General features: G+C 41.0%; 1 protein-coding gene across 1 annotated transcript; it reads right to left on the reverse strand.

Moving 5' to 3' along the window:
- Window positions 1-2,084: 2,084 nt before the first annotated feature.
- Window positions 2,085-47,286, reverse strand: LOC145422598 (neurexin-3a-like). The gene is made up of 6 exons (XM_080294141.1): window positions 47,007-47,286; window positions 35,684-36,796; window positions 12,501-12,524; window positions 11,377-11,403; window positions 2,278-2,394; window positions 2,085-2,167 (listed from the first exon to the last, which is right to left on the reverse strand). Exons 2-6 carry the CDS (start codon window positions 36,366-36,368, stop codon window positions 2,085-2,087), a joined length of 936 nt encoding a protein of 311 aa, XP_080150267.1. The 5' UTR covers window positions 36,369-36,796; window positions 47,007-47,286.
- Window positions 47,287-62,131: the final 14,845 nt, after the last annotated feature.

Raw genomic sequence — 62,131 nt, forward strand, 5'->3', positions numbered from 1 at the left:
CAGCCATAAACTGTTCAGACTGCTTCCATCAGGAAGGAGGTTCTGCAGCATCCGGTCCCGTACCAGCAGACTGAGAGACAGCTTCTTCCACCAGGCCATCAGACTGCTGAACACTTCATAGACACCTCAGCTTCACTACTGGAACTTCAACATTGTGCACTCCATACTGTACAGTAACGCCACTGTTTTGCACATGTCTCACTCTGTATATTTTATATATTTTATTTATTGTTTACTCTATTTAATTTGTAAAATATGTGTACACACACACACACGTAGAAAAATATTTAGTATACACATGCAGTAATGCATATACTATTATATATTGTACATATATTTATTACTTTCAGATGTAGCCATTCTTATATTTTGCTTGTTTTACGTTATTGTATTTTTGCACAACTCTGTTGCTTGTGAAGCTCGCACACAAGAATTTCACTCACATGTACTGTACCAATGTACCTGCACATGTGATGTGACAATAAAAGTGATTTGATTTGGGAAATTATTTGTTACATCATTTAAAAATTACATTAAAAACAACAAACATATAACAAATAGCAAATAAGTAGAATGGCACATAAGATCTCTGGGTCCTAGAGCCTGTCACATCTGCTGCCAGTCTGTCACAAAGATAACAGTCAACCATTCACACATTTTGGTCATTTTAAACCTTTTGGAATAACCTGGAAAGAACCCACGAAGGCAAGGGGAGAACATGGAACATGTAAACATCGTTCTCCACCTTCCTCCAAAGACGGCCTGGGTTTGAACTCACCAGCCTGATGGAAACTTTCTGTATGAAGTTTGAATGTTCTGCCTGTATCTGCATCAACCCAGGTACAAACGAAACACCAAAGTAAGAGTGGAAAAAAATAAAATGAATTGTAACATGTACATGTGTATTCACAGCTTTTGCTCAATACTTTGTTGAAGCCCCTTTGGCAGCAGTTACAGTCTTTTTGAGTATGACACTAGACAAAGTTTCTTCTTTGCAGAACCTCAGAAGCTCCATCAGCTTGGATGGAAAACGTCAGTGCACAGCCATTTTCAGATCTCTTCAGAGGAGTTCCATTGGGTTCAGGTCTGGGCTCTGACCACTCAAGGATGTTCACATGATCCTGAAGTTAATCATTTGTTATCTTCACCGCGTGCTTCGGGTCATTGTCCTCTTTAAAGACAAACCTGTCGAAGGTCCAGAGCGCTCTGAAGCAGGTTTAGATCAAAGATGTCTCTGTACATCGCTGCAGTGATTAGTCTCCCAAAATGCTTTTGTGTATTCTTTTCAAATTCATTTAAAAACAAACAAAGACGCTTTTTCTTAAATTCACAGAGATGAGGGTTATCGTGTTATCTGCAGTAATAAATCTATAATCTATAATCAAAATATGCGAGGGATCATTTTTTTGGTTTCAGCAGATGATTCTGCGAGTTGTTAAAAGCAGGTCTGCAGTGCTACCAGTGTTACAGAACATCAGTACAAAAATACATCTCACAGTGCTGAATTTGGAAATGAATACTGACATGGATAAAATAAATAAAACTGGGACTAACACTGATCCAACACCAAGTAACTGATATAAATGTTTTAGAAGTGCAAGCTGTAATATTGCTGCTTTGTTGTTACGACTTTAACTAAGCCAATAAAATAACTGCTTTCCAGGGTGAACTAACAGCATATTTCACCCTGATTCCTGGATACACTCATAGGCCTACTCATCATCTACCTGCTGTCATTGATGCGTTGATATTATTGGCTAGCCTCAGAGTCTGGCACACTTACCAGAACTCAGTCAAGCACAGAAAACCCAAATGTCCAAGCATCCCCCACTCCCACATCGCTGTGTCCATGACCTGATCTAACAGCTTCACAGGATTTTCAGATTTATTTTAGAGGCCAATTTTACTCAGCACTGGATCAATGTGTGTACTTGAATATCTGTATTGATGGGCTTTCTTCAAGGTGGCACCCATGTTTGGTTGCCGCTGCTGGTGTAGTTTTTTATTGCCGGCCATCGCCATTTGCAGCGTTATGTTTTTCTTTTGTATGCTGTTTGAATTCATGATCGACGTACATTACGGATTCATTGGACAGCTAATGTGACAGCTGGAGCAACTACAGCAAAGCCTTTCCTCCATTCTGTGTTCCTCAGTGGAGTGTTTGATACTGTACACAACACACAGAGTTATTATCGAGGTGAAACAGGCAGCATTGGAGGCTAGCTTCTTGGCTGTGGGGAGACTCCCAGCGCCTGTGGCCAGTTCCTCTCCTGTCACTTGGCAGGCACACTGCCCTGCTGTCTGTGGCTCTGGGTCCACGGCTCGATGGCAGAATGGTCATCTGGGTCTGTTTCACTGGTGGCAGCGATGTCCTCTCATCAGTGATCGTTTTATCTGTTTTAGGAGTCAATGCAGGTTCGCAGATGTGTACAGGTGTTGAATTCCAGTGAGCTGCTGAATGTCCCAATCAATGGTCACCAATCCAGTTTGCCCTGTTTAATGTTTACATTATTTATTCTAAATAATCTCTTTATTAAGGACTCTGTAGAGTTGATGTTGCTGACTCGGACGTGGCAGCGACATATAGATTATATTCACTTCTCTGGCTGCTCCGTCAATGGAACGTCGTGTCTTTTGAGTCATAGCAGAGGACTTGCTGCCTGATGAACTCAAACCGGTTTTCTTCATTTGAGTTACAGACGATTAAGGTCGGTTCTCCGAAAACCTTTTATTTTAATCTATTACCTGCTGGCATTGCTGGACTCTTTTTTAACTGAATTTAATGACCTTTGTCATTTATCATTAGATGGATGTAACACTGGGAGATTTTAACCTTCATATTGACGAACTCTTGATTGATGGACTCTTGTAGGACAGCTGCTGATCTCATCATTATCACAGAGTATTTTAACTTTCAGCAACATGTTTCTGGCCCTGCACATATAATAATCCCCACATTTCATGACACTTTTCTTTCATCCTTTGACTTTCAATCTATTCAGGTACAGGAGCAACTCTGAAACAAAATATTGTCCAATGGTAACATGTTTGTCCTTGGATAAATATTTGTCATTTTATGAGATATTGTCACAAGTTAGAACATTTATGGGTGGCCTCCTCACCTGATGCAACAATATTGTCTCTTCCAATATTCCACATGCACCAGGTCTGAGTACAATGAGTTTTTGAACAATTTGTAAATTAGGTCACTGACATTAGTATTTCTCCATCACTGTCTCAATAATGTCCCCCAAATTCAAGCCCCCTCGATGTCCTTCCTACTTTTGTTTTTAATTAGTGTGTTTGACTGTGTTTGACTGTGTTTGACTGTGTTGGCCACTGTATCATGGAAAGGATTATTGCTCAGTTTCCAGCTCAAACAAGCTGCTGTTGGGCCAAAGAAACCACAGTAGACGCACCTCTGTCGAATAGTTACAGACCAGTCTAGAATTCTGTGTCAAAGGTTTTGGAAAAAGAGTAACAGCAGAGCAGCTGAACTACTTATTAGAGAAAGACAATATTATGGATATGTCTCAGTATTGTTTTCACAAACTGCACTCTATCGAAACTGCTTTAACATTTCGGTTTAATTGTATATTAGGTTGATACTTTATTGCAGTATCTTTACAAACAAGCTATAGGCTCATGTACTATCTATCAGAGAGATTTTTTACTGTTTGTATGAATCAAGTGATGTCTGAAGCAACAGCAAGATAACATGCATGGTAGTGATATTGTTCACTCATCGTCATAAACACCAGTGAAAACAGAAAAGTGCATCCTCACAGGCAACAAAACTGAATACGGTTTTATCTCAGGAAAGACTTTACAACTCAGAACTGTTCACATTACAAACTAGTTTCAGCTACGATTGCAACAGCTTTATTGCCAGTGTGCATTTTTGCACACACTCTCTTAACTGCTTCATCACAACGCATAGGCTTATGTAAATGAGCAGAAGGTATACAAAAATGCAATAAAAGAAAAAATACAAACAGAGAACGAACCTAACAAAAACTGATGAGCCAAAGAAAGAGGGGCAGGCAGTGAAGGAAAGACAATAAAAGAGGAGTAAAAAGATGCAGAGTAAGAAAGCAAAGACAGATAAGTAGAGCAGAGAGGGTGACTGACCATGGAAATAATAAAAAGACAAAAAGAGTCTGACCAGATATCTGAACAAGATGAGGACAGAATCGCTTTATGTCAGCCCAAAACATCAAGAAATGTGACTCCACAACTGCAGACGCACCAAATTTTATTATTCCTTTCTTGCTCTGCTATTCTGCCACCAGTGAGCTGCCATGCAAATGGAGCCAGAACGGAGCCTCTTGTCTGCCTAACACGAGACAACAGGGAGCCTGTGTATGTGTGTGATACCTAATAATGTCTACATCTTGCTCAAGGATTAGACACAGTAACAAGAAAAACCGCACAGGTGGTGAGGGAAGAGGAATCTCCAGGAGCTTACACAAGCTTTTTCTGTGAATGGGGGAAGCCATCACAGGTGTACACAGCGAGATCCAGCCAATCACAGCTTCTCAGGACAAACACCCGACAATCTTTTTGCACTGAAGACTTTGTACCAACACCTACTGCAGCTCTTAAATTTCCAAATGAATTGGCATGCTGAAGTATTATGTGATCATCAAACATAGAGTGGCACCAACTGTACATGCAGTGGAACAAGTCTTTTTAAGTTCAATTAATACTTTATAAAATTATAACAGACGGGAGGCTTTCTGCTTTATAAATCCAGTACACTCTATACTATCTAGAATTTCAGTAGCACATTTACAATCACACATATTACAGATGTGATGAAGCTGAAAGTAGAAAATGTATTTTAACAGTCCAATGTTAAAAGAAAAAAACTGCTAGCCCTTATGGTAAATGGCCTGTATTTGTATAGCGCTTTACTAGTCCCTAAGGACCCCAAAGCGCTTTACATATCCAGCCATCCACCCATTCACACACACATTCACACACTGGTGATGGCAGCTACATTGTAGCCACAGCCACCCTTGGTCGCACTGACAGAGGCGAGGCTGCTGGACACTGGCGCCACCGGGCCCTCTGACCACCACCAGTAGGCAACGGGTGAAGTGTCTTGCCCAAGGACACAACGACCGAGAGTGTCCAAGCCGGGGATCAAACCGGCAACCTTCCGATTACAAGGCGACCTCCCAACTCTTGAGCCACGATCGCCCTGGGAAGTATTTCTTTCCAAAGACTCAACAGGTTTTATTGGGACTGCAAAGTCCAGCAGTGATTGCTGGACTCTGGACAGGATGGAATGCTGGTGGATCCGAGTTTTAAATCTACCAGACAGGCCAGATTTGTTGACCTTGGTAAGCCACTTTCCAAGTTCTTGATTTAGCTTCTGGATTCTTTCAGGCTTACCCAAACTCTTGACTGGTTGCTCAATGATGGATGAGATGACCGTCCCTAAAATCAGCCAATTCAACTTCCCTTCCTTCAGCACCATGGGCCATTACTTGGAGGGCTTGAAAATTATCCTAGCTCACGTGATGAGCTTAGAAGGATGCTTCCAGGACTATTCTGAGTAGACCAATTGGCAGGTTTTCAGAGAGGCAGCAATTCATGATGGCGGCAGTGGCGTGTCCAGCGGGGTGGCCTGGGGGGGCACAGGCCACCCCCCCAACCAGACTGGCCACCCCAGGTGCCACCCCAAAGGCAAAACAATAAAATTCAATCAAATATCAAATGTCCGATTATGTTTTCACGGTGAAGCTCAGATATCCGAGTGTAAGTGAATGCAGCACCGGCTTCTGCGCTATGTGCATCACGTTAGCAAAGGTAGGAGAGCCAAGCACGAAAGACGGCACTGAAGGAAACAATTTTTCGGTGAAAGAAAATGAGGACAGAATAAATGTCCCGGTAAGTAATATCAAGTTTGTTGAGTTTAGTAAACTTCGGTGAAATTAGAATACCAAGGAAAAAATAACACTTAAAATAACACTTAAAAGAATTATTGCAGCTGTGGAATATTTCAGACAGTATGCTACTGAGGGCAGCTAACATAAGAGTTCTGAGTTATAAGATATAATCTAAGTCGTAACATTGCTGTATGGAGCTGCAGATTTGGTTGCAGGTTAACATAGCTGGACTGGCCGTCGGGCATATGCCCGGTGACTTATTTTTTTTTCTTTTTTTTTTTTGTAATGGCATGAACAATGAGAGGTGGTGGATTGGCCAGATGCAGGTCGATGTGTAAAAATAACTCAGTTGTTTGGTGGTGACTATGACGGGGCTTCCACAGAGGCCAGCAGGTGGATGAGGGAAGGGGAGGCAGGAGAGCCCCGAGGCAGCCACCAGTCCGAGTGTCAGGTGAACTGAACTTCAGGTAAGAAGTTATGAGCTGCAGTCTATCTGGGTCAGATATAAACTAAGTTTAGGTGGAGTTTATTTTCATGTTGCTGACTTTTTACTGTCAGTTGCAATAACTCGTACTGTGTTCTAGCCAGCTTGACAGAGTTTATATACAGCTGGGTGGGTGCTATGATGTTACTGATAGTGAACTTTATTTTATTCATAAGGTTAGTAGAGTTGCCAACGGCTCCTTAAAAAATGGAATGGTCCCTCAATCAGAGAAAATATTACACGTTTCGTATTGAGCTGAGAAGAGACGCAGTTTGTCCCGAACTTTAGCTAGAATGGAAAAAGACACAAAGCTGGATTTATTCTGTCGTTACGCTGCACAGCTGCCTCTTCTCCTCTCATTCTCTCCCCCCTCCCTCTCCTGTTGCTGCTTCAATCATGAAACTGATCAATGATCAGCTGATCGGCTTTTCTCTCTTGTTTGTTTATCGCCCACTTTGTGCCAGAAAGAGGAAACCAGCAGATGTCGCGCTAAACAACAGCAGCACGTTTAAGCTTGATCAGCTGTTGTTAAAATTGATTTAATATTAATTTCTAGTATCAGCTGATGTTTGCTGGAGCCACAGCTGTAAAGCTGCTGGTCATGATGTCGGTTTGGATATGTGGTGAGAGGGAAACATGAAACCAGGAGATGTCCTTACTGAACCATCAGAGCTGAACAGGTGATGGAGAAACAGGTTTACCTTTTAGGTGACATGAATGAGTTGAAGGGAAGTTATGAACTGTTTCTGAGAGACAAATAACACCAGGATCCTTTTTCTACGTAGCTGACAGCTGGTAACTGTGCAGGGGCGGATCTAGGAAGTTTTTGCCAGGGGGCCAGGTAGGGCATTAACAGGGAGAGGGGGCACAAAGAAATACTTTTCTTTCTTATTCTCATTTAAAATATCTCGCTTTTAAAAAATAATTATCTAAATCTTACAACCAAAGTTTTTATCTGACGTAAAATGTATAGAAATCATACATATACCAACAAGACTGTACATCACTGTCACAACAGGGTTTGTTTTCATTCAAAGTCTTTATGGCTTTAATACCTGGTGGGCCGGTCTGTAGTCAAAATGCCAGATTTTCTGTCCCAGTCCAGCCCTGCAGGTTAATACTGGCAGTGTCACCATGCCAGCTGACTGTATTTCATCATCAGCCAGTGTTGTTCTTGATCAATATTACCAAAGTTGACCATAAGGCAGCATAGAAAGTATTTACTTGCTTTCAGGTTTTATTCAAATTTTAGTCTTTTCATTTGTTTCTCCACTTTTTTCCTGTTTCAAAATCAAACACCAGTTTGTGAGAAGATTATCTTCTTTTTTTAACAGGCAGATAAAGTTTTGCATTGGCTAATTTGTCAATTGTTTGTTACAAATGTTTGTATTTTATTATTCAAAAATGTTTTGCCCAAAACATATGTGCACTACATGTCAGTAAAAATACTATGCAAATATTGCTGTCCTTGAATGCTGAGTAAGCACTGACAAAGCACTGATTGTATCTCTTGTACTTTATCAACGCAGTATCTAAAAACTTTGCACCGTAGTGGTTAAAATCTCATTCTAATAAGAGTTAAAAGCGCATTCGGTTATTAGGTTTATAGGATTATTGAATTATGGTTAATGGTTGGTAGAATTTTTTTTTAAAACATTATCTGCCAATTACATCTGCCACCCTTCTCCAAATCTGTGCCCCTACCTGGCCCCCCCAACACAAATTTTCTAGACACGCCACTGGATGGCGGGGTGGACTTTAAAGTCTTTTGCTTGCTCAGATTGTGGATACATCAGCAAGTGCAATGTGTAACACAAAGGTTATAATCATCTCTCCTAATCAGAAACCCTGGCTAAATGTGGAGGTGAGATCTCTGAAGGATACAGGGCTCAGCGTTTGCATCTGAAGATCCAGTGGCACTGAGAAGAGCAGGGAGGGAATTGGATGCAGATATTAAACTGGGAAAGGCAACCTATGCCCAAAATATACATGGTCATTTTTTCACCAGTGGCCCTTGAAGCATGTGGAAGGAAATAAAGAGCATCACTGGGTTTTAAGACTGTGTGCTCAGGAACTCACCATGGTGTTGACAATTTTAACATCTCTCTCTCTCTGGCTTTGGTCCATTGTTTTCCCAGTGCCCAAAGACCCAGCTGAGAAAGCCATGAGTAACTATTGCCTGGTGGCTTTCACCCCACTTATCATGAAGTGGCTGGAATGGCTGCTTTTGGCCCCATTCAGGAGTCAGTTGACATCAGTGTGGGTCCACAGCAGCATGCATACAGGAAGAACCAGTCTGTCATCCACTCTGCTCTCATGCATGTGTCAGCCTGCTCTTTCTGAACTCTGACTCTGTATTTAATACCATCATTCCACAGACACTAACCAATAAGCTGTTACTGTGTGTAACTGGGTGCTGGACGTCTTGACATGCAGGCCATCCTCCACCATCAAACTTAAAGCCAGCTCTCCACAACGGTGTGTATGGTGGCCTCTACTGTGTACACTTCTCACGTGATTACTCAGCAAAGTATCCAGGCAATCATATTCTGAAGTTTGTAGATGGCTGTTGTTGGTCTGATCTCTGATCTCTACGTAAAAGAAAGAGGTGGAAGAGCAACCTCACATGGGCCACGAATTCAGCCAGTAATATGAAGGAAGCTGATCAATGACTGTTTTTCATGAGGAGGCTGAAGTAGCTGATCTTGGGGTACCGTGTTCTGGTGGAGAGTGTTCTGACTTCTTCTATAATTGTCTGTTATGGCAACTGCTCTGAGGCTGACAAGACGGCGCTGCAGAAATCTGCCCAAAAGGTCACCAACAGCAGTTTCCCTTCTCTGGAGCACGTTTATATTAAGAGATGCAGAATCGGGTATTGAACATCAACAGCATCTATCTAAAAACTAAATTACTGGAAAGCTTAAATGATCTGCTGTTCTGTATCAGTGGTCTGTTTGCATGATTTTGCTTGATAAGATGAATTATCAGTAACATAAATAAACTAAATGCACCTACATTGTTCTCAGACCACAACACACTGGTTACATTTTGAGCATTGTTTAAGGACAACCTGCTCTGTCACTGGTTCCATCAGCCAGGAGAAGATCCTTTATTTTCTCCTGGTTGTTCTGTAAACTGCCCCACAGTGACGCTTGTTCTTTTAACATGTGCAGCTTCTGCACAGGTGTACTGTATACAACTCAGATCAAATTACAAAACACATGCACGCTTTTATAAACAAGCAGAAAGCAACACAGTGTGTTTTTTTCCTTCTTCAATTAAAGTTGGCTTAATTACTTGCTTACTCCAAGCACTCTCTGTGAAAAGCCATTACACAAGAGAAGTGAATACAGACAAATACACACCTTTAAAACATCAAACACATAACACTGCACTGCTCTTAAACACTCACAGAGCAACCGTCGCTTTTCATAGAGGTGGAAAAGGAAAGATTTTGAAAAAGCTGTACCTTTGCTTTTAGCTAGAAGAGCAGGGGAGGCGGAGACAGCACAGAATCCACAGCCAAGAGTGCCCAGAGAGGGGAGAAGAAGAAGAGGGAAATTTAGTCCAAATTATAGCAGACACCAACCATATCATGTCATAGAATTCAATAATGCACAGCACCATCTTTGATGTAACTGTACATCTCAAACACATGAAAGCCACGAGCAGTAACTACTCAAATAGAGGACTTCTGGGAAAAGGGGCGGATAGAACACTCATCAGGAAAATGAGGAAATTTGTATAATATCTAAAAGTAGAGATGCATGCATGAAAATAAACTTACAATATATATTACATGACCATGCAGAGCTGTTTCACTAATTTACCCTTTCATTCATACTCATGCATTTTGTCCCGTTTCTACTGACATTCATTCCTCTTCTTTCCACTGCATACTTTCACCTCTCCGGTCTTCCTACTCTCACTAGACATCTCAGTGTGTCTCTCTTGACATTACGACACGTTTTCTCCAGATAGAAATAGTGCAGCCCTTCTGACCTTCTCTATACTTCTCCATCAACATTCTCAGAGCAAGCATCACATTTGTAATTCTCGTTCTGCTGCTCACTGATCATCGGGTCACTTTAAAAACTCTTTCTCATAGCTTCATGGTATGGTTCCACTCCCTCTGTAGCCATCAGTACCGGCACAGCTCCTCTCTCCTAGACATCTACACACCTGCACCAGTGTGTGATGTGGACCAAGTGCCTTTCACTCTCAATCCCTTTTTAAAGCTGCTCACTTCCTCCTTATTAATTCTCTGCACTTTCTGAGTCACTAACTTTCCTCCATCCATCCTAATCTCTCTCTCATCTTTCTTCATTTATCTGCTTCTCAGAGTACTCCTCCCATCTTCGTACCACACCTGTAACTTGTTACTACATTTCCATCTCTATTCCTTTTTTTTTAGTGTGCGCAGTGAACACCCGTGTCCATCTCTATCACTAATCACCCTGACCTGTTTCACATTGTTTCTAGCTCAATCACTGCCAATCCATCTTTCTCCTTAGTGTCACGTTTTACATACAAACCAATAAAAGCCTTTTTCTTTGCCTTTCCCACTCCTTCCTTTGGGAAATGCCTTTTCTGTCCTGTGCATCCTCATTCCACCAAAAGACAATTGTCCTTGTCTTCTTTCCTCTGTCCACAGTATAAATCATACACCTCCTTGGCTGTTTCTGTCTCACTTCATCTCTGAACTTCCTCCTTCAACTTCCACCCTGTAACGCTTGGCTCTGCCCGATTTCCAGAAACACTCTACAGACTACGTCTGATGCTGCCCACTGTAGCTACAGTCTCTCCAGGACAACACATTTCAGGAAAAAAACAAGCTTTGTTTGTTACAGTTTTCTTAGGACAGTAAAAAGAAGGAGAGAGGGGAAATAAAATAACATCGTGTATTGAACAACACCATCAAAAACAACCACAGCACAGCACAACAGAGTCACAACCAAAGATAGACTTGTAGCAAAGACATAAAGAGAGGCATACCTTGCTCTGCCATCATATGTGCAAGGCCTTAAGAAAATAGGAAAGGTATAAAAGAGAGGAAAGAGAGAGAATATTTCAGCAAAGAGAACACTTAGTTTCAATACCCTCTGGTATTGTGATGATTCATGCTTTTACTCATAGTGAAAGCATAACATCAGATCACACAGGTGCCACAAAGCTTCCTGTGCCTGAGCAGGAGGCTTCCTCGTAACGAGTATAACACATAAAAAGCTCATGTGTGCTTTTTACGTTTGTGTAGCAGAACTCAACTGACCTGCTGTACAGACATAAAAATGCGATTTCTGCTCTTTGCTCTTTGGCTGTTTGAGGCAGCAAACACAAATTATAAACACATTATTGAAATGTCTTCAGTTTATTAGTTTATGTCCCTGTCACGCTAACACACAGCTGCTTATTTAAACATCCAGTTGATGGGAGTGACATGTCTGTTTTTCTGTTTCTGGTTATTGTCCAGTTCTATTTTTTGGTTTAGTCTTTTTTTAGTATTATAGCTGCTTTAAAATGAATTGTGACAGAATATATAATATTTTAAATATGATTTCCTGAAGGCCAGCTCGTGAGCTGTCCAAGCATTTGACACACCATGAATGTCCTGTGAAGTTTTAGTCCACAAGAACTGAATTTCATCACTTTTGTGCAAAGACAGTAAAATAATGAGAATTAATGCAATGCTCTAGTTTAATAAATTCTTTGTTTTCAATCAGATACTTAAATATCTCTATAGAACTTGTTAGAGGTAAGTAATCTGTAACTACTGGTATGATGAGACAGCCCAAGAGGCAGGATCCTATAATCTGTGTTGAAAATCAGATTTCTGAAGGAATAAACAGAAATAGTATGGACATTTGTAACTGAAAGATAAACCTAATATCTGCACATGGTTGAATAATTAACACATAGTGTCATAGTAATAGTCTTAGTCATTTGTCCCTCCTTTGTAAAAGAAATATCCCATTTCAGGGAATGCAATGTGAATTATGTTAAAGCACAGACAGGAACATTTCATTAAGCTGGAACAGTAGCTTCACATTGTCGTCACCAAGTCTGTTTGCACTTGTCTGAATATCTGCTTCCATCTGACATTATTCACTAAAAACACTCACCTGGCATGTTGTTGCTGTTGATTTCTAGAGCAAAAAAAAGGAGACAAAGAAAACAAGCAAAGGTAGTATTAGAAACACACTTGTTTCTTGCATGCTGACTATCATGCAAATAATTACACACATAGTTCATACAGAGGGCTGGCAGTACACTCAGCCTTTTGCATGTTCTTTACAATGCAGAATGTTTCAGCAAGTAGCACTTAAAGCAGCAGCACTTTGAACCACAATCACAACAGGAAATACAAAGAGAAATGTTCAGCACAAAAAGGCATTTGTTCTCACGCATGTGTGCATTTCCCCTTATCCTGCATTGAAGTCACATTACCTCATTTATTCTGTAATAGTATACTGTTACTACAGCACGAAGACATGCAAAGAAAAAATAAAAATGTCAAATGTTAAAGCCAGAAAGGCCCTAATGTCAAAGATCTACGGTTGTGGTCTGAGACTCATTATGGGCATCTTTCAGGGTGGAGTAACTGTACAGAACAGATCTTTATTTAAGTATTAGGTGCAATCCCCAACCTCAGTATAAATACAGGATCTACATGTCTACATTAATCCCCATGAATATCTGGTGAAATGTCCCTTAGCAAGTTGAACCTTAACAGGATACGTTTGTATCAACAAGCTTGTGACAAAACTCTGGTTGGATAACTGACCACAGTTCTCTTTCTTAGCTCTTGGATCTTCAGGCCAATCAGAAGAGTGCTGCCAAACAAATTATGCTGACAGAAAGAAGTCAATCATGATCACTAACAAAACGTTTAACAGGCCTTGGCCTTGTCATGTTATAAAACATCCATCCATCCATCCATCCTCATCCGCTTTATCCGAGTATAAAATAATAATGCAGAATTCAGCTGACTGCAGTGAGATTTTACACACTTTATTTATTTGAGCCTGTATATGCACCTTTGACCCTGCGTGGGTTAGATGATGATGATTGGATGTGAACTTGTGATCACAACTGCATGTTTGCATATCCACAGATACAAATGTGGAAATATGGAGCTATTTGAGCTTTTGTCACAGATGCAAGAAAACTGAGCTTCTATATGAGTTTCAATCTATTTTTTACGTACAAATTTACTTACATTAGCAAAATAATCCACTAAGACAATGATGGCAACAAAAAAATAGATCTCTGTATAACTTAGTTTGCTACACAGAACTCATACTGTATGCTGTTAAAAGCAGTACAAATTATCATTGCAACTAATATTTATTTACCTTGAACACAGGCTTGGAGAGAAACCCAACAAAATCAGTGATTTAAAGCCACTGGAAACCAATTTTAGGTGGAACATTGTTTGCTTGCTTCTTAATCCAGTTAACCTGTAAATCACTTAATTCAAGAAATGAATAATTGTGGAATCTATAAAGAACAAGTTAGCAAAGAACAAATTTTAGATTGTATTTCTCTGCTATTGTTGTTCCTGGGAGCCTGTCACAACAGCATGAAATATCTTTCCATGTGTTCAGTTGAAACTTTGAAAATGCAAACTTCACACATAGACTGGGACTACATTTCAACCAGTGGTGCTGAGGATCTTGTCAAAATGATAAACGCAGAAAAGTACCAGCAGATTGTGATCCTCCATGCTATAGCATCTCAAAAGCATCACATGTACTGCTTCATTTTTCAGTATGTCATTAATCCCAAATAGGCATAGCTGGACTGGCCATCGGCAATTTTTCTTTTTTTCGTTTTTTTCCCGTAACGGTATAAACAATGAAAGGTGGAGGATTGGCCAGATGCTGGGAGATGTGTAAAAATAACTCAGTTGTTTGGTGGTGGCTATGGCGGGGCTTCCACAGATTCAGTAACATTAGCAAGTGGTGGAGGGCAGCAGGTGCAACACGCTGGCAGGTGGATGAAATGCAGGAGGAGCAGAGACCCGAGGCGGTGAACTGAACTTCAGGTAAGAAGTTATGACCTGCAGTCTCTCTGGGTCAGATATAAACCAAGTTTAGGTGGAGTTTATTCTCGTTATGCTGAGTTTTTACAGTCAGTTACAATAACTCGTACTGCGTACTAGCTAGCATGATGGAGTTTATATACAGCTGGGCGGGTGCTATGATGTTAATGATGTTGAACTTGTTTTGTCTTATTTTATTTATAAGGTTAGTTAGTAGAGTTTCCAACCGTCCAGTAAAAAACAGAATCGAAAAGAAAATATTACGCGTTTTGTGTTGAGGTGAAAAGGAACAGTTTGTCCCGGACTTCAGCTACAATGAAAAAGACACAAAGCTGGAATTATTGTCTTTGCTGCACAGCTGCCTCTTCTTTTCTCATCCTCTCCCCCTCCCTCTCCTGTTTCTACTTCAATCATGAAACTGATCAGTGATCAGCTGATCGGCTTTTCTCTCTCGTTTATTTATCGTCCACTTTGCGCCAGAAAGAGGAAACCAGCGGATGTCGCGCTAAACAACAGCAGCACGTTTAAGCTTGATCAGCTGATGTTAGAATGTGTTTAATATTAATTTCTAGTATCAGCTGATGTTTGCTGGAGCCACAGCTGTAAAGCTGCTGGTCATGATGTCTGTTTGGATATGTGGTGAGAGGGAAACATGAAGATGAAACCAGGAGATGTCCTTACTGAATCATCAGAGCTGAACAGGTGATGGAGAAACAGGTTTACCTTTTAGGTGACATGAATGGGTTGAAGGGAAGTTATGACCTGTTTCTGAGAGACTAATAACACCAGGATCCTTTTTTTTAATGTAGCTGACAGCTGGTAACTGTGCAGGGGCGGGTCTAGGAAAGTTTTGCCAGGGGGGCAGGTGGGGCATTAAAAGGGAAAGGGGGGCACAAAGAAATACTTTTCATTCTTATTCTCATTTAAAATGTCTCACTTTTAACAAATAATTATCTGAATCTTGCAACAAATGTTTTCATCTGATGTAAAATGTATAGAAATCCATTATTGTACATAGTAATTTTTTTAGGGTGCTATCATAATTTAGTTTAGTTTAGTTAGTCCCAACACTGCTGACAACTGATCCATTCTGTAGTTGGTATCCGTAGCCAGTCTTGTCAATGATCTCACTGAGGGGATTCAGGCCTATGCAGAACAGCAGTGGGGACAGAGCGTCTCCTTGGTAGATCCCTCACTTGATGGTGACTTGTGCTATGGGCTTGAGGTTGGCCTCTAGTGTTGTACGCCACACCCCCACTGGAGTGCACTCCAAACTGTACGGCCTCAAGGTTAATGCCGAGAAGACCAAAGTCCTGACCACCGACGGCTTACCAACGATCATCCATCTCGACGGTGTGCAGATCAAACAAGTCCAACAATTTCAATATCTGGGGTCCCTCGTCGAGGAGAAGAAAGTGGCATCATCAGTGGAGAGACGCTCCAGAATTGGGCAGGCGGCGGCAGCATTCGCTTCCCTGCTCTGGTGCATCTGGAAGAAGAACAACATCTCATTGGCGACAAAGATCCGCCTTTACCGAACCCTGATCATGCCCATTCTACTTTACGCCGCAGAGACGTGGACAATGCTCAAACACAACCTGAGCAAGCTCGAAGTTTTCCAAATGCATTGCCTTAGATGCATTCTCGGCGTTTCCCTTCGCGACCGTCATTCGAATGACATCTACCTCACCAGCTGCGGCAGCCAACCGACGATCGGCCACCTAATCCAGCGCCGCCGATTTCGTTGGTTTGGCCACATTTGTCGAATGGACCCGAGCCGCTACCCCCATGGCCTACTCTGGTTGACCCGCCCCACCGATTGGAGGGTGCATCGAAATGCACCAAAGAAGACATGGATGAAACAAATCCCGGATGATTTGAAGGCCCTTCGACTTGACCTCGAGCAGGCAAGAACCATCGCCCTAGATCGAAAAGCGTGGAAGATAATCGTTGGTCAAGCAAGAGAACCTGCGGCACCTACAGCAGCGTACTGGTTGCGCGGCAGACCACCACCGCTGGTCACCCGCTAAGGACAAGAAGAGAAGAGAGACACCCCCACTGAGTTCCTGATGAAGTCCTGTTGATGTTGCATAGGTCTAGGCCTTCCAGGATCCAGGTGTGGGGCACTGAGTCATAGGCCTTCTTGTAGTCAATCCAGGTGGTGCACAGGTTGTCTTGCAGTCTCGGGTGACTGCTCCATCTACCAGTAGCTGGTGTTTTCTGCCTTTGGTATTCTTGCAAATTCCTTTCTCATCTATTGAGCCATGTTCATCTTAGCCGCTATGATGCCTGACAGGAGCTTCCACGTGGTGCTGAGGCGGGTTATTGGTCGGTAGTTGGAGGGGACCGGTCCCTTCTGGGGGTCCTTGGGTGTCAGGACTGCCCAGCCTTCGGTTAGCCATTCTGGGTATCTCTCATTGACTGGCTGGTTATTAGCTGGTTCATATGTACGATGGAGTGCAGTCAGCTTCTTCAGCCAGTAGGCGTGAATCATGTCAGGGCTTGGTGGTGTCCAACTCCTCATACTGGAAAGCCAGTCTTGGATGTCTGCCTGTTCAGAAAGGTTGCTGTGGTCTGATATTAGGTCCACCAGCTACTTGGCATTGGTGTAGTGTAAGTAACGGAACCCCATAACTAAGAAGATTCCTCATTTACATTAACAACAAATGGAAGTCTGTCAGATAGAGTCGAGTCACACCATTACAGCACAGTTCCTTTGATACCAATTGTGTGCTCTAATCTATATAATAAAATATTATTGTCAAGAATATCAAATGATGCACTGAGGTGTAGCACGATAAGTTGCCTCAAGGCACTATATAAAATAACACTGAATTGAATTAAACTGAATCGAATAAGTCCACTTTCTGAGGCAATGTAAAGATAATTGGTAACATTCACTCGTGCTGTTTCTGCACTATAGTCTGAATCCTGACTGAAACTCCGCAAATAAACAAGTTCTTTGCATACACTTGTCCAGCTATTTTTGAACTATTCTTACAATATTTTGTTAATAAAATGAAGCATAGAAATTGGTCTATACAATAATTTGCTATGACAGTAAAAGCTTTTTTAAGTAAATAATTAATTGCCGCAATCGTAAAACAGGTATGTTTTAATAAAGATAAACTGATCATATTTAAAACTGAAACATTAATGAATTGTAGGAATTAGACTTATTGATGATTTAAAGGAGAAAATGAATGAAAATAAGTAAATAAGGATAGGAGGGTAACAGTACTAGCAAACATCAGCGACCACTACAGGCACGTCTGTGGGAAGGCGACTTTTAAAGAAATGAGTGAAGTCATCACTAGTCAAAGCTAAAGCAATAGCTCAACAGAGCTCAAACTCTCTGTTAGCCTGGGTACAAGGCTGACAACCTGGCAGGTTCCCATTTTCCTCTTTCTTACATATGGTAAGATGTCCTAGCTTTACAAAGACCCTTTTTTTTTCTTATAGAGCAATTATTTATCCAGGCCAAATGAAGATCTTCTAAATTAGCAAGGTGTCATTTCCTCTCCAACTTATGAGTTCTTTACTTGAAGGCTCATATTTGTGGGTTGTACCAGGGAGTCAAATGTCTCTGACTGGTTGCTTTCTTTTTCAGAAGAGCCACAGTATCCAGATTTGTATGCAGTCATGAATTAATACTGCTGCAAGATAACGGACTTCTGTACATAAAGTACAATTTAGGTAGCTGTTGCTCTTTGTTACTATTGCAAGTCATTCCCTTTTGTCTCTACTGCAGCTATGTTTGGTCTCTTCCTGTTAAACTGAAATTCTTCTATTAACTTATCAATTCTCCCAAGTGCTTGCTCATAAGAGATCATCTGATCATTGGGCTTTTCTAATATAGTAAGGCTTGCTTTGAGACAGCTGTTGTTGTAAACTGGCATTATAAGACTGAACAGAACAGCTATCTAACTTTTGTTGACACCGGTGATTTACAGGTAACTAGGGAAATATTGAAATGTGATCTGCCACACCATTGTCTTGAGAAATATGGTAGTCTCAAAAGCAAAATGGGATGATATTTGAATTAGTGTTAATTCACTTTAAGTTTTTTAATCAGGTTTTCTAACAGGCCCAATTTAATCAAAAACATTTTCTGAACCAATCACAGATAGAGCAGGGCGATATGGCCAAAAATATTTATCACGATATATATTTGAAAATTTGCGATAACGATATAACCGACGATATAATTGATGCGAGACAAAATACAACTCCACAACATTACTAGCGCAAAAACACAACCTTCCATTTATTTTCACTTAAACAAGAAGCTGGTTTTTATGTACATTAAAGCTTTATAAAAATGTAACAGTGCAAATGCAAATTCCTTGCTGAAAGTTTAACCAAAAGGCATTTCATGTAGAAATGGGCTGACATATCCTGAGCATAACCATATATAATATCCACTGAAGTTAAAAAGAGGTGCTTTGCAACATTAAACTGCAGTGTGCAGTACGCATTTTTCGGACCATAAGGTGCACGGGATTATAAGGCACATTAAGCGAAACAAAGCAGTCAGATGAATCAAATTTTATTAAACTCATTCTTCTTGCTTCCTCCACTTCTGTACCATTGATTCATTAATGTTGAATTCTCTGGCAGCTGCTCTATTCCCATGTTGTTGCAGTATATTAATGACTAACCTCGTATTGTGGATGGATTATCTCAGTTGTTCTCCTGACTGAAGTTTGGTCCGTTTACAGCATCCTGCCATGCGATTGCATTTGTCTCTAACCATGAAGAACCTTCACGTTAACTTTTATAAGTGGAAAAGTGTTAGTGTTCGTCCTCCAGCTTCACTGTTTATGCTAACATAGCTGTGTCGCTAGCGATCACGTAGCACATCATTATATAGCAGCTAGCCCAACTTCAGTAACCCTACAAACGTCACTGCTGTTTAGTTTCCTGTCTTCATTTATGTTGGAAGTGATAGCAGAGCTGTACGTTTGATTTTTTTCAGAAATCTCTCAGTCAGAACATGCAATATCATGCTTAGGTAACTAGCTAAACTAGCGAGCTAACTTCCGCTAGCTTCCTGCTAACTTCTAACTCCGTTAAATGTAATAACTTTTGTTTTCATGGATGCCTGGAAGTTAAACTTTATAGTTACACCTGGTAAAGCAGCAATGCTGATCGTTTTATTAAAGATGAAAGAATTTAGACAGTTTTTAACTCTAAGTGATGCTGCAGTGTTGTTTGACCTGAAAAAGACGGAGTTTAGGACCCAGATTACTCCCAGATTTAAGAGCATCTTAGTCCGACAAATACGACAATAACAACGGCCGCTTGCATGTTCTGCAAAAAAATGTGCTTTGTTGTGTATCTGACGGACAAACACCAAACCAGTTCCACATCACGGAAGTTGCACCATTTTTACAAACCAATTCTGGTTCATCTGTTTCACTCAACAATCGGCCATGTGCGTATGAAAACAAAGGCACTGCGCATGCGCGTTTTACTCCCATTCTATCGCGATATTTCATTTTCCTATCGTTGCCTAACATTATACCGGTATTACCGTGAACGGTATAATATGGCCCAGCCCTAATCACAGATATATAAACTAGTTTGATTGATTTTTTTATTATCTGCATTTTGAAAAAGTAAAAGACTATAGACAAGTAAAGCAGTGTTGTTATGTTAACCTAATTAAATACACTCAATTAGGTTACATTTAATTAAATATTTGACCCAAACTTTAGCTCTTATCCATTATTACTGACAGATGAGTCAATTCTTATTTATCAAATACAATATATAAAATATATTAAAAAGGTAAAATGGTAAAAACAAAAAAAGAGAAAGAAAAAAGTCATGCAAGTGAGTTATGACAAATTCTAGCTGTCACGAATGCAAAGATATTTTGCAAAAACAGACTAGTGAGTTTATTCTGGAGCAGCTCATAGGTTTAGTTAGCAGCAAAAGATACAATGTTCTTGGTTAAAAACCAATTCTGCTCTTAGATCAGTGAAGAATATCTTCCTGTATTCGTTTGGGCCACTCACAGAAATGAAGCAATGGTGTGACTGACTTGCGATCCATTAAATCCTCTTAGCATGGACAAATTGGGCATGTTAGGGAGTTAACACGAACGCAGGCAGATGGAAGTCAATCTGATATACATTACATATTAATTCAGTTTAAAGTGAAGACTGTCAACTGTGCTCAAATGTCAAACAAGCTGATCCAGTGGTAATCAGGGGGAGGAAGTGTGTGTGTGTGTGTGTGTGTGTGTGTGTGTGTGTGTGTGTGTGTGTGTGTGTGTGTGTGTGTGTGTGTGTGTGTGTGCACAACAAGCTGTAATAACGACATATTTCAATGAAAGTCTCGGCAGTATTGAATATGATGGCACACCAGTGATTACCAACATTTGACTGGTTAGTTTTCATTTCCAACGTTATGGTGGACGTTCTGGAGTCGATAGATAAAAAAACGATCCAGTTTTGATGCATGTCTGTCACTACTTGAAATTCTCCACAAAGAGTTTCAAGCTTTCTGTAATTCAGTGAAGCAGAGCACAGCCTTCGGAGAACTGGCAGAATCATTCACAGAGGGAATGACGTGACTCTCAGAAGAAGACAAAGAAAGTCGGAGGAACCATTGGTAGGTTTTAAACCCCTTTATGAAGTGCTCCAGCTAACAATGGCAATAGCAATGAATTTCAGTATCATTTTCTGACATTGTTTTCTAATGTTACATTTTGACAGCTTGTCTACTGAAGACAGTAAAAGTTAGAATAAAACAAAGTTTTAATGTCTTGATATAAAGTGCCTTGAGGTGACTGTTGTTGTGATTTGGCACTATATAAATAAAATCACTCACTAAGAGGCATTGTGTGCAGGCTTATCATTAGTAAATAAGATGTGTTGGTGCAGTAGAAAGAAAGTCAAAGGTTCATTTCATGACAGAAATCAGTGATGCAGATTGAAAACAAACATTACCTGAAACACTAGCAAGCAAAAGTGCAAAAACGCAGAGTCATTCATATGACTTAGAAGTGTCTGTTTATGTAGACTTGCTCTCTAAACAGTGTTAAAACGTTAGCTAACATTAGCCAACTTTAACTGTAACTTTAACCTTCAGTCTGCTGGCCAAGGAACTGATGTACTTTATTGTCTTCGTTTGTTACAGTTTCTTAATGTGGTCAAACTGGGCTTAGGTGATTGTTTACAGTACAGTTAGATTAGAGCTGGGCGATAGAACGATAACGATATGTATCGCGATATAACTTTTACTCGATAGAGAAATTAAGCTATCGCGATAGACCTCGCCGCTCTTGTCCTCTTAAAAAAAAAAGAAAAAAAAAAAGGTCAGCCAATCCAAATTAAGTAGCGCAGAGCCGAACCAATCACAGCCGCAGCGTCACGTCGCGTGACTTGTTACGTACAGCACAAGTGCCAAGCCGCACGTGTGTTTGTTTGGGAAGCAGCCAGCGGGTAATGGAGGAAATGAGTGTGCCGACTAGAAAAATCAACCGAGCGTGACCGAAGAGAAAACAGATGATGGTTCCAACGCCGGAGAGATTGTCGAACGGAAGAGCCATAGAAGTTCCGTAGTGTGAAGGTATTTCGGCTATTTCAAGTCTGACAAAAAACAGAGTAGCGTGCACTGTAAATTGTGCCGAAAGCAAGTCTGGAAATACAATAAACTGGTGCATGCGTCACACTGTGCGCCACGTTATTGTTTCGGTGAAATGAATTTCTACAATACTGTTAATTCTACTCTCTGCAGTGTTTAAATGCTTACATATACACACAGTTACTGTCCCTCCACACATACGACTCGGTTCTGCTTCTATGCCCCAGCTTTGTTTACTTTTTCCCACCGAGGCTTCTAGACTTCTGATTGGCCAACATTTCGGCACGGTTAGGAATCTAGTGCCACCTGCTGCTTTGGCATGTTCATAGCAGCGTTTTCCTTCATTTCTGCCTTTATGTGTGGACGGGATTCTTTTTTAAAACGAAAACGGAAAATCTCAGTTTTCAAAAATACCCGTGTACGTGTGGACGTAGCCTCAGTCTCTGACTGGAAGCGCTAATTCGTCATTCGGCTTTTGTCAGACTAAAGTAACTGTTACAACTGTTTGAAAAGCTCAGCTATACAACAAGGAGAGATTGAGAATTTCCTTTTAGTTCTCAGTTTCTTTGATATTGACAAAAGTTAGTCAGTTTTGTCTGTTCTTCTGTAAAACAAACTAAGATTTATTTTTAGAATTAATATTTTGTTTCTAAGTGGAATTGACAATTTAGTCTGTTTCATTTGTTCTATTTTGAAACTTAAACGCTTTAGCGGCTGCCTTTTGTGTAGTTTGCAATATTTGCCTTTATTTATCTGAAAAAGTCTCATGTTCCTTAAGTACATCTACCCTGTTGAACTTATTATGGGAAATAAATATTTAAAAACAAGCTGCTGATTATTTCACATTTTACTTGTGAGCAACGGCACATTTAAATCTTACAAATATAGTTATTTGGCTTATATCGTGATAGATATCGTTATCGCCTGAAATGAAAAAAACATATCGTGATATGAAAAAATCTCATATCGCCCAGCTCTAAGTTAGATGGACATTAGCTATTGTCCAACAGCCCTTATTCAATATTAGAATATTGCTATAAACCTTATTGGAGTGTAAATCTGTTTCCCTGTTCATTTTACCTTTTGAGTGACAGAGGACGATAGTGAAGGAGAGGAGGAAAAGAAACAAGCAGCGATGGACTTGTAGTGGTAGTGGTCAGACCAGGTCATCATCACGGATGCCTCCGTACTTTGACAGCCCCTGTAGCCCCTGTTTGAGTATGTTCACTGATTATTGGTTATTACTGGTTATTTCACATAACTAAGCAGTGTGTTATGCTGTTATCAAATGTGCATATGCAGTGAGAACCAGGTGAGAAAATAGACTGATAATGAAGTTGGGTAGAAAGCAATAACTGCTGAACAAAGAAGAAAGAAAAAGAAAACCAAGATGCGTTTCATGGATACTTTGTACCACACTTAAAATACTGTGGGACATTTTAAATAAAACATATTCTTTAATATGAATGGTAACAGTTAACAGCCTTCAGAAGTAAAGCATGAGGGTGGCAGTATCATGCTGTGGGGAAGACTTTCAGGAGCGGGATCTGAGAGACTATTCAGAGTCAAAGGTTCAATGCAGCAGCGTACAGAGGCATCCTTGATGATGACCTGGTCTGAGCGCTCTGGCGGGGCAAAGGTTTATCTTCCCACAGGACCACAACCCCAAGCACACAGCCAAGATAAGAAAGAAATGGGTTTGGGACCTCACTGAGTGTTTCTGCATGGCCCAGCTGGAGCCCAGACTTGAACCCAGTTGAACACTGGAGAGATCTGAAAATGACACAGATGCTCCACATCATACCTGGTGGAGCCTGAGAGGTTCAGCAAAGAATATTTTGAGACAATAGGTGTGCCTGGCTTGTAGCATCATACTCATAAAGACTTCAGGCTGCAATTGTAAATCTCTAAAGGTGCTTCAACAAAGTACTAAGCAAAGGCTGTGAATAATTATGTACATGTTATAATTTTTGGTTTATTATGTTTAAAAACTGTTTGTTTAACTTTTTTAATTTAATGGTAAATGGACTGATTCTTATATAGTGCTTTGCTACTCTCCTGGAGTACTCAAAGCACTCTATACAACATGCCTCATTCACACAAGCACTTCTAAACACAAGTGCAAACTGAACTACATTCACACGATGAACGCATCGGAGGGCAACTCAGGGTTAGTATCTTGCCCAAGGATATTCGGCATGCAGACTGGGGAAGCCAAGGATCGAACCACCAACCTTCCGATCAGTAGCTGATCTGCTCGACCACCTGAGCCACAGCCACCCCAAAGTCCATTTTGGAATAAAGTTGTAACATGACAAAATGTGGAGCAAGTGAAGTGCTGTGGATATTTTCCAGGTGCACCGTAGTCTTGGAACTGATGACCTGTGTTGAACCTGCACAATAAAGAGAGGGTTTGCACAAATTTGAAAACCAGCTCTCTTAACAGTTTGCTTCTTGTCCAGGTGTGTGGAGCAGCAGTCTGATTGCATCTGTACTGAATAACTGCTTTAGTAGCTTGATGATTTGGTGGACTGTCTCCATGTGGTTAGGAGACCAAAATAACCTTGTGTGTATTTCTCCTCTTATCTACTATATTACATTAGTAGTATTAATAGTTCTTTAACTTACTTTTGAAAGTTCTGATTGTCACATTTGATCCTTTGCCTCGTGTTTAATGACTAAAGCTCAACTGTAAAAGTCTTGTAATATACTGAAATCCAAATAACGTTCTTTTGAAAGTAGCATTGTAATGTGTACACAGCTAAACTTAGATGAAGAGAACTGGTTAAGAGACATGACCAGAAACTGACAGGACAGACTTCAGTTTCAATGACCAGCTTCCTCAGGAAATTCTGCAGAAACGCATGGTCCTGTTCCCAATTCAAACACAGACACACCCATACAAGACAGACATATATCAACATACAGCACACATCCACTCAGACATGGAGGGTACCCACAGAAGAACACACACCCATACACTCCCATTACAGCATCTTCAATAGATGGTCACATTATCGCTACAGTAACCACCAGACTCCTCCATGTTATTTCCAGCAATCACCATGAGCATGCAATCTTTTAGATTTTGCAGCCTGTTTTGTTCATCACATTGTCTCCAGTCTGCTGTTCCACCTGCTAGTCAGAATCCAGAGCAGCCCACCTATCCTTGGTATCACAAGCATATCATGTTCTCCAACAGTCTTCAGTAAAGATAAAACACTCTCTCCCACCACCTAGGATTCTTCCATAGATCTCCTTCTTGTACTCTGTTGCCTACAGCAGATTATGTAACTTCTATCACCTTGAGTACATACCATCCTCTTCTCCTGTGGTTGCAGGATTCTTCTTTGTCGCTTAGAAAGACAACAGTCTCAGGCCATGCATCAATTACCACATTTCGGACCAAATTACAATAAAAAAAAATCAACTCCCTCTGAAAGTTCAGCTTTCTAATAACTTCAAAGGGCCACTGTTTTCACAAACCTTACAAATTGTAAGTATTTTAAGTTTCTATGCCCTTTGGACTCACAAGCACCCTGCAGTGTTTTAGCCACTAATGCTGTGATTTCCCTTATCTCTTAATGTTTGTATATCTCTACAATATCCTAAACTTTTCCAGAAGTCTGAAGAAACACCATGTCCATTTGTGGCATGTGCTACAGAGTCTACTGGAGAACTCGTTATATGTTAAAGCAGAGAAATGTGAGTCCCATGGGTCACCTTACTTGGTTTTGTATTTGAGGGTGGGCAAATGAAGACCAATCTGGAGTAAGTCAAAGCAGCCGTGAACTGGCACACCCTCACGACTCAGAAGCAGTTTCAGCGCTTCCTAGGATTTGCAAATTTTATTACTGAAGTTGACGCCTCTACCTCTGGTGTTGGTACACCCCTCTCCCAACGGTCCACTCTAGAAAGTAAACTATAGCCTTGCTCTTTTTTTCCTGTCATCTAACTGTTGATGAGCGCCATTGTAATGTCAGAAAATGGGAGCCGCAAGCTGTAAAGTTAGCATTAGAGGAGTAGCAACATTGTTTGTGGCAACACCCAAACACCCATTTGTCGTTTAGTCTGTTCAGAAATATCTAAATCAGGGGTGTCAAACTCAAATACACAGTGGGCCAAAATTCAAAACTGGAACAAAGTCGTGGGCTAACATTAATATTTATTGAAAAAAAAAAATCTTCCTCCAGATATAAGAATGAATCTTTTCTTATGGACTCAAACAAGTTTTGCTGAAAAACTGAATATGGAACAAGCAAAGCTTAATACTAAACAATATATATATTAGCTGTATAATACCAGTAGGCCAGCTCTAATAGTAATTTGGTATGGCTTCGCGGGCCAAATGTAATTAGGCTGCGGGCCAAATTTGGCCCGCGGGCCAGAGTTTGACACCTATGATCTAAATGATTGAATTCTCATCAGGCTCCATGGTCACTGCTTTTTGGATATTTTGACTTTGCCTCAGAGGATGAAACGGCCGAACCAGAAAACATCCTGCCATCCACATGCTTCATTGGCTCCCTCACCTGGGAGAAGGATCACCAGGTATCACCAGCTTTCAAGCCTTGGAAGCTGGTGCTACTAATTCCTACAGGTGTTCCAACCTTTCTGGATTACTTACAGCCCCGTCTGTCTGCATAAAGCAGTGTTGGACACACTGTGGTACCCTCGTCAGCATCAGCTGAACAGTACTGTGCTGCAGAAAGCAGTGTGTTGGTACAAACAGGGTGAGAAAAAGGCAATTAACAATGGAAGAGAGACGGACCATCATAACTCTTATAAATGTAGGTCTGTCCTACAGAGAGACTGCAAAGAAAGTCAAGGTGTCAGTGAGTCCAGTTTCCTTCTGCACTATGAAACAAACTGTGACAGGAAGAGTCTGACAGACCCAGAGACACGACTGAATCAGGTCATGTGATGGCGGCTCACAGGACAACAGCTTCAAGCAGCTTAACAGTGCTCGTAGTAAGAAAGTCTGTTTCAGCTGTGAAGAGAAGACTTCAAGCTGCAGGTTTGACAGGATGAGTTGCAGCGAGAAAGCCAGGCAAGACAAAGAGGCTTGTCTGTACCATGCAACACCAACACTGGACTGCTGAAGACTGGAAGAAGGTATTATGGACCGATGGATCAAATGTGAAATCTTCAGTTCATCACACAGGATCTTTGTCGTCGAGTAGGTGAAAGGATGGTTCCACAGTGTGTGTCATCACCTGTCAAACATGGAGGAGGAAGTGTGATGATCTGGGGCTGTTTGCTGGATCCAGGGTCGGCGACTTGTAGAGTGGGAGGCACCATGAACCAAAACAGCTACCACAGCATTCATGCAGCACCCTCTGGTATGGTGCCAACTAGGTCGGGGCATGAACCCGACCATTATCTTGCCTCATGATGAAGCAAGATAATGACCCCAAACATAAGTTGAAGCTGTGCCAGAACTACCTCAGGAATAAAGATGGTGAGCTTGAAAACATGGAGTGTCCAGCACAGTCTCCAGACGTAAACCCCATCGAGCTGGTTTGGGATGAACTGGACAGAAGAGTGAAACCAAAGCAACCTACAAGGTCCACATTTATGGGAACTTCTGCTACAGATATGGGAGAATATCTGATTTCTGTTGTAGACAGAAGCCACAGGTGTTTTCAGCTGTTATATCTGCCAAAGGGGCTACTTTGATGAGTCAAAAGTTTAGAAGGTCTATAGGTTATTTGTACTATGCTTTCATTGTAAGTGAATCAGATATTAAAATAAAAAATAAAAAATAAAATGTTTTCAATAAAAAACTGGATAATTGGGGTGTTCTAAAATGGTAGTGTATAGTGTATATACGATTTCCTGGTATACCGATTACACATCAGAGCTACAAAGAATCAGAAGAAAGCGCTTTATAATAATAATGGATTGGATTTATATAGTGCTTTTCAAGGCACCCAAAGCACTTTACAATACCACTATTCATTCACACACTACAGTTGTAGCCACAGCTGCCCTGGGGCAGACTGACAGAAGCGAGGCTGCCATATCACACCATCGGCCCCTCTGGCCAACACCAGTAGGCAAGTAGGGTAAAGTGTCTTGCCCAGGGACACAACGACCAGGACAGAGAGCCCAGGGATCGAACCGGCGACCTTCCGGTTACAGATGCGATTCCCAACCCCCTGAGCCACGGTCGCTTTGCCAGGACCGATCGGAGGCAAACTTCATTTCAATACCACTGCATACCACGAAGCACTTTAACATTACGTTACCATCTAAATGCAAAACACGTTGCAGCGAGCACAAACTGTGGGAGCTGTTAGCGCTAGCAGTTAGCGTACCAAAAAAGGTGTCAGCAGCCCAAACTTGATGAAATAACTGGCTTCAGGAGCACAATTTGTTAGTCAACATCGGACAAACATACAAATTCTCTCACAAAGTAGATTGTTCTGGACTGTAGACCACTATCAGTGGTACAAGATAGGGGGTTAGAAAATGTGCTACAGTAGCATCAGGTGATCCAACTTTCCAAGTGCCGAAAGACTATTTCAAGTAAAATTCAACAACTGTGTGTGTGTGTGTGTGTGTGTGTATGTGTGTGTGTGTGTGTGTGCGCGCGCATGTGTGTGTGTGCACCTGTGTGTGTGTGTGTGTGTGTGTGCACCTGTGTGTGTGTGCGTGTGTGCATGTGTGTGTGTGTGTGTGTGTGTGTGTGTGTATGTGTGTGTGTGTGTGCATGTGTGTGTGTGTGTGTGTGCATGTATGTGTGTGTGTGTGTGCATGTGTGTGTGTGTATGTGTGTGTGTGTGTATGTGTGTGTGTGTGTGCATGTGTGTGTGTGTGTGTGCGCGCGCATGTGTGTGTGTGTGTGCGCGCGCATGTGTGCGCATGTGTGTGTGTGTGTGTGTGTCTGCAGCAAAGGAGAGACACAGAGAAAGATTTGAACACATACATTTTTGATGAAGGTTCCAGTCAACAAACCAGTCAAACACTCACAGATGTCCACTGGGAGCCTCGTAGCATTTAATTCAATACAACTACCGAATCAGGAACCTTTGAACACTCTCTGTTTTCTCCAGCTCACCTCAGAAATTGCTTTTTACAAATTACTTACTAAACACTTTGAGGTGATTCACGAGGACTTTGACAAATCTGTTTATTCATCAGTGGATACACAGCTACCAGTAAGGTTGTGCTGCTTTTAATTCAGTACCCGAAAGGTGACGTGAGGATAGGAGAGGATTAGAGCTGAAAGTGGATTACTTAAAGGGATGATTCATGATGTACAGGAAAAAGTGTGAGAGCGCAGTGATTAATGAGGCATTCAAAACCTACTTTCTATCATCATTGTTGGCTAACTGATTTTTTTTTCTGCAAATTAGAAACACAAAAGGTAAACCAATACACTGACCACTTATCTACACACACATTCACCATTCAGGGACCTAAAGAACTAAGTTTCCACCAGCCGCCATGGTTCATGTTCATATGAACACACAGCTGAGCCGTGCAGCAGAAGCTACCTGCTCATGTCCAGGTTCAGTACAGCTGGTAGCTCAGTATAATGAAATCACTGTTACCTGCTTCTTTTAGTTTCTCAAACAACGCTTGTTTGGTATGTGGCTAAAATGTGGCACGACCTCTGAGTTACTGGTTTCTCAGTAACCTGGTTGACTTAAAGTGGTTAAACAATTAGCGCTGTTTTACTGCATCGCACATTCCTCAGATACTTTTAACACACAAAGGTGCATCTTTGTTTTAATGAGTTTAAAACCAAGTGCACATGCTTCTAAATAAAGTACCATCGATCAGATGTCGGCTTTTTGTCACAGCAAAGAATCAGCTTATCTTCTGCCAAACCTAAACAGACATGCCGAAAAACTAATATTGAATTTTAAGAATTTTTATTGAAGACTTAAACAACGACCATGTATCTATCTAATGTATCCTATTAGCTTACTGTTCCCAATATGCTGGAAAAAGTGGAAAGAGCTAGTAAAGTTGATAAGTAGGCATATCCAGCTCTTAAACCTCACTGGCAGAAGTGGAGACAGCAGATCACCTGCTCTGTCAGCTGCTAAAACTAGCAAATGTGACCACAGACATGTTTGTCACAATTATATTACCTTCCGAAGTGCAAAGTGGTATTCCTTGCATACTTGATGGCTTGTATGTTTTGCACATGGCACTTGTTCATAGATATTCACTTTATTGTTTGTGAGTAAACTGGCTGCTAACTACTACAGTACATCTCTCCTGCTTTGAGTCTCCTTCTGCTTGGGATGATGCATAATTCACAAAGACAGAGTAGAGTGAGAATGAAAGGCTAAAGCACAAATGAAAGTGAAGAGGAGTGGGGGGAGCGGGTTAGCTCAGTGCATTGAGCCGGCGCCTACATGCCATATGGCTGAAAGCGGCCGGCCTGAGTTCAAGTCTGACCTGTGACCCTTTGCCACATATCTGCCCTGCTTTCCTGTTGTTGCTTCACTGATCTGTCTGATAAAAGCTGGAAAAGGCCAACAAGAAACTTGACAAAGATTGGTTTCTGATATTTATATTGTAAGATTCTTTTTAGTTGCATTTTTTAATCACATTGGTCATTATCTCTAAATAATTTACACGTGTTTTAGAAGAATAAATTTAGAATATATGCTAAAAGCTGTATTTGTTTACTTTCAGTAAGATATCAGTTTCTCTCCATAATGTATTCAGAAAGCAGCCAATCGACCAATCCATACCAGCCAGCCTCATTAAGCATGTCATTTATGCCTTAACAAAAATTAATCTAAATTCTCTCTGGTTTGGAAGAGGCCCCTGCATCCCTCACCTATCACTGCTCTGCAGAAGGCAGCCAGGCGGATCGGCAAAGGAGGGAGAGCCAGACATAAATCAACAATGGGAATGGGTCCCAGCATGGAGGCTCCAAATCAAGGTCGGGAGAAAGCAGCCTATCAAACTACAAGGGTCAATAGATAAAAGGTTGTTAGGTGTGTGTGTGTGTGTGTGTGTGTGTGTGTGTGTGTGTGTGTGTGTGTGTGTGTGTGTGTGTGTGTGTGTGTGTGTGTGTGTGTCGTTTATCTTTAAATTAATGATAATCTTTTAACGTACATTTTTTAATTATTATTATTTCTGTTTGCTTGCATTGCACATTATGTGTCAGAGCAGCCTGAGCTTTTGGCTTCACATTAGCTGTTCAGACATCGGTGTCATTATTTCGGAAACACTGCATCAGAATATATTACATAAGGCTGAGGTAAACAGTAAATGGACCTGTATTTATAAAGCGCTTTTCTACTCTGCGCACTCAAAGATATACATAAACAATCCACTTTAACCAGTACACACACCACATGACTGATAATGGGTGACTACTAGTCCCAAGGATTTATTCTATAGTCCATTCATCATACTTCTGAGAATACAAATCCATAAAAGTGCTGAGCATGTTAATATTACATTCAATACATACAGAGAATATGTGGAGGAGTAGCAGCTCTACTCTCCCAAATAGCAAAGTCCTCAGTTTATTTATAAAGGAGATGCAAGCCACCAATGTGAGTGAGTGCGGAGGACAGCTTTGAGTGCTCAGAGTAGGAAAGCACAATATAGGAACCAGTTCATATACACAAGTGGTCTGCGTATAATAATGCAACAATAACAGGCTTAACAAAGAGAGTAACAGTTATGTTGGGCCCATCTAGAAGTAAACCCACCTGCCTGCCCACTATTACACCACCTATTACACCACCTATTACACCACCTATTACACCACATATTACACCACCTATTACACCACCTATTACTTCACCTATTATACCACCTATTACACCACATATTACACCACCTATTACTTCACCTATTATACCACCTATTACACCACATATTACACCACCTATTACACCACCTATTACACCACATATTACACCACCTATAACACCACCTATTACACCACCTATTACACCACCTATTACTTCACCTATTATACCACCTATTACACCACATATTACACCACCTATTACTTCACCTATTATACCACCTATTACACCACATATTACACCACCTATTACACCACCTATTACACCACATATTACACCACCTATAACACCACCTATAACACCACCTATTACACCACCTATTACTTCACCTATTATACCACCTATTAGACCACCTATAACACCACCTATTACACCACCTATTACACCACCTATTACTTCACCTATTATACCACCTATTACACCACCTATTACACCACCTATTACACCACATATTACACCACCTATAACACCACCTATAACACCACCTATTACACCACCTATTACTTCACCTATTATACCACCTATTACACCACCTTTAACACCACCTATTACACCACCTATTACACCACCTATTACACCACATATTACACCACCTATAACACCACCTATAACACCACCTATTACACCACCTATTACTTCACCTATTATACCACCTATTACACCACCTATAACACCACCTATTACACCACATATTACACCACCTATTACTTCACCTATTACTTCCCCTATTACTTCCCCTATTAATTCACCTATTACACCACCTACTACTTCACCTATTACACCACCTATTACACCACCTATTACTTCACCTATTATACCACCTATTACACCACATATTACACCACCTATAACACCACCTATTACACCACCTATTACACCACCTATTACTTCACCTATTATACCACCTATTACACCACATATTACACCACCTATAACACCACCTATTACACCACCTATTACACCACCTATAACACCACATATTACACCACCTACTACTTCACCTATTACACCACCTATAACACGACATATTACACCACCTACTACTTCACCTATTACACCACCTATTACACCACCTATAACACCACATATTACACCACCTACTACTTCACCTATTACACCACCTATAACACGACATATTACACCACCTACTACTTCACCTATTACACCACATATTACACCACCTATTACTTCACCTATTACTTCCCCTATTACTTCCCCTATTAATTCACCTATTACACCACCTACTACTTCACCTATTACACCACCTATTACACCACCTATTACTTCACCTATTATACCACCTATTACACCACATATTACACCACCTATTACACCACCTATAACACCACCTATTACACCACCTATTACACCACCTATAACACCACATATTACACCACCTACTACTTCACCTATTATACCACCTATAACACCACATATTACACCACCTACTACTTCACCTATTACACCACCTATTACACCACCTATAACACGACATATTACACCACCTACTACTTCACCTATTACACCACCTATTACACCACCTATAACACCACATATTACACCACCTACTACTTCACCTATTACACCACCTATAACACCACATATTACACCACCTACTACTTCACCTATTACACCACCTATTACACCACCTATAACACGACATATTACACCACCTACTACTTCACCTATTACACCACCTATTACACCACCTTCATGTGTTTTAAAAACTAGAGAAACGCTTTGTTAATTGTATGTTTTTTATGTTCCAACGTGAGAAGTTCTGTTTTGTATTCAGTGTAGCCTGTTTTTATGTTTCCCTTCGTCTTTTTCTCTCTTGTTTTGTTAACTTTATCCACAATTGTTCAATAAAAATATTCTGAGTAAAAAAAAACTAGAGAAACTTGTATCTGTGTTGATCTGCTTCTGTTTCCTGAAACTGTGCCAGTTTTGACAGATGGTTAGATGGTAACAGATTCAAAAGTGGGCTCTCTCTCTTACAGCAATATAATCTTCTGACGTCACCTTTATCATATTCATTATCTTAAGTTACCATCATTTTTTTAATCCATCAGTCTAAAGACAGAACAAACTTGGACAAATGCTTCCCTGAGCTGAGACTACAGACATGTCTTTATAGGTTTCATTCTATTCATGTAAAAACCATATTGTAGGAAACGTCAGCAAACGCATCCCAAAGAATCAGGCTTTAAGACAAAAAACAAAAAACTAAATGGAAACTAAACTAAATTCTGAAAGATCCCTGCCCAAATGTCCCATTTAGAATTGTTATAAATCTTCTAAATAGTAAAGGATGAAGGCAAATAACAGGTCTGATAGCAGGATAACAAAATGTTCTTATATATTGGACTGGCTCTGGGAGCAGACAGGTCAGTATACAGAAAGTGTGGCTTCCCCTCTCAAGCAGACAGTCCTCCACTCTGCACATGATGTTAAACGTTAGGCAGTCTTCTCCAGTTCTCAAAAGCAACCAAAAGACACGAATCAATGCACAAACACTTCTTCCCTCCATGTGAGTTAAATGCCTTCCTTCAATCAGCTGTACAAAGGCAAAGCAGCTGAGCTACCACCAAGACAGAGAGAAAAAGGAAAGCCCTCATACCTCCTCCTACCTCGAAGACAGATTAAAAGAGTCTAATCTTTAAACTCCAGATTCCCTGGCCTTTGTCTGTGTGCTGGGGATGTGGCATCAGCCCAAATGGGATGGAAATTCTATATTTGTGAAAGGTTAAGAGAAGCACGCCAAAGTCTACGAAACACAGAGGAAAAGAGAAGAATAAATGTATTTAAATGACATCTGATCTAAATTAATTAAACAAAAAAAGAGTCCAGGGACTTTTTCATCTAAGTGGTATTGATTATCTTATAAGGAGTCAGATTATTGTGTCTACTTAGTAGCTGAAGGATGGTGGTTTGGACAAATGTGTATTGATTGTGAATAATTAAATTCATGGAAAGAGTTTTCAGCGCACATAAAAGGAGAGGTGCTGGGATCTATTTCATGTACCAGTGGTACTGTTCACAGAGAAAGAAGCGAATTTTCGGAGCTCAGGATTTATCAAATGACAAGAAGTTTCTATGTAAAGTCAATCAACGTGCCTTTTATTTGGCCTGTAGGGAGGAAATAAGTAAAGGAGGTTTCTTTAAATAGAAATCAATTTCACCCTGGCTACACACATCTGTAAAGCAATTGAAACACAGCTCCAGCAAAATTGTCAGCACAAAAGGATGTGATATAAAGCACCTGCCATCGTGTGATTGGGTAAAGAAAAGGGACTCGGGGGGGCCCGTTCTCTGGAAAGGCATCCTTATCACTGCCTGCAGGGCCGATGTCATTAACCTGGACTTCACTAGCTGTGGCTGGATTAGATTCTGATTTTATGGTGTAATCATACAAAAACACATCCACACGCTCGCCCAGATTCCTGCTGTGACAGCGGAGGGAAAAAAGCCAAGTTATGTGCAAAAGGACAATGTTTTAACATTCTTATTATGAAGTTATTTTCACTAAAGTCGGCTATATACTGTCCCAGCTAAAGCCCATTCTTATTTGAGCTAGTTCAGCTTTGCCTCTTAGAGCGAAACCACGTAGGAGTAAGAATATAGGCGGGGTTACACTGCTTATTAGCCACATGCTAACACAAACGCTGTTTCAGAAACAGAAGATGTCAGAAGATCTTTCAAATAAAGTCTCATTACAGTAGAAAAGGGGAACATAACTATACCCTGGAAGACGTCGCTACCAACCGCCAGGATACTGAGAGGCTGACACGCCAAGTTTAAACTTTTTAGCAGTTTTAGTCCTGTCTAAATCCTTCAGGATCAATAGCAGCAGGATTTCTAGGTGTTTTACCTTCGCTGCAGAAGCGGCCCTTGTATTCTGTTTTGGAGCAGTCACAAACCGGTTCTCCGTCCACCACTGTGCACATCCCACCATTCTCACACGGGTTCACGGTGCACCATCCTTCCGACTCCAGCGGCACGTTAAGGCTTCCTAGGAACAGGGGCTGTGAGATGCCGTATTTGAGGTCTGCGATTGTGCCACTGAAGGGCTGCATGTTTCGCACTGTAGGCAGTGTAAGTGCACCGCTGCGGATATCCTGAGGCACTCCACCTAGGAACAGGTCGCTGACTATTTTCATGAACTGACGCTGAGGCTTTACCTCGCCTGCTTTGGCTTGGCCGTCCAGCACCAGCACTGTGCGCAGGTTGTACCTGCTCAGGGTGGCAAAGTGCCAGCTGCTGTCATCTACCCGTCTGTCTGACACAACAGTGGTCTCAGCACAGTCGATGCTGAAGCGCAGCCGCAGTAGTCCCTCCGCCACTGAGAGCTGTAGAAAGTCACAGTAACCTCCATCGTCAAAGTACAGCAACAGTGCGTCTGAGGCCTCTGTCTTAAACTGGAAGCTGAGGTCACCGCGGGTGCTGGCATCCCAGCGGAGGTAGCGTGCCCACTGACCTGGTGTACCTAAAAACTCCAGTCCCAGGCATGTGCTGAGGAACACATGCAGCCTGATAGAAAAACCTACAAGATCCATAGCTGTAAATAATTTCTTAATCCAAAAAAATGTCTGACGAGAATTCGGTTAGATTCAAATCTCAGGGACTGGACTCAGTTTCAGGGTTCCACAGTTCAATCTTCAATATAGATATATTTGGATAAACATTTATTATAAAAAAATATGTCTTTAAAAGAGGGAAAGGGCAATAGCAGGAGAACAGTCGTTGTAGTTAACAGTCGTAAGGTAAATTGTCCAGGTGTTGCAGGGCAGTGATTGTTGTCCTTTTAAATGTTACCGAGCAAGCTGACAGAAGGAGGAGACCTTTAAGACGTCGCCCTGCTCTTCAGACCGGACGAAGATGGAGACTTGTGGTGCGAGGTCATGTGAGTGGAATTTCCTCCTTCATTTTGTCTGCTGGGATGTGGAGCTGGCAGGGGAGCCGCTGGCCTTTTGCAGTTACATCCCTGTCACAAAACAGAAGGCACATGGTTACAATGAGTCCACTATGCAGCACACATGCTAGACCACTGCAGCTCTGTTCCAGGCTGTTCACATGGATGCAGTTTCAGTGGCAGACACAGACACAAAGTGGAGCACTAAAATGCATCTGTGCACATAGCAGCTAGGAAAACACTTGTTGTAAAAAATGCAGTTTTGTTTATTAGAATTTCATCATCTTTATTTCATATTCAGAGATGTGCAGAGATAATCAGAGGGAAAAACCAGGTTACACACTCAGCTGTGAATGGTCCACTAAATACATTCAACCTTTTCTTTCTAACCTGCACGCTGCAGAAAACAATCCTGAATAACAGTGCCTGTGAAATCACTGCATTTTTCCCTCCTCCACAAAGGTTGTTGGGAGTTATCGGTCATCTGCTAGGGAAATTAGTCTCATTATTCTCATGGCAGTGCATGACTATCAGTCAGCCAGGCGCACTGCCTTTATCTGATGACCAGCCTGGAGAGACAGCTTTCAGCTTCAGCTTTCAGCTGAATAAAAAGAAGCACAGAAAAAACACAAGCAGGCACGGATCCACTAGCTAAATACTATTTTATTTAATAAAATCTCAGTTTATATATTTTTTAATACAGACAAATTGTACACTCGGTCTTTTATATTCCAAAAAATTATATTTATGCTTTCTGTATGAACTGTCAAGTCCTTCCACAGTACTATCCAAACATCTTGAGACACCTCTCGTTGCTTTACTTATTTCTTGATTTATTCACGTCCAAGGACAAAGAACAACGAGCTTACAGTGAGCCTGAGGTTCAATAGTTTTTCATCATAGCTGCTTTTCACTCATTTTCAATCCGGTCCATTTTCAGAGCTGTTTGCTTTTGTTTTTAGTTAAGCTTCCCAACACTAACCTATGAAGCACTCAAGCATCAAAAAGCACCAAACTCAAGAGAGGACAGCATAGACAAGAACTCATTTTAAACTACATCGTCTTTAGTCTAATCTATAAAAAACAAATAACAAACACAACACAAAGATAAGCATCGAATGGTCTTTTTGCACCAATAACTTGACATATCTCAGAACACATCTGACCTTTAAGAATTGAAGGAAACTGGACACCTGGAGGACAAAAGAAGAAGTGTCAGGCCTAAAAAACTACACACAGCAGATAATATCTGAAAACCATGTCTTTAAGAAACAGCGAAACATTTAAAGACACAGAGGCTAAGACTTGCTCCTGGACCCTCAGTTCATCCGGCTTGTGTTCACTGGAGCGCCGTTAGAAAGGTCTCACGTAGCTGTCATGGAGCCGATCTTAAGGAAGAAAAAAAGTGATCTATGCCAAATTACACAAGCACTCGTCTACAAACATCTGTGGCAACTGGACTTACAGTATGATGAACACAAGTATTGAAATTTGTAGGTGAAACTGTCAGAAAAGCAGCACAAAAGTGAGTGTGTACAGCAATGTGTAAGCCCCGGTGGAGGCTCTGTTATGGTTCAGGGCTTCATTTCAGCCAGTGCTGCAGAGGAAGTGTTCAAAATTGGTGGAGTTATATTTTCTACACCACACTGCTAAAAATAAAAAATAATAAAGGAACACTTGGGGAAAAACTGGCTATCTGTACTGATATGGACTGGGTAGCAACTAAAAGATGCCACATCAGGGCAGGGATGGAAATGAAAAGTGGAAAAGAAACACAGGAGGCTAGTCTGAAATGTCATTGCAGCAACTCAAAATAGTACCCAGTAATTTGTATGGTCCTCATGTGCTTTTATGCATGCCTGACAACATTGAGCAGGATGGTGTCCTGGGGAACTCCTCCCAGATCTGGACCAGGGCTTTACTGAGCTCCTGGACAGTCTGAGATGCAACCTGGCAGGGCCAGATGGACCGAAACATAATGAACCAGAGATGTTTTTTGGCTTCAGGTCAGGCAATGGAGTCCTTGATCCTCTAGGAAGTCCACATGAGACCAGCCACTGCATAAAGAAGAACCCCGACAATGTGTCAAGTCTGACGATCTGTCTATCATCCCGATACCGATCAGGTGCCTCTGTGTAACCTGAAGAGGTCTGAGCGTCCCTCTATGGTTATATCGCTCAGACCATCATATGGCCACCAAACCGGTCATGCTAAAAAAAGTTACAGGCAGCACAACCTTCTTTCTCCGTGTCTGTCACATGTGCTTAAGGTGAACCTGTGGTAGACCTGCTGATTCTGATATATATGGCACATCCCAGTATTCCACAGTGTGGGGCAGTGATCACAAGCCCCTCTAGAGGACGGTGGGTCAACCTCATGAAGTCTGTTTCTGATTGTTTGGTCCGAGACCTTCGCACCTGTGGCCTGACAGAGGTCATTTTGTACGGCTCTACCGATCTTAATCCTGTTGTAAGAGGCCCCCGCCTGTAAAACCATTCTTGTTTTGTGGCTGTCTCTTTGTTGCTCCTCTGTTGTCTCATTAACACCAAGGCACCTCAAAGTGATTAGCAACACCTGTTACCTGCAGTGCATCTGGAAAGTATTCACATTTTGTCCCGTCACAGCCTTATTCCAAAGTGGATTCAATTTGTTTTCACCTCATAATTCTTTGCATTATAGCCCTTAATGAGAAGATGAAAAAACAGCTTAAATTCCTGTAAATGTATTAAAAATAAAGAACAAAAATGTAACACGTACATAAGTATTCACAGCTTTTGCTAAATATTATGTTGAACCACCTCTGACAGCAATTCCAGCCTTCATGAGTGTGATGCTAGAAGCTTGGGAAGTTTGTCCCACTCATCTTTGCAGAAGCTCGATTGCTCCACCAGGTTGCATGGTGAGCATCGGTGCACAGCCATTTTCATATCTCTCCAGAGATGTTCAATCAGGTTCAAGTCTGGGCTCTGGTCTTGCATCTTAAGGACATTAACAGAGTGGTTAACATTAAGGATGTCTCTGTAAATTCCTGCATTCATCTTTCTCTTGACCCTGACTAGTCTCACAGTTCCTGCTGGGCCTAAACTTCTACTACTCACCTGGGTTTTTGGAGGAGGTTTCACCCTAGTAGGGAAACAGCAATAGTAGGATAGAGAATTTTGTTTCTCGTGGTCTGGGAGTCCTTTGTCAATTTCAAGACCCTGCTTCTTACTTTCATCCTCCACTTCCAATTCTGAGTGTCAGGACAGAGACTGAATATTTATGTACATTTTTATTCCTTTTAATTTTTAATACATTTGCAAGAATTTCATTCAAACATTTTTCACTTTGTAATTATGGGTCATTGTGTGTAGAATTTAAGGTGAAAATGAATTGAATCCATTTTGGAATACTTTCTGGATGCGCTGTAACTGATCGGAGCAAGATCACAGAAGTTTAGTTGACTTAATGCTACACTCTGAATAAACAGGGTTCCTTTAACTGTTTGGATCAGTGAAATTTCCCTAAAATTTACTAAATACTAAAATGTGTAAAAAAAAATTTTAAAAAAAATTGGTGCCTTACTAAAGTAATCTGAGTAGTTTTTGTGCACATAATGAATCAGACGAGGAAATGTATACAGCTGTACATTTAATTCACCAGCAGGTCATGTCCCACTGTGATCTACAGCAACCAGTTTTTCTCACCATCGCAGTAAAATAAATCTTTCTAGAATTCAAAGTTTCCCGACATATTCCGACATGGAGCCATGAAATTGTGAACACGGGTAAGGGCGGATAAATTACAGCGAAATTATAAAATCAAAGAACGCAGGCCAACCTGAGCGTGGAGGAGGCATGTAAACATAATAATAATCCATATCTCCACTGCAACAAGTACGTCCTCCACTCCTGAGTGATAACTGAAAACAATATCTTTGAATGATCAACATGAAGTTCGACTTTTTCTGTTCTGTTCATGCGCACTGCTCCCTGTTATATAATAATCAGGGTAATATTTAGCAGGCATTGTTACAGGCCTGCACCGAAAAGTCATTAATATTAGAAATTAATATTAGGCAATGTTTCCAATACATATTCTGTCGTGCATACAATGTTTCTAATATATATTTGTGTACAATATTACTACGTAGAATTATTACTGCTGCTTTTTCTCTCTCAGTGTGTGTGTGTGTGTGTGTGTGTGTGTGTGTGTGTGTGTGTGTGTGTGTGTGTAAAACCCCATTATAAATAAGACATAACTAAAATTAAGCTCTTTTTTTTCATGCACAGCATTAGGATCAGTTAAACTTCATAGTTGATCATGATGAAGGACTTTGATACATTTTCACATGACAACTTTACGTTTAAAGACTTTTAATTTGGTGTCACAAACTGACAAAAATTATACAAAAATGTTACCTTCATGACTTTGATCTAAAACAGTCTTCTAACATAAATGTAATAGTGACACTTACAGCAATGATGTGGGTTTTTTATTTGTACACACAGTACTGATGTATTTTGTTGTTGTATGTGATAATTATTATTAAATGTATGAAGATCGGCCGACCAGAGTATTTCACAAAGCTTCTTCTGTACACGGTCTACAATAAGAATAAATCATCTTTTTAAAAATGAAACCGTAGATCAGCCCTTTGAATATTTACACTCTCGGTGAGTTTATTGAAACACCACCCGAATCCTTTGCTGTGTCTCGGGGTGGGAGCTCTGGCGAGATGTCATGTGACAACTGTTTGGGTGAAAAATCTTCACCACTCATTTTTCAGCTCTTTTGAAATGTGGGCTCGTTATACTGTGGATCATGATTAATTATGAAGTCTTAACCAGATGTCACTGCAAATTGTTTTCTGGGCTAAACTGTGTCAACTACTCATACAGCCTCAGTATGTGCCCAGTGGTACGAGTTATGCAAACCATTTGCACAGGAATGCTCACCTCTGTGAACACACCAGTATAAACATGCAGTGCAGTCGTGTTAATATCGCTGGACACTTTTCAAGTATAAACTGAGAAGTGAAATCAAGAAATATTTTAATATATTGTTTTACACGGACACACATAACATTTTGTTTTATGTTGTTGATCATTACTTGGTTGTTTGCTTGGGTTACCATGGTAATACAACGAAACCAGAGCAGAGACAGCCACGGATGTTTGCATCATCATATCACTGAACCTCCAAAACGATCCTCGTAAGACTTTTACGTGTTGTGTGATGATTGTGTCATATGACTCTATCAGCACACACAATGTCTACAGTGGGCTGGTTCTTTTAGAGCACCTTTCACTCAGACCACTTTATAGAACATGTTTCATTCACACATCTAAGTGAATGCACACAGCGTGCATTCATACTCCAACGAATCCGTCGGGATCAGTTCAGGGTTCAGTAAATTGCCCAAGGGTACTTCAGCATGCCGACTAGGGCAGCCAGGATTTAAAATACCAGCCTTTCAATTAGTACACCTGCACTATCTCACTGTGCTATGCTGAACCCCTCAATTATCAGCTGCTCCACTCTTGGAAACACTTCTCTTCTTCATTAATGCCAAAGATGATTATTAAATGTTGCATTTAGAAGCAAACTTTATCATTTCATTTACTCGGATATTAAGGATGTTAAGAATGTGCATGTTATATTACTCGAGTAGCAGCCATCATCTACAAAACATTTTGCATCACTTTAATACGCATCCCAAAAAATTAATTACATTTTTTAAAAGACCTGCAGGATGGTGAGAACATAATGTTTAGCTGATTTACTGAAAACAGGAACTTCCAGCTAGCAGCACAGGCTGCAGGTATAGTTCAAATCCTTTGAAATCTTCTATGAATGTTCAAATGAGTAAAATCTTGATTTTTAAATGTTCTGTGGTTGTAGTCGTAATTTGCATTATCAGCCCCACATGGGCATCGCAGTATTAGGCAGTAAGAAATTGAGGATGCAAGTCTGCAGTTTTGGTTTCAGGATGTGTACACTCTGCACGACGCGTGTGCACACGTGTGTGTCTTTTGTTGCTGTGTGAGAAGTGTTGGGGGTTAAAAGGCTAAACGGCATGGATCATTGTTCTCGGTAAAAGGCTCCTTTGACGAACCCCACAGGGACGAGTCCACATACACTCACTGACAAAAGGCAGCAGCACACTGAATCCTATTAAGAGCCACACGGACTGGAGTGAAGCGTGTGTGTGTGTGTGTGTGTGTGTGTGTGTGTGTGTGTGTGTGTGTGTGTGTGTGTGTGTGTGTGTGTGTGTGTGTGTGCAAATGCAGATGAAAGCGACCAATCGGCTGGCCTCTTGTGTTTAAATTGATGCTACTTGCCAGTAATTTTACAGCAGGTGCCCTGATCACAAGCGTAACCCGTTGCACAAAAACACACACGCATGCGGTAATGCTGTCCAGATGCAGAGACAAAATGTCCTCCATAGCTTAACGATAATATCTCAGGCTACAGATTTTTGGGACGCGCTTATCTCACTGAGAGTAAAGCCTCCAGATACGTACAGAGACACTGGCCATTTTGCCTCTCACAGCGGATTCAAAGAAGTGCCATTTTCTTTGCTGGCTTTATTGCTGCAGTGGTACAAAATCATTTGAGCAGCACATGCATGCTGACAGTGGCGAGGAGGAGGAGGAGAGACAGCAGAAGGAAAGATGAGTGGAAACAGAGATGGAGGAGGGAGGGATGTTCCACCTCATCCATTCCCACTCATGCATTTCACAAAACACCCTAACACTATTCTTCATCACACTGCAAACACATACTTCAAGTCTGTAACAGACCTTTCCTGGTACACAGAGCAGCACTGATCCACCATTTTAGGCAGATGCATTTGGGCTCAGTTCTTCTACACAGACTGGATGTGACGATGTGCTGTGATGTCCTGAAACCTCTGGACAAGCCGCTGAGATAGCGTGTATTTGTTCCTCAATAGAACGTCTCTTTGCTTCTCTGTACTCGTGTGTTTATTCCTTTGGCATGAAATGAAACATGAAATTACAGATGAGATTAAGAGATGGTCAAATGATCATTGTTCAGCTTTTTTAGACAGTAATAATGTTTTTTGATAATTCTAACAGACATGAAAATCATGCCATGAAAATCTCATATGACGACAACCTAACAATCCATCATATGTACCAAGGTACTGGCAAAATGTGCAGAATCTCTATTAGAAGTCGACTAAAATAAATCATTTCATCTTTTTAAGGTGGAAATTGTAATTTGTTTGACTGAAAACATTGTTGGGTTTTGGGTTTTTTTTTTTTTTGTTTGTTTGTTTGTTTGTTTATTTGTTTTTTGTTTTATATTTTTATTCATACAATTATCAAACAATTCAACGTATCAACAGAGAAACGTCGTGGAAACCAAATATATTCATTATTAAATTCTGACCCTAAAACCTTCAGCATGAAATGAGTCAACGTTCAGTCTCATTTTCTTTGCTGACCTGTTAAAAGCTTCCATATTTTATTACTGCAGATTGTTCGTTTTTAAATAAACTACAAGTTCATTAAATTAAATAACAGCAACATAAAAGAAAGCTAAGCTGAGGGACGGTGTGTGTGTGTGTTTGTGGAGCAAAGGAAGGGAGAGAGCGGGAGGGGGGTGTATTTGGCAGCGGTTGCGCGTGGGCACCGTGTTGTTATCCAGCTTCTCAGCAGGCAGGACACGCCTTCCCTGGGCTCCGTGATTTCTGCTGCAGCACCCTTCACGGCATTACATCACCCAGTCAGAGAGCACCCAGCACCCCACAAACTCCCACAGCCTCGTGCACGTGTGCTCAACGACACCACAGACGCCTATACTTTACCAACGGCAGTACACGCAACACGCGAGCGCACGCGTACAGCATACACTCCATAAGTCTAATCACGAGTGTGCACGTTCGAATAAAAAGAATAAACGACTGCACGTGTACGCGACAGCCAAAGCACGGATATACACCTCTCAGCCACACACACCGCCACCACCCGTTTACGTAACACCAGACAGCCTAATAGCTGAGGACTTTTTTCATTTGATTGAAGGTATTTTAATCACCTTATATTTCTCATGTTATCCAAAAACTCGGTTATTGAATTGCCCATCATTAAGCCTAAAACCTTCATCAGAAATAACTTGTATTTTCAGGCTGACACATACAATTTTAAATGATCAGTTGTTCACAAAATTGAGATTTTTTATGGCCCAACTATGACACACTCACAACGAAAAAATGCAGAAAACGACCAAACTAAAGAAAAGAGCATTCTCCAGAATGCTGCGTATTATTTGACTCTCCCCGCCCAGTGGGATTAGTGGTACCTTGAGAGCCCTTGGCTTTTTACACTTGATTTGTCAGCGTAGTTAATCGGCTGCCAACCACGGGGGAAAAGGGACAGCCAAATTACCCGAATCACCCCCACCCTCCACACTACCACCACCACCCTAACCTTAAATTAGGATGAAGGAAAATTAAAGGGGTGTTTTATATTTCTGCATCAAACACGCGTCGTATTCTGAGGCGTTTTTCAGTATATATCAACCCAACACTGGATCACATGTTAATAATGAACACACATTTACAATCAGATTTAACACAACCTGCCGAGAAATATTTAAAAATAATCAAACGAAAGATTTTTTTTCTTCCTAGAACTGTCAGCCTCGGAGAATATTAGCCATTTAAAGTGTAGGTGATGAGACATCATTGGGCCCTTTGCAGGGGAAACAGACGCATTCTCTAGGTTTGGGTTACGCCCATCCACAGAAGCGTTAAAAAATCCAGATTAGGAATTCCCCGTGCATAAAAGCACAAAAAAAATCTAATCCTATTAACTCTACAAATCCGACACATCGAAATATGCACTGCAGCGGCGAAGAAAAAAATATCTAATTGCCATCAGCCTGAACTCATTTTCACTCTTGTTCATGGGTTCGAAGTAGAGCTGATGTTAGACGGCGTCAGATCGAGGCCTTGATTGTTATTTTGCGGCAGACGGTGGATTCTTATACAAGCGCGGGGCCTTTTGTTTTTGTCCTGTGGAAAACAGTCAGATTTGATGTAAATGAGACATCCTGCATTTGCCGCAGTGTAAAAAAAATGGTGTAAAAGGGGGAAAACACTGTCCAATTAAAATGACATTTTATTTATTTATTTATTTATTTATTTTGTTGTTGTTGTTAAATGAATTCGAGTTGATCTTATAATCGGGCCCAGTTAAAACAGGCCCCTTCAGCAAATGTGGAGTGATGCAGATGAAAAAAAGTTGTAAGCTTATTGTGCGCCATGAAAGGCAGTTTGCTGAGAGGAGCAGTCAGCAAACCTCCCTGCTGTTACTGCGGACGCCATTTGATCCACAGGGGAAAAACCAAAATCCAAAAACTCCTTTTACGGAAATGAAATTTTCCTCACATATAATCGCTATGCTCCATTTCAGCGGAGCACGTTCGTTTTCCAAGCAAATGCTAAAACTGAACCGGCTATTATTGATCTTGATAGAGTAATGTGAAGGCTTTTAAAGAATTCCGTTGAGTTGCGCTTAGCTTTAAAAAAATCAGAAAAATGGGGGATGATTGAGGAATGTGGTGGTTATTTCATGGCGAGGAAGCATGCAGCCTGCCGCCGCGCGCTGTCCATCTCCGGAAGGTCATGAATCAAACTGCTCAAATGACACGAAATGACATGAAGCTAAATGTAAAGATTGTAGGCTGGGTTTGTGGGGCCTAAAGGGCGTCGCAGTGTGTTTGACATTCCAGCATAAAAGCTGCAGACAAGAACAATGCGCGGACACTGGACACCTGGCGTTCACCTCATCTATTATTCATCATTTTAAAAACGAGTTCTGCAGGTTTCCCTCAAAGCCCCGTTTTTCATATTCAACACGAGCATGTTTATTTGTGTATGTGTGAAATATAATGAAACGAAAATTGAGCATTTCTGTTGTAAACACCGAGAGAGCGGAGGGGGGTGTAATTCTACACCCGCCAGTCACTGTGCGTCTGTTCCATCAGACCAATTTAGAAGACAACATGGCAGAAATTCTCATTTTCAGCCCCTCAGACGCGACTTTTCCTTCAAGGAGACTCGGCACATTCGCCGTTTCGGTGCGTAAAAATTGTGAGTGAAGGGGAAACTCCCGTAAAAGTGGCTAGTCCCGTGGTACCTGTCCGTCAGGAGTGGAAACTCGATCCGCCTCTTCCCCATATTTTCCCTGGAACATGCTCCTGTCTCAGTTCAAGTCATACGTGGATAAATGATATGGACAGACTAGACTACACAGACGACGTTACTGACCTTAGTTAAACAGACAGCCAAGAGTATCCAACTGCTAAAATCCAACTCCACAGAGATCTTTTTTCCTCTTCTAGTCCAGACTTGTGTTGTTTTTTTTAAGCAGCAGTGTTTCCGGCGCCGGTGGTGCTGATGTAGAGACGGTACAGTGACAGCTTTATCCTTCCTTACAGGTGCGACGACCACGGTGCATCATGGGCACAAAAGCCGCTGTTAGCTCGGTGCCACTTGCAGCGGCTGCAGGCGAAAGGCGCACACGCGCGCGCCACCCAGGTCCGCCCTCTCCTCAGCACCAGTACACGCCATTTAAAGGCATACTGGTTAATAACGGCCCGCTCTTTCGCACTCACACACCTCTAAATATGGTCTTTTGCGCTTTAGGCTGGTAATAGGCTTTGTCAGGAGGTGTGGTGCTTCACTTTATCACCGTGGGTCAGCAGCATACCAGATCTTTCGGGCTTCACATGTGGAGAAGAGCATGATGTAAGGTGTAGCTGCACTCAGCCATTGATTTGTGCTGTGTTTACAGTGTAATCGATATTACTGATAACCTGACTGATTATGCATTACATTGTTTTTGTTTTAACCATAATTGAAGAATATGTGACAAAAAAAGTTTTCTTTAAATTACCTTTTTTTTAATAACTCCCTTTATTGTGGCCTTTCTCTGTAGCTGAGATAAGAAGATCTTCACTAAAGAGAAGCTTTATTAGAGGAGGAGCCTGTCAGCAGCAGGCTAACAGTGCTGCTATCCAAGGTGCTGAAATGCCCGCAGACACCTCATAAAATGTTTCACCTTTATTATCTTTTGCAGTGCTCACTGAGGGAAATTAATTCATCACCTGTATAATAACATGCTTCAGATTATTGGGTAGTACATATATTTGGTGAGAGAAAACACACGTTTAACAAAATGTGTGTTCCTGTTAAGACTCATGACGGACATCCAACACTGTCAGTGCAGCAAACAGACCCACTGTTTATAATTTACTTTCTTCATCTTACTACAAGGATAAAATGACTTTGACATTATCAGAAATAAAAAGCAAACCATCCAAAAATGAGTTGAACAGCAAGTTCTAATCATTTCAACTGTGGGAAGACCTGCCCGCAAAAGCCTTATTGTTAGATGAATAGATTTGAATAAACAGAGGTAGGCATGACATGGACAATCTCCCTGTGTAACCGCCTCCACACACACACACACACACACACACACACACACACACACACACACAGTCAAGCACCTGCTTTCCACCTGGATAAAGTTACTCAGGGAAACATATGCTGCTTACCTTATTGTTTTTCATTCACACTAAATGACATCAAAGCTCTTGTATTAGATGTTCCACATTTCAGTTCATCACACTGTGTCCTACAAAGGTTCCCAGATGTTCTTTTTAACTCTACTGAAGGTCTTCCCTTTTCTTTCTGTAACACAGTGAAATGGAGCTGAATGGGCCGTCCACAGCTTTCCTGAAAGCAGTTTTTTCAAGCTCTGAAAACAGCAGGACTACAGTTTTTTGAGCAAGTGACCTCTTGTGGTTGCAAAGAAGAAGTAGAATGATGTCACTATCTGATTACAACCTCGATGAAGACGTCAACAAAACAAGTGATTTTATCTCCACTATTTTCTTTCCTTACATTAAACATGTTTTCTTCAAAGTCCTTGAAGCAAGTTTTACATTTGCAAACTATCTGTAAACACCTTTAAAGCTAAATCTGCTCAAACACATTTAAGTATTGAAATTTCTTGTCATTTGCCGACAATCTTGTTCCTTTTATTTTTCAATACAAAAACAAACAATGCTAATTCTATGAAAACTGAGGGATAAAAAACACGCAATCAAACTTTTCAAAATCATATTAAATCATTTGTTTGGCTCTGCACTTTCAAAATTAATCAAATATAATTTCATAATATTTCACAATATATTTTGAAACATTAACTAAATTAACCTAAATGAATTTAATGTGACTGGTTGTAAACTGTGACAGACTGGAGAACTCTTCTGGGTATACCAGACTTGCCCTTTGTAAGCTGGGATAGTGTTTCACTGTGTTGACAGGCTTTTGTTCTATTGTCTGTCACAATGAACCCACAGAGCTTCAGTTATGTTGAGGCTCTGGACAGGCCAATCCACGACCGATAGTTTTCCATTGTGGATTTTTCCTGTTATGGTTTTAACACATTGGCAGTTTCTTTGGGATTCTTGTCATAGTGAAAAGTCGGTGCCATGTGGAAAGATGTTTTCAGATGGTTTTATATGGTTGATCAAAATCTGACAGTATTTTTTTGCTTTCAAAGTTCCATCAATTTTAATAAGATCATGAGCACCACTTCAGCCGGTTTCCTTGCCTTAAGAATGTAAGCCACCTTTCTATTGAGGCCGTTTCTCAGTGAGTCTGTCACCTTCGTGCCAAACTTTATTGCTTCATTAGGAAATATAGTCAGGTCGCCTTAGTTGTGGTATACCAGTGATCAGAAATACCATTATTACTTTAGTATTACTTTAACACAAAGTCAGGGCTGACCCAGGACCAGTGCTGTGAGTCACACTGCGCCGCAGAAGTGCTGTCGCTCCTCCATCTCCAAAACCTTCCAGGACCTGATGCTCAGCAAAGTGTCCTCCGGCAGCCAAACCCATCTGTTCTCTGATTGGATTGTTAAATTTGTGATTGACATGACATTAACCAATCAGCTGAAAGGAAGAAAATCCTGCAGTCTGAAGTGCAAAATATTTACGACCACAATGTGATTCCATAGTGTTATTACTGTTCATAAAAACAGCTAAATGTCATACAAATTCTTTCCTAGCTGTCCCAAGTGATTAACCAAAAGGTTTATTTGAGTTCATTCCACATAAAAACAAGAGTAAAGAATGTAACACAATTTCAGTTTAGTGACCTGTAACGGGGGAAGAACATCAATGAATGCTAGAGTTACATGTTTGTATGGAATGAATGATTTACTCTTTACATTATGGAATCAAGAACGCTTTGTAAGTGATTTACTCCACATTTATAAATATTCTATAACAGGTCAGGAACAAGCACCTTTTTCCTGCTGCACTTGTTAGTCCAGACAAGTAAATGACAGCTACAAACTTCAGGGACACACATGAAGTTTTTAGCTGCCATTTATTTGCATTTCAGGGGCTTTCCTGGAACGTCTCACACACTTGACACAAAACCCAAGTGGCTGATGAGCACAGTTTAAAAATGTTCTTTGACATTTTAGATCAATTATACATTTAATATAATTTGCTAAAAAATGTAAAATGATCTTGATCATTTTGTACCCTTAATTGGTAAATATATCAACAAACAAGTCAGATACTTATCATTTACTGCTGACTTCTTAAACATTTCAGTTTAATTCTTATTTAATTTATTCTTATTTCCATAGTGCCCAATCACAACAAACGTCCCATCAAGGTACATTATACTGTAACGCTGCGTTCAGCTGGTGCCCACCAAAGCCTGGCGTATACCTCCATTGCACCTTAGTGGACAGGAGTGTCTCAGGTGTCTCAGGTCACCCTCCCCCAATCCAGAAGGGATGTACAGCATTCCACTAAGGTGCAATGGAGGTATACGCCAGGCTTTGGTGGGCACCAGCTGAACGCAATTGTGATCACTAGTTAGACCCTCTGTTGTTTACAGTGTGGGAGGTGCTCCAGGCCATGTTCAAGCCCAGCTAAAAATGAGAGTCAATATGTTCTGGGCCTGAGGGCAAAGCTGCACACTTTGGGGAGATTGTCACGAGAAAATTTGTTCCAGGCCCAGGAACGTCAGCAGTGCCTGTACAACAGAGGGGTTAGGCAGTTTTCACTGGGAGATAGTGTGCTTGTGTTACTCACTTGTTCGAGTGTCCCTTCGTGGTCACACTGCGAGTGGGGGACGTAGACTATGAAGTGGTACAGTCGGACAGGGGAGGATCCACACAGGTATATAACCTCAACCTCCTTAAAGCATGGGAAGAGGCTGAAACCGTTTTTCTGGTGAGCATGTTTAATGAAAGACATGAGTTGGTGCTGGAGGTGCAATCGGCAATTCCCACCTCCCTCCATTGTGATGACCATCACACAGGCCTAAAGAGCAGATGCTGCTGCATTGCAACAGCAGTTTTCAGATGTGTTCTCCCCCCCTGCCCAGCCATACCAATCTCATAGAGCACACTGGGTGGTGTGATGCTGGGTTCATGGCCCTACAGGTTAGCTGAGCATAAGATACAAACTGCTCAGAGAGAATTGGCTGAAATGCTGAAAATGGGTCTAGTAGAAGAGTCGCACAGCGCTTGGTGTAGCCCCATAGTTCGTGTGGTAAAGAAGCATGGGTCTATGTGGTTCTGTGTCGACTACCACAAAGTGAACGAGGAGTCACAGTTCGATCCTTATCCCACGCCCTGAGTTCATGGCTCAGTTTTTTAGGGCAGCCCTGACTGAGCCCATCACCCACCAGGAACGAATCCGACTTATTGCCAGCTAGGTGGGCCAATCTCTTGCAACGGTTGTATAGGGATCGAATGGCCCATAGCAATGGGCCAGACACCGCATACTCCCAGAGAACTCCCCACAGGACCCCCCAAGGGACACGGTCAAATGCCTTCTCCAAGTCCACAAAACACATGTAGACTGGTTGGACAAACATGCGCCCTCAAGTATCCTGGAGAGGATAAAGAGCTGATCCAGTGTTCCACGACCAGCACGAAAACCGCATTGTTCCTCCTGTATCTGAGGTCCGACTAACGGACGGACTGTCCTCTCCAGCACCCTGGTGCCAGTGGACACATGCTGACAATTTTCTCAGTTGAAGTCAGCAGCATTCCACCCGCACTATACACAGTGCAGGTAGAGCACCGCTTTCCCCTCCTGAGACCCCTGACGGTTTGCCAGAATCTCTTCGAGGCAGTCCGAAAGTCTTTTTTGATGGCCCCTCCGAACTCCTCCCACACCCGAGTTTTTGCTTAAGCCACTGCCCGAGCCACGTTCCGCTTGGCCTGTCGGTACCTATCAGCTGCCCCCGGAGTCCCACAGGCTAACCAAGGCCGATAGGACTCCTTCTTCAGCTTGGTGGCTCCCTTCACCAGAATATATGGCCAAAGGTCTGGTGATACGATTACAAAATCAGTCATCAACCTGTGGCCTAGAGCGTCCTGGTGCCCCATGGACTTGTGGACACTCTCATGTTTGAACACGGTGTTCGTTATGTACAAACTGTGGTTTACATAGAAGTCCAATAACGAAACACCGCTGGGGTTCAGATCCGGGAGGCCGTTCCTCCCAATCACGCCCCTCCAGGTCTCGCTGTCGTTACCCACGTGAGCATTGAAGTCTCCCAGTAGGACAACAGGGTCCCCAGGCGGAGCACCCTCCAGTACCCCACCTAGGGACTCCAAGAAGGCTGGGTACTCTGAACCACCACACAGCGCATACGCACAAACAACGGTCAGGACCCGTTCCCCGAGCCGGAGGCGAAGGGAAGAAACCCTCTCATCCACTGGGAGAAACCCCAACATACAGGCAGAAAGCCGAGGGGATACCAGGATACCCACCCCAGCCCACCACCTCTCACCAGGAGCAACTCCAGACTGAGACAGATTCCAGTCCCTCTCCAGGAGACTGGTTCCAGAGCCCAAGTCGTGCATCAAGATGAGCCCAACTATATCTAGCCGGTACCTCTCAACCTCACGCACTAACTCAGGCTCCTTCCCCACCAGAGAGGTGACATTTCATGTCCCAATTGCCAGTCTTGGTAGCTGGGGATCAGTCCACCAGGACCTCCGCTCCTGGCCACCGCCCGGCACACAATGGTAAATGGTAAATGGCCTGTATTTATATAGCGCTTTACTAGTCCCTAAGGACCCCAAAGCGCTTTACATATCCAGTCATCCACCCATTCACACACACATTCACACACTGGTGATGGCAATGCACCCGACCCCTACGGTGCCTCCTGCGGTTGGTGGACCTGCAGGAAGATGTCCCTTTTTCGGGTTGTGCCAGACACTCACTCTCAGGCACCCTCCCCTGGCTCCAGGGCAGGCCCCAGTAACCCTATCCCGGGAAGGGTGAACTGTTCCTTTGATGGTCTTCTCATAGGGGCTTTCTGAATCGCTTTTTGTCTGTTTGATTTGCTCTTTGTCTGGTCCCTCACCCAGGACCCAGGACCAATTTGCCATGGTTTGATTACAGACACAAAAAACCATGGTAGGATTTAAAAAACATTGTCAGTTTTTGGTTATCAGTTTAACATCAAAAAAATCTGTTTATTCAGTGATTCTCGAGATAAGGGACAAAACATGTCCGGCAGATAGAACCCAATTTTGTGGTTAAAAATATGCATACAAGTGTTACCCAACTGCCTAAAAGACAAACCAAGGCAATGTTTATACAACAAAAGTATGATTTAGCATTTTTTATACATATATATTTATTTTAAGTGGTACAATACATTACCAGTACCTTAAAAATCCATTGTCCAGAAGCAGGTGTGATAATATTAAAATACAGAAAAAAAATTAAAAGTAATGTTAAATTAAACATCATGGCTCTGTTCATTAAGTATTTAAGTTAATACTTTATATAATATCAAAATATGCAATTGAAAATTTATTTTTAAATATTTTTTAAGTGATTAAAATCGTGTCCAGAGTTTTTGTCAACACCGTCAGATATTTTTAAAAGTACAAAAAAATCAGGAATTATTGTGGGCAGCTTACACTCTGAGGACCCCTTTACCACTTCCTGTTTGATACACATGCCATGAGGTCACTGCTGTGATAACGTTTTTATTTTTATTTCATTTATTGCACACCTTTCTGATAAAGCTCTGTGTCACAACCATAGTGCGTCAACACCACAGTTGATGTAATCCAGGATTTAATTATTTTTTCTTGTAAAAAGAGCTTAATTTAGGTAGATTGTTGAGGCCATAAGTAAGTGATGAAAAACAAGATGGCTTCTGTCAGAAAAACATGTGTTATGAGAGAAAGTCGGGTATTGTGTCAACACCATCAGGATTTTTGTCTGACGGTGTTGACCCTTTTTCTAATGGTGTTGACAAATGCCACAAAAGTGTGCTATTCACCATTTATATTAAGTTATTTTTTACTAATATTTCAGTCATATTACTTCCTGTGTATTTTACTGATATTTCTGCTTCACAGATGTGTCAAATATAATCAAATTTGCCTTATATTGAATCTCATTGTTTATGTATACATTATTAATCCTGTAGGAACATGCTTAGTCCTCTGCATTTAACCCATTTGCTCAGTGATGCAGTGGGCAGCTACCAATCCAGGATCGCCTCTGTTCGTTGGATTTGAACACCCAACCTTCCGATCATGTGGCATCTGCTGAGCTAGCTGTGCCCGAGAGCTGTTCTTTAATTGATGATGTATGAATCCTGCTTCTGGGCCCAAACTACTCTGTGTTTATTAAGGCTGTTGTGCTGTTAAAATGTTTTAATGCTTTTTATCTTGTTCTATTACATCTGAACAAGCCCCTAAAAACAGTCAGTGATCACTGTCAGCCTAACCATTGCAAACCTTCACGTTAACTTTTATCAAGTGGAAAAAAGCGTTCATCCTCCAGCTTCACTGTGTTTATATTATGCTAACACAGCTGTGTCGCTAGCGATCACGTAGCACATCATTATATACCAGCTAGCTTCAGTAACCTGACAAACGTCACTGCTGTTTAGTTTTCTGTCTCCATTTATGTTGGAAGTGATAGCAGAGCTGGTGTTCAGGTGGAAACAAGCAATCTAACTTCTAACTCTGTTAAATTTCATATATTCTGTTTTCATGGATGCCTGGATGTTACCCCTGGTAGAGCCACACTGATCATTTTATTAAAGATGAAAGAATTTAGACAGTTTGTAACTCTCGGTGATGCTGCAGAGTTCCTTTGACTTTGGGATCTGCAGCGGAGTTTGGACCTGGAAACGGCTAATGACATCAGACTTAATGGCCGGATAGCATTTCTATTGCTTAATGCAGCGGTCCCCAACCGCAGCGGTCATTTGGTACCGGGCCGCGAGAGTTGAGGCTCAGGTGTGAAATGTTTGGTTTTCAGGGATTTTATCGGTTTTCAGCGTTATTTTGTTATCATTTTTATCGTTGACTCTGTTTTCCTGGGTCTTTTCACGTGTGTTATGAATAAATCTTCTTTTTTTCGGTACCAGTACTGGTTTTATTTTGTTGTATTTATCCGCGACACCTTAAAGGCCGGTCCGTGAAAATATTGTCGGGCATAAACCGGTCCGTGGCGCAAAAAAGATTGGGGACCGCTGCCTTAAAGCATAATTGTGTTGTGAATATTCATCCTTAATCTGTGAAAAAGCATAAGGTTCAGAAAAATTATAGTAATTACAAAATGGTACATTTCAGGCTAGAATAGCAAAGGGGAACCTGTCAGTAGAGGAACGAAAGAGAAGGAACAGGGAGTATCAAAAAAGAAGGAGAGAAACAATTAACATCCAGCCTGAGTTGAAGAAAGAGTTTCTCATAAAGGGAAAGATGGAGAAATAGAGGGAAAGAGGGAAAAACAAAGAACATCAGTGATCTGAAAGATTTTGGAAACAAGCACAGAAACAAAAGGAGAGAAAGTCCAGCAGCGTCTAAACACACAACCACAGAGAACTTTAGGAATCAAGGAGTAGTAGGCAGCTACTTGCTGGTGAACTATTAAGATGTAGAACTTGACATGTGCAAAAACAGAATTGTTATGATGCGTCTTGTGATATTACAAAGGTTGTTAAGGTTTAATGGTCATTTTGAAAGAAATAATATCCTGTTTTCTACTAGTGTGTCACCACCGTCAGCACCTTGTCAACTCCATAATATGGAGTTTTTCTTTATTTTTCTCTTTTGGAGAACCATATAGTTTCCTCCCTCATGATCTTACAATAAAAATATGTAATTTTCTCAATAAATGTGTAATTTGCAAGCTGCTTAATATGACTGTTTCTTATACAGATTAAATACAAGCTTCTGAAAATATGTATGACTGTAACTCTAATAATAAAAAGCCAACACAATCTTACTTTTAAATGTGGTATAAGTACTTTGAAAACATATGTGCATAAACAATAGAATAGAGAATGACCTCCAACAAGGAAGCCTAATGTCTGCTGTTCAATACCGAAGAAATGTAAACTTTTTAAATTCTGCCAAATTACAAAACTCGTAGTTGTGTCTGTAATCAAACCTCTGTAACTTTGCTCTGCTTCACTTCAACATGGTTTTCTTCAGTTTTTGATCTACGGCAGAATATTTTTAAGGTTATCTGCTATAAAAAGCCAGGCCAGGACCTAACCAGCCCCTTGACTGATTTTACCTGAAAGGGTGCCCCAGATCTAGTCCAGTGGGCAGAACACTGCCAGGTGGTATTCGTGAGCTCATTTCCCTTCAGAATTACCTCCTCGAACACTCATCACCCTCTGCTCAGACCACGCCCCACTGCAGTGACTCCACCACATGAAGGATGCCAATGCCCGATCACCAGGTTGTATTTGACTTTACAGCCCTTTAAATTCAAGGCAGTCAATATGCCTCATGCTCAGGGAGGGGTGGTGCGCCAGGCTCGAGGGGCAGTGCTAGGGAGGCTGGTGGGCTGCTGCACCTCGTTGAGTAATCACATCTCCCCCCTTTTTCAGTGACTGTGTGATGTCGGCTGGGAAGCTGTCTAGTCGGAGATGCTACAACCGTGCAAGACAAATATGCTCTTTTGTAAAAAAAAAAATCATCATAAACCTCACCGAGCTGTCAAGAGTCATGACTAGGGTTACAGATATGTTATGCCTTCTAATAATATGGCTTAAGGGAAGTAGGTAAAATGTAAATAAGCACATAAGGAAAGCGATTAATAGATCACTAGATGTTATCATATTACATGACAGTTACATACATACCGTAGCTGCCTCCACCAGTGTGTGAATGTGAGAGTGAATGAATAGTGGCATTGTAAAGCGCTTTGGGTGCCTTGAAAAGCGCTATATAAATGCAATCCATTATTATTATTATCATTATTATTATTATTATTATTATTATTATTATTATTATTATTATTATTATTATTATTATTAATAATCATTCGGTTTATGACTGACTTTCAAGTTATTTGTTAACCATTTACTAACAGAGTTTTATGGCCAACTTCAAGGTTTACTAAAGGCTTATGAACAAGTTAGAACATATTAATTTTTCTAAAATAGCAGCTACCAATCATCTACAAATGTCTATTCATATTTTTTGAAAAGTAACTGACTAATAATGTAAAAAAAGTAATGTTGCACTGGAGCCTTACAGTGATTCGTTTCTCCTGTTATCTTGCCAGCTGACACGCCTGCTAATAAGATTGTTGTGGCACTCGATGGCCTTTATCTCACCTTAAACACTTTGTAGGTCCGTGTCTGATGTCAGTGTATTCAGATTGCGTCCTCCCTCCTGTGTGTATTGATAGTGTGTAGTCTCTTGTGCTCATCACTGGTGCTTCTGTATTTCCGCGTAGCTTCCTGTTTTCCTCTGTGAGTCATCCAGTGTTTCTCACTGCATGTCATCCTGTGAGTTTAGGTTTCAGATTCATTTGTTAGATTTTCCCAGTTTAGGTTATTTCTTAGTTCCTGTCCTCACCACCTCTGCTCCTGTCTGTATTTTCACTACGTGTAATTAAAGCTCACTCATCGCATAAAAGCCAGTACCTGCATCTCATAACTCCACACCCCTGCTGCTATGACATTTAGTGCTTAAAGTTAAAGTTTTTATAGCATGTTTATTGACATTGTGCCAGTACAGGACATGACCTCATCGGGTTGGTTTGTTGGTTGCTGTCTTACAGTAGTTAATGTTAGCTGACTAGAACCCCTGGCTCTAACAATGAGTTTCATGTTAAGAAACCGAGGATATTTCACTGTCTGTCGCTTAAGCAGTAAGTGGTTTTATGTTGTCTTCATAATCCACCAGAAAATGATTCTTCCTCGTGTGATTTGATTTGATATACCTTTATTAGTCCCACAAGAGGAAATTTCATAAGGCTGCCGACCTATTGCACGCAATGGCGGCGCCATCTTACCCTCTGACCACACATACATTACACAAACATCACATGGGGAAGACAGGTCAGAGAGGTATAACAATGGAAAATGCACCACATGAGGAAAGATAAGGAGAAAAAAATAACTCCCCCAGACTGAGCTCCAACAGGGAGATCAGTTTGAGAACAGAAAAAAACACCTCTGCACATGAAAAAACTCTTAATACACCAAAGAAACACATGACAAGTAACAGGGGGGTAAAGGGTGAGAGACAGCCGAATTAGACAGTACTGCAGCCTGTGCGCTGGTCTCCTTGATCCACCGTCAGCATCGGAAAGGAATAAGCGTCGAAGGCGTTTGGAAAGGGAGGGGGGATGAGTGTGTGCATATCAGTGTATATGTATGTGTGTGCGTGTCCAGAGTTCAGCTGAGACAGTGTCCTTCGCCCTGCTAGGCTAAGTAAACAGTCTTCCAGCCAACCCTGGTGGCCTTGCATGGAATGGGAAGGAACAGACTAAACACAGTCGTTACAGGGCTACTTTATTCAATAAAATAGTGTCTGTTTTCCCAAGTACATCCTAACAGGTTAATACATGCACATCATACCACACACAGAGCTATGTTTCACACACAATAGGGAATCCTGACATCTACATGTCTGCAGGAACAAAAAAGAAGGCAAGTCAGGTCGATGACGTGAAGATAAAAAGGTCTCCGAAAGGTGTAGCATCTCTTCCTTGGAGCCTCCAAATTCTTTTATTGCATATAACAACCTGTTTTCCCCACGGACATGCTGATGGGATTAACAGGTGGATCTTTCTGTTTCTATGCAGCCAAACAGCAGGGAACCATTGACTGCTCAAGAGACACAGAGAGGGAAAGTGGACTGTATGTCCTCAGCAGAGATGGGCAGTAACGCGTTACTGTAAAGTAAGGGAGTAAAGTAAGGGATTACTATTGCAAAAACGGTAATTAGATTACCGTTACTTTCCCGTAGGAACGCTGCGTTACTGCGTTACTAAAACCGTGATTTTTTTGTGAGAATGTCTCATGACAGTGACGTAAGCGAGTGCGACGTTCGTGCCAACAGCTGTGTGCAGATTAACAATGGATAATATATCGAGTGCGGAGAGAGTATGAGCGTGCAGCGTTTAAAGTGTGGAAGTACTGACCTTACTTTGAGTTTGATTCCATAAAAAGTGACAAAAACATTAGTGTCCGCTGTGCGTGGGAAGAAAACGTCTTTTTACAGCGAAAAAACCCCTAAACTTCCAACAAGCACCGAGTAGCTACGACGTGATGGGAAACTCACAGAGAAACTGGATTCTTCCACTGACCGCGGCACACCTGCACCAGGGTAACCCTCCGCCTACCCCACTCCTGCTTTACAGGTGAAAATAGAGCAACAGGACCGCTGAGTCTTTGACTTTATTTATTTTCTGCTGTGTTTTACTTGCATCTATTTGAAAGACTGAGTGTAAACACAAAAAAAAAAAATTATGTGCTGTAATCTGCAGAAAATAGGTTTAAATATTAAACTCATTTCTTCCAGTCAGAGAATGTTGCATATAATTAAATTTTTGCTTGATGCATAAAGTTAAAAGATTAAAACTAATAAAACAAGTTTTAAAAAGAGACTTTTCCATTTGATTACATTTTGTATGATGATTATGTAGAAAAAGTAGAATTGGGCTGAAAGATCTATCACTTTATCACCTCTTCAGGTTGTAAATCGTGTTTTTTAAAAGTAACTAAGTAACTAAGTAATTAATTACTTTTGAAAATAAGTAATCAGTTAAGTAATGGGATTACTTTTTGGGGGAAGTAATCAGTAATTAGTTACTGATTACTTTTTTCAAGTAACTTGACCAACACTGGTCCTCAGTTTCTTAACATAAAACTTACTGAAAAAAGTGCCGTTCTGAGTAGAGAAACGATGTTTTCTAAAACCTGTCTCAGAGGCCAGGGGTTCCAAATGTAAGTTATTTTAGTCATATGATTGTTGGGTTTTTCTCTGTATCTATGAAGCGCCTTGAGGCGACTTTTGTTGTGATTTGGTGCTATATAAATAAAATTGAGTTGAATTGAACATTTGTTTTTATAATTTATCGACATGTTTACAATACATTTTACAGTTTAGCTCTTATTTTCAAAAATAAATGTTTCTATTTCTGCTTTATGATGTATTACTTAAAGTAAATGCTGAGCAGTGACTGTAACAATGTAACAATTATTACATTGCTTTACAGTTTGTGTGTTAGTTTCATAGTGTTTTATAATATATTTACATTAAATACAGAAATATCCATGAATAAGCAGATGTACCCAAACTTGACCTGTATTTTAAAGTAACAGGATTTAATTCCACTTAATCTGTCTGTTTGATTTCGTGATTGCTTTACACGATTCTTCTGACACTGCACAGTAAAGAGAATCCAATGATCCTCTTAGTACTCAAACTGCTTGCATCTGAGGAGTCCCTTGCATTTATTGGCTGTACACCTGTAGAGAGCATTTGTATTGAAGTGAAGCAGCTATTAGCCCCTTTTCACCACCCACGTTACAAAAAAAGGTCCTTCGATGTTTAATCACAAACAATGAAGCAATAAATTCTGAATTACATGTACAAAAAGTTTAATAAATGGTGCAATTTTTATTAAAATATAATTACTATTTCAATAATGTGTTACAAATGGTACAATATCTCCAAATGTCATTTGATTCATTGTTAATTCTTTCCTGTGAGGGTGATCATTCTGTAGATCACATTCTGTTGACTTAAAATTTGTGATTTAGAATTCAAAAACCTTCTTACTTGTAGTGACCCGTTATGCAACCCCTTAGTTCAAGCTTGTATGTAGCAGGAAGATCTTTTCGGACTCCTTCCACTCTCTCCAAAGGCTATAAAGGCACACAAGAGCAGTGGGGGGTTCACACAAATTTCCGTTTCTTAACCCTTTCACACATAGTGGACAGCTATTCAAAGGCTGCTGTCTTGTATTTGTGTCAGTGTTGATGGTTACTTGCACATAAACACAACACATAGTGTATATTATTTATTCGTTTGTCAAATTCAAGTGGACATGTAAAAACTCTTTGAAGAGTACATGTTAAGTTCAAAAGTCTTTTTTCATGCCTAAAGATGAATAAAAATACTTAAGAAAAAATCCTGATTAAGGTTGTTATAATTCATGCATGAAAGGGTAAAACATCTATATTCACTTTAAACATGTGAGTGAACAGCACCAGCAGCTCACTGAACAACAAGCTAAGCAATAACTGTTGCATTAAAGGTTTTATAACCTTTGTACATGCTCTGTGTTTTTCATCAGTGTGTCAGGGCAGAGTAACAGTTGGAAATTATACATTCAAAACTGCTTAAAGACAGTAATTTTGAATTTTAATTTAGACTCAAAGTGAACATTTTTACTGAGAGTCAGTCCAAACTTTGGATCAAAAAAGTCTGAATCAAAAGTACTAAAGACAGAAAAATTCATAAAGATATATAAAGATAAAAATAAATAAAGTCTACTTTTACAAACTCTTTAGGGACTGAACTCTATTTATATTCTTGGATTAGAATAATTCACAGTATAAAATAAGTAATGCATATTGTGAAGTGGTCGGGACCCACGCAGTGTTCAGGTGACAGTTTCCAGTGTTTTTATTTATATGATAGCGTTCTTTTTTTTTTTTTTATTTTGATGTCGGGTCAGTCAGCTTCCACCTGCTTCCCCACTCCATACTCCTCTCTCCCCTCAGGTTCCAGTGTCACTGAAAAAGGGGAGCTCATGATTACTAAATGACAGCAGCTGCCCTACCTTGGCACTGCCCTTTGAGATAGTAACCAGCCAGCCTCACCTCCTTTTTATTCTGGGACACAGGCAGGATGCAACAGCTCCTGGATGATGATGCAGCAGCAGCCGTTCTTCTCTGCGTGAGTAGCTTCATGTTGTTCGTGTGTAATTTACGTTGAGTAGGCTAACCACATTATTACATTAGTGCATGTAAGGTGAACTAGCAAACATCATCATAGCTACATGCGGCTGTCTTCTTGTTTGATGGCAGATACTCCCTTCACCCTG

The sequence above is a fragment of the Astatotilapia calliptera genome, chromosome 19 (assembly GCF_964374335.1).
Source record: "Astatotilapia calliptera chromosome 19, fAstCal68.1, whole genome shotgun sequence".
Taxonomy (NCBI): Eukaryota; Metazoa; Chordata; class Actinopteri; order Cichliformes; family Cichlidae; genus Astatotilapia; species Astatotilapia calliptera.

Excerpts from the sequence above, each read along its gene's own strand:
- LOC145422598 (XM_080294141.1), bottom strand. The coding sequence starts at position 36,368 with ATGGATCTTGTAGGTTTTTCTATCAGGCTGCATGTGTTCCTCAGCACA. Across the intron at positions 12,525-35,683 it reads GGGCCGCTTCTGCAGCGAAG|AAATCAACAGCAACAACATG; the intron begins GTAAAACACCTA and ends TTTTTGCTCTAG. Across the intron at positions 2,168-2,277 it reads CAGGGCAGTGTGCCTGCCAA|TATCAAACACTCCACTGAGG; the intron begins GTGACAGGAGAG and ends TGTTGTGTACAG.